Source organism: Chenopodium album, chromosome 21, assembly GCF_948465745.1.
Source record: "Chenopodium album chromosome 21, dcCheAlbu1.1, whole genome shotgun sequence".
Taxonomy (NCBI): Eukaryota; Viridiplantae; Streptophyta; class Magnoliopsida; order Caryophyllales; family Amaranthaceae; genus Chenopodium; species Chenopodium album.
The window spans coordinates 41,199,728-41,254,807 of record NC_137854.1 but is presented as its reverse complement, the minus strand read 5'-3'; the positions used below and the strand labels follow the sequence as shown (position 1 = coordinate 41,254,807).

General features: G+C 34.4%; 8 protein-coding genes and 2 pseudogenes across 11 annotated transcripts; 8 read left to right on the top strand and 2 right to left on the bottom strand.

Annotated features, from left to right (window-relative positions):
- The first annotated feature begins 1,241 nt into the window (after positions 1-1,241).
- LOC145601723 (cell division topological specificity factor homolog, chloroplastic-like) lies at positions 1,242-3,764 on the top strand. Its single transcript, XM_081657786.1, has 2 exons — positions 1,242-1,469; positions 2,951-3,764. The coding sequence occupies exons 1-2, from the start codon at positions 1,374-1,376 to the stop codon at positions 3,557-3,559; spliced, it is 705 nt and encodes a 234-aa protein (XP_081513912.1). The 5' UTR covers positions 1,242-1,373; the 3' UTR covers positions 3,560-3,764.
- Positions 3,765-4,568: 804 nt separating this feature from the next.
- On the top strand, positions 4,569-7,418 carry LOC145600165 (eukaryotic translation initiation factor 5A-4-like). The gene is made up of 5 exons (XM_081656065.1): positions 4,569-4,794; positions 6,098-6,220; positions 6,315-6,371; positions 6,466-6,540; positions 7,059-7,418. Exons 1-5 carry the CDS (start codon positions 4,672-4,674, stop codon positions 7,158-7,160), a joined length of 480 nt encoding a protein of 159 aa, XP_081512191.1. The 5' UTR covers positions 4,569-4,671; the 3' UTR covers positions 7,161-7,418.
- Positions 7,419-8,126: 708 nt separating this feature from the next.
- LOC145602044 (mitotic checkpoint protein BUB3.3-like) lies at positions 8,127-15,642 on the top strand. The gene is made up of 9 exons (XM_081658155.1): positions 8,127-8,645; positions 8,745-8,875; positions 9,859-9,941; positions 12,368-12,619; positions 12,838-12,898; positions 14,117-14,197; positions 14,271-14,352; positions 14,487-14,587; positions 15,373-15,642. The coding sequence occupies exons 1-9, from the start codon at positions 8,541-8,543 to the stop codon at positions 15,455-15,457; spliced, it is 981 nt and encodes a 326-aa protein (XP_081514281.1). The 5' UTR covers positions 8,127-8,540; the 3' UTR covers positions 15,458-15,642.
- A 1,190-nt stretch (positions 15,643-16,832) lies between these two features.
- On the top strand, positions 16,833-19,270 carry LOC145600950 (eukaryotic translation initiation factor 5A). The gene is made up of 5 exons (XM_081656831.1): positions 16,833-17,029; positions 17,766-17,888; positions 17,971-18,027; positions 18,115-18,189; positions 18,906-19,270. The coding sequence occupies exons 1-5, from the start codon at positions 16,907-16,909 to the stop codon at positions 19,005-19,007; spliced, it is 480 nt and encodes a 159-aa protein (XP_081512957.1). The 5' UTR covers positions 16,833-16,906; the 3' UTR covers positions 19,008-19,270.
- A 2,588-nt stretch (positions 19,271-21,858) lies between these two features.
- LOC145602328 (eukaryotic translation initiation factor 5A) lies at positions 21,859-24,978 on the top strand. Its single transcript, XM_081658516.1, has 5 exons — positions 21,859-22,084; positions 23,068-23,190; positions 23,271-23,327; positions 23,410-23,484; positions 24,612-24,978. The coding sequence occupies exons 1-5, from the start codon at positions 21,962-21,964 to the stop codon at positions 24,711-24,713; spliced, it is 480 nt and encodes a 159-aa protein (XP_081514642.1). The 5' UTR covers positions 21,859-21,961; the 3' UTR covers positions 24,714-24,978.
- Positions 24,979-25,126: 148 nt separating this feature from the next.
- LOC145602327 (AAA-ATPase At3g50940 pseudogene) lies at positions 25,127-27,602 on the top strand (annotated as a pseudogene).
- Positions 27,603-28,409: 807 nt separating this feature from the next.
- Positions 28,410-30,048, top strand: LOC145600857 (AAA-ATPase At3g50940 pseudogene; annotated as a pseudogene).
- LOC145601125 (isopentenyl phosphate kinase-like) lies at positions 29,562-35,818 on the bottom strand. 3 transcript variants are annotated; one of them, XR_014104348.1, is made up of 12 exons: positions 35,663-35,818; positions 34,817-35,035; positions 33,967-34,064; positions 33,711-33,753; positions 33,112-33,173; positions 32,937-32,993; positions 32,591-32,785; positions 32,011-32,077; positions 31,831-31,893; positions 30,998-31,101; positions 30,541-30,700; positions 29,562-29,762 (listed from the first exon to the last, which is right to left on the bottom strand). XR_014104348.1 is itself a non-coding variant. In XM_081657069.1 (12 exons), exons 1-12 carry the CDS (start codon positions 35,718-35,720, stop codon positions 30,602-30,604), a joined length of 984 nt encoding a protein of 327 aa, XP_081513195.1. In that variant the 5' UTR covers positions 35,721-35,818; the 3' UTR covers positions 30,201-30,601. The 3 variants fall into 3 exon arrangements, 2 of the variants coding, with proteins under 2 accessions (XP_081513195.1, XP_081513194.1); XM_081657069.1 differs by lacking the exon at positions 29,562-29,762 and having other exon boundaries at positions 30,201-30,700; positions 32,591-32,668; positions 32,750-32,785; XM_081657068.1 differs by lacking the exon at positions 29,562-29,762 and having other exon boundaries at positions 30,201-30,700.
- Positions 35,819-39,689: 3,871 nt separating this feature from the next.
- Positions 39,690-45,806, top strand: LOC145600945 (putative WRKY transcription factor 3). Its single transcript, XM_081656827.1, has 4 exons — positions 39,690-40,245; positions 40,933-41,636; positions 41,730-41,888; positions 45,125-45,806. The coding sequence occupies exons 1-4, from the start codon at positions 39,811-39,813 to the stop codon at positions 45,405-45,407; spliced, it is 1,581 nt and encodes a 526-aa protein (XP_081512953.1). The 5' UTR covers positions 39,690-39,810; the 3' UTR covers positions 45,408-45,806.
- Positions 45,807-47,105: 1,299 nt separating this feature from the next.
- On the bottom strand, positions 47,106-50,517 carry LOC145601948 (protein ENHANCED DISEASE RESISTANCE 2-like). Of its 2 annotated transcripts, XM_081658039.1 has the most exons (9): positions 50,359-50,517; positions 49,344-49,739; positions 49,062-49,145; positions 48,784-48,952; positions 48,348-48,510; positions 48,140-48,268; positions 47,844-48,023; positions 47,605-47,727; positions 47,106-47,397 (listed from the first exon to the last, which is right to left on the bottom strand). In XM_081658039.1, exons 2-9 carry the CDS (start codon positions 49,618-49,620, stop codon positions 47,284-47,286), a joined length of 1,239 nt encoding a protein of 412 aa, XP_081514165.1. In that variant the 5' UTR covers positions 49,621-49,739; positions 50,359-50,517; the 3' UTR covers positions 47,106-47,283. The 2 variants fall into 2 exon arrangements, with proteins under 2 accessions (XP_081514165.1, XP_081514166.1); XM_081658040.1 differs by lacking the exon at positions 50,359-50,517 and having other exon boundaries at positions 48,784-48,916; positions 49,344-50,005.
- Between the last annotated feature and the right edge of the window lie 4,563 nt (positions 50,518-55,080).

The window sequence follows — 55,080 nt, the reverse complement described above, 5'->3', positions numbered from 1 at the left end:
TATCAAGTGGGGTCTTGTTAGATTCGTAATAATGTGTATTTTATTAATATGTAATTTGAATTATTTTTTTTAATTACATAAGTAAAAATATATAGCGATAAAAAACTGCAAATAAAACGATGATCTGATCTGAACTTAATTTTTCTGAAATAAGTAAAAATAAGGTGAACTAAACAAGGCTTAACTCTCAACATAGTATTTTAAGTAACTTATTTTTTTAAAAAAAAAATTATCATGAAATTTGTTGTTAAATAGATATTAATACAAAGGTTTAAAATATCAATTTGCTAATATTTATAATTATATATAAGGTCTAACTATTGTATTGATATTTGTGCCAAATTTAAATGTCTTAATTATTTCAAGACAAAGCGAGTATTATGTTTATTGGTTCTGGACCTTGTCGTCTTATAATGATTTGTTTTCTCTCATCATGTGAATAATGAGTAGGTTATCTTCGAACTTCAATATATGATGAGTTGATGACCTATTTAATTTGGTCTTTTGGGTAATGCATTACCTTAGCTCGCCTTTATTAATTAAACAATAATTTTCTACTTACCTTTTCTCTTTTCAGTTTGTCAATAGTAAATGTATGCGAGGCGTCTCTATTTATTTATCTTCATGGGGACAGTATGGGATGTATGTTTTTTGTATGTTGATGACATTGTGCTGGTTGCCTCCTCTATATCTCTTTGGATCGTGTGATTTCTCTTCTTCAACTTGAGTTCGCAATTATAATCCTCGACAACTTTCTTATTTCCTTGATATCCTTATCACAAGTGTCAAGTACCCATGACACTATGTTTTTCTCTTAATATATATTTGCCAAAAAAAAAAAGAAAAAAAAAACTTTAATAACACCAACTTTGATCGATTTATTTAGAGTATTCTCAATTTTTGAATTATTTTCTAATAACCCCACCTTTCATATTAGTCTGTTATCTTCCGATTAATTTCAGTTTAGTCCAGCTCTTAATTTCCTTATCTCATAAAATATTCAGTTCAGTTTAGTTCAGTCAATCAGAACAGACCCTAAATCACCAATGGTGAGGATTCAACCCTATAGCCTATTAGCCTCAAGTTTACTAGCTAAATCACCAATTAAGTGCACTAAACCTTAATCAGTGTCGGGAAGGACGACAACTAATTGTTGTTGTTAGGAATGGAACATTGATCATATTGTTTTGTAGACCATACAATAAAATTTCTCCTAATGGTAGGTCTTGTGTTTGTCTACAACTTCAAAACGCTGCCGTAATAAGCGAAGAAGCCAAAAACCTCTCTTTCTGCAAAGTCTCAGCTTTAACGTTCAACAAGCAAGCTACAAGAGTTAATGCGCCGGTGAATTTCTGAAAGAGAAAGAAAATTAGATGGCGATTTCAGGGGATCTCAGAGTTTTCGCAACACTCGCACCTCATCGAACTCATCATCTTCCTTTTCGTTCCTCCTCGCATTCGTCTTCTAAGGTCTTTTCCCCCCTTTCCCTCCAATTTTACGCACTTTTTGTTATATTTGCTGTCAATTTCTTTGTCTTTGATCGTTTTTTGTATGGAATTCAGATGGGTATGTTTTCATTTGTTATTGTATTATGTAAATTTTGATGGGTTTTTGGAATTTTCATGGTTTATTGATCTTATGTTTTGCTTGTTATTTGGAAATTGATTAGGGTTTGTATTAGCTTTAGATTTGCATTCTGTATTGTGGTTGTGTTTGTGATTTAGGTATAATTTTGGGTTTTTGAGGATGTTTTGGAAGAAGATTGGGATTTTGGTGTGAAGTAGAGAGAGTTTGAATTGAGGGTTTTGTGGAAAGGGAGGATGAAGAGAGGGAATTATACTGATTTATCGAACATCTTTACGACGTTCCTTATGCCATATTTTGGGTTTAGTTAGGTTTCAGTTCATTTGATTGCCTTTGTAGAAGGTGGTGCTGGGGGATGAAGCTTCTAATTCTTGGATTAGTAGTTATTGGTGGGGTGATAAGCTTCCTAATATGAATATTTCGATTGCGGTGGTGGATAATTATGGGAAGAATGAACAAGAACGAAAGTTATCATGAAAGTAGAGTAAATTTATATTAAGTTTCTTTTCAGATAGGGTTTATTAGTGAAGGTAAAGAGTAAAATGTCGGGAAATATTCAAGCAAGTGTTGGTAAGTTCAATCTGGAATGGACTGTAATGTAGAGGTTAGTGGACTTGGACAATTATTCTGGGAGATCTTGATTCCAGGGCAAGTAAACTCAATAAATGGGTGTTAATTTTTATTTATTTTTCTAGCTGGGCAATGTGGTAAGCAGTTTGTTGATGAATTTGAGACTATGTAACATTAATCTTAGAATGCACTCAGACTAATGTATATGACTTAAAGCTTCTATTTGTTGTGTGCCAAATATCTGCCATTCTGCCTTGATTTTTCTAAGCGTTCTGCTGACTGGTGCTTCGAGTTAGCTGATCTATCTTAATCTTGGCCACTTTTATAGAAAAGCGGGTGTGTGAATGAGTGACTAGTCCTCTCTTTCTTACCTTTTCTTTTTCTTTCTTTTTATGCCTAAATTTAGCTTCTTCCAAATTGAATCTGCCAATTAAGAAGTAGCTAACCTTTGTTTCTGATAAATCTGTTACTTCTCAATGTAAGTGTTGATGATATGTGTTTACTAGGAGAACATTCAGTAAGTATTAGTTTCATTACATGTTGCTTTAGGTACTGACTGCAGTGTGAGCTGGATTGTAGTGATGTTACTGGTGTATGGCTTATCAACTTATCAAGTAATGCTAAAATGCTTCTATAAAATAAAATCTGTGTTGTTTCTCAGGACTGATAGTGAATGATGATACTGTCTAATAAATTGTAAAAATTGGCTTTTGTAGGAGTACTTCCAATTTTAAAAAGAACAACCCAACTACCAGTCACAGCAGCTTAACTTAGAATTTTCTTCTCTTTAATGCAGGTAGACATTTCTAGCTTCCCAAGTGGTGGGCTTAGTATTTTTGACTATGCACCGAAAAAGTTGAGCACTGTGTCTAATGGCTTCAATTTTCGTTGCCAGTCCAATCTGACTTTTGGGGTCACTGGAGATGATAAGTCATCTGTAAATTCCTTCAGCGAAGATGCTGAGACTTTTTTACTTAATGCTATTAATATGAGCTTCTTTGATCGTTTAAACTTAGCTTGGAAGATTATTTTCCCTCCGCCAAAAACAAAGAGAAACTCCAATGCAATGATTGCTAAGCAGCGTTTAAAGATGATCTTGTTTGCTGATCGATGTGCTGTTAGTGATGAGGCTAAACGGAAGATAGTGAAGAGCATTGTCAGTGCATTGTCAGATTATGTGGAGATTGATTCTCAAGAGAAAGTGCAACTTGATGTTTCAACTGATACTGATCTTGGAACTGTGTGTTCTGTGACTGTGCCTGTAAGGCGAGTGAAGCCTGAGTATCAGGAGGACGATGAGTCTGGATCAGTAATGAATATTGAATACAAAGACAACGGAGAAACGTCAGGTTCTGTTGATGTCAGATTTGATTTCTACCTTCCAAATGAAAACCCAATGACATGAGCAAACATAAGTTAGCTCTGTAACTAGTTGCCTCATGTATCAGGGATGACAACTTTTGACCCCAATTTAGATCTCGAGAATTTGTGGCTTCTGCATTAGGGGTCATTACAGATGGTTTTGTCATTTTGATAATGTGTTTTTCTGTATATATAAGATGTATTCTCCGAATTGGTTGAAAGATTTATTCTCTTTTTTTCTCTTAACCTTCTTGGGCTATCATTTTGGAATGACTGTTTCTAATAGATATTGGGTTTTGTATTGTTTCTTGATAAGCTGGCAATTGCCTACTTGCTTTAGCAATGTTGTTGATAGATGTTGCGCATAAATGATTTCGCACACTGAACTTAATTGAGAGCAGGTCACAGGCTTGCTGTTGGTTGATGTCATTCCTCAATCGATATATAACAACACCTTCTACAAGGCAGAAGGTATCCTTTGATTCCTTTCCTTTGTAAATTGGTTGTCTAGAAAGTTTTGTTAGAATTGAGTGAATTTGTAATACTATTACGAAGGATAAGTCTCAAAATGATTTGGGGTCGGGTAACATGATTTGTCAAATTGTCATAATGAGTGGCTAATATGAATTGTCATAACGAGTTGTTCATATCACATTCACTGACAATAACTTTGTCTTTCAATACATAAGTTTACTTCAAATCCTATTTATTTTAAGTTTTAATTCATATGAAAATGATCAATCAAGCGCACACATACCATACCCAAAAAAATTGTGATTGTCCACCATCAAAATAAACATTTCCCATTCACATGAAATAGTGGGAATATCAACTTGTAGTAATCAAATTCTTTTTTCATCTTAGACCTACTTTGGTATAATTTTCAACTGAAAAAACAAAAAAAGAATAATCAAATTCCAAATTTTCCTTAAGAGGAAAAAGGGTGGGTTTACAAAAGTTACTATGCCAAAAATTTAAAATTCGTTGTTATCGAATAAATCAGCGTTGTACATTGCCAGAATCACCGCACACTGACGCGAATCCCTATATAAACACTATCTCTCTCTCAGCTTACATTTCACGCACCTCTTTCTTCCTTTGCTAGGTTTTCTCCGTTTTCTCTCTCCTCCATTTTTGTATCTCGAAGAACCAGCTATGTCTGACGAAGAACACCAGTTCGAATCCAAGGCTGATTCCGGTGCCTCCAAAACCTTCCCTCAGCAAGCTGGTACTATTCGCAAGGGTGGCTACATCAACATCAAAAATCGCCCTTGCAAGGTAAACCCTAAACCCCCCTTTTTGTTTTTTTTGAATCGGATTTTTTAGGGGTTTCGATTGATTCAACTGTAGCTTACCATGAACGATTGAATGATTTGGGTGCTTTTTTTTTTTTAGGGTTTTAGTGAAAATGTTTTGCATTAATGACAATGACGATTGTTTTCAATACCTTGTTGTTATTGATGTTGTTTGGTTGACTTTTGGGTTCTATATTTGTTTTCGTTTCTTTTAATGGATTATGGTATTAACATGAAATTGAATCATTTGACGGCGTTTTCAGCTTACATTCTAGGGTTTTTTAGTAAGATAACTTTGCATTGATTTTTTATTTTATTTTTTTTATTTTTCATCATTGATTAATTTTGATATTATATGAGTTAGTAATGTTGCCGTATACATGAAGTTGCTTAAATTAATGGCTAGCAATATATCTTATGAATGTGATGTATAGCAGACTAGCAGTATAGTTATCTGAAAGATTACGTTAGGACATGTTTCATGAGTAACTTGTGAAGGTTGAATTGTTGCACATGTAAAAGTACTAAAGTGTGCTATATTAGTTGCTTATATAGCGCCTCGTGGTAGTATATTACACTAGTGAGGTGAAATGAAGAGTCGGAGTAACATATTCATTGCTAATGAAGTGCCTGTAATCTGTCTTAGCTATCAAGAGTTTCAGCTGTAACATCATCTGACTCTGTTCATTACTGAAATTTACTTGGCCTATTTTATGCAGATCTGAATTGGGTATTTTTGATGTTCCTGAACCCGAACTACTTTGTTTGTGTATTGAAAGCTAATAGCTAGAAAGTGGTTTTTTTTTTTTTTTTTTTTTTTTTTTGAAAAAAGCTAGAAAGTGGATTTTGTTTCTATGCAATCTATTATATTGATACTTAAGTTTTTGATCGAAAAGATTACTATGCACTGTTGATTGTGTACGTAAGTTTGCTGTCTTGAGATGGTTCAATTATGCTTTTATCAATTTGTCTTACTTTTTCTGTGTATGTATATAGAAAATAGGCTTTGTCACGCTGTAGTAAATTTTCGTAAATTGTTAGGAAAAGTTGTTATCAGACTGTTTAATGGGCCTTGTCATGCTGTAGTAAATTTGTTGATGGTTGCTAGCAAAAATCTTCAGTTCTTGTGTTTGAGTGTGTGTTTAGCTGTCTTGTTGGCAAGTGCAGTTTTTGAATTATTGATAGTGACTTCAATGTAAAAGTTTTTTCTGTAAATAGCACTTGAAGAAGTTGCGATGCTCACGGACATCAATTTTCTCACCACAATTGTTGTTTGGATATGGCAGGTTGTTGAAGTTTCCACTTCCAAGACTGGCAAGCACGGGCATGCTAAATGTAACTTTGTTGGTATCGACATCTTCACTGGGAAGAAGCTTGAGGATATTGTTCCTTCCTCCCACAATTGTGATGTATAGTTCTATTTTACTTTCTTCTTTTTATCCCCTGTATCTCATTCATTTTGCTCTTTCTTTAAACTTAATGGGTCTTATCATTGGTTTGCAGGTTCCCCATGTCTCTCGTACTGATTACCAGCTCCTTGACATAACTGAGGATGGTTTTGTAAGTATAATAGTTTTTAATGTACTCCATAGTTTTGTTTGGCTTGAGCCTTCATTTTTTTGGTTGTCTATTGTCTGATGCAAAAGCATTTCAGGTTAGCTTGCTGACTGATAATGGAGACACTAAGGATGACCTGAAGCTCCCAACTGATGAGGCTCTGCATAAACAGGTCTGTATAATTACTTTGTATGCTACTGCTTGTTTAAATTCGAGTTGTCCCTGCTTTTTGTTTCTCAAAATAAGCCATTGATTACATTTTTGTTATAAGCTCTAGTCCTTCAGTTTTCAAAAGGTTTGGAGCTTGGCTCTACATTCATGAATGAATGTAGGTAATGATTCCAATCCTTCTCACTAATGTGTGCATTGTTTGCTGAATCGACAACCTCTAGTTGTCACGGAAATTTTTAGTACTCTCATATTGGTTATTGTTTATGCCCATTGGTATCTACCTTCTGCACAGTGAGCTGAAAAGTTATGTTGAAGTGCTGTGTCTTGTGAATTGATTTGTACAATGATTGTTTTTATGTGCATCATATAATGCACAATTATATATTTTCCAACTCCTGTGACAAGTTTTTTGAGGTAGCTGTAACCCTTACGGACTACTTTCATAATTTTTAGCGTATTACACTTTTATCTGAAAGTTCCTTGGAATGGTTAATTATTAATATTGCAATGCTTTTGTAGATCACTGAAGGATTTGCCGAGGGTAAAGATATGATTGTGAGTGTGATGAGTGCCATGGGAGAAGAACAAATTTGTGGCCTCAAGGACATCGGACCCAAGTAACTGACTTCTGATCGATTCAAGTTGCCTGAAGCATTAGAGCATGAAATATGTGTGGTGTTAGCTTTTCTGAGATATCATGTATTTTGAGTTTATGCTGAAAATGATTAGACTATGTCAAGGGGCCTCATATTAGCTCCTCTCTCTTAAGGTTTGACTCTTTATGTTGACCATTGTTATCAAATTAAGCAAGCTGTTTCAATTTTAAAAATGTATTGATATTTTTGATGCCCTGATATGAAATTTGTGCTTTTTAATCAATCAATATTCCTCTGTTGGCTAGATGCCTAGATTTAAGCTCTAGGCCTATAAGGCTTCTACTCTTTGGATGAATCCGTGATTAGAATCCTTGATTACAAACGCATTTACTCTGATCATCATAGATTTAATCTGTGATTACTAACGCATTTACTCTGATGAAATGATTAGAATCCGTGTTAGCCACTAACTCATAACTCTTTGAATGAATCTGTGATTAGAATCAACAGAAATCTAACCCTAAAGTCCTAAACTACACCAAATAAAGCCTGGCTTTTACTGCATATTGTTAGGACTTAGAGAGTAATTACTAACAATTAATGAGAAGTTTAGCAAGTAATTCAAGTATGAAGAAAAGAAAGTCAAACAACAAAATTACCGTGAGAACCCAAGTATTGGGAGAAAACCCACAAAGTTGCTCTAGAGAAATTTATGAAAGGTGAAATGATGTACAATTCAAATGAAAGGAATGCTCCCTTAAACTCTCCACGTTAAAAAATTATATAATCTTTTAATTTATACGAGTAGGTGTGAGAGAAGACTTTTCTAACTTCTGTGTGTCGAAGACACTCGTATCAATGTTCTTTAATTGTACCCCTTTTAACTTATTTTCTAATCTATCGTTTACATCAATAGATTGAATTCAGATTTTTTTTTTTAGTCAATCAGATGCAAATTAGATAAAAGTGTCAAAGCTGATCCGACCGACGAAATTCGTTCTAATCCGATTCACAGTTAGAACTGAATACTAAAAAATTATTTTTCCCCATTTGTCTAGTTTTGCTCAGCTAGTTTCAATTGAGTCGGACCACTCGATAAGTGACCCAAATTGACACCTCTTCTCGTGAAGTACTCCAAGTTGTTACTCGTAGTTTTGGTCGGCTGTATTTGCTATCCTTTTACTCGACTTGGGCACTTCTTACTGATCTTTTGAGCGGGAATTCAAAAAATAGACCAGGAGTTCCGAGTTCGTCTCTTCATACTCAACACTAATACCAAGTATTTTTTTTCTAGGGCAAACAAATCCTTCTATCCTTGATTCAATGATTCTATATTCCCCCTAAGTTTTACTCAAACTTTTAGAAACTAAAAATCCCAATTTTTGGAACTTTTATTTTGGGGGAAATGAGTGGAAATTGTTTAAATTTCGAACAACCCATTAAAGATGCAATTACTCGTGTGCGATTTGCACCAGAATCCAACAATCTACTCATTTCTTCTTGGGATTCTGTAAGTACTAGTATTATTTGCTTCTTCGTAAATTTTTATTCACAATTTTCTTCTAAATTTTAACTCAATTTAATTAATTTTCTCTTCAATTGTTTTTAGAGTATTAGGTTGGTGGATGCGGAAAGCAGTAAGCTTAGATTAGAAGTTCAAACAGAAGCTGCAGTTCTTGATTGCTGTTTTCAGAATGAGTTTGTTGCTTTTTCTGCTGCTTCTGATGGTTCCGTTTTCAGGTAGTTTTATTTTCCCTGAAAATTTGGTTTTTGTTGAAATTTGGGCATAATATTATTCAATAGTTGCATAATGAAATTGTAATTATTATCCAATTTATTACCCACTTCATGGGAGCAGTTGCAATTTTACTCTAAAAGGCAAGAAAGAATGAAAATTGAAGGAAGATATTGAGAATGGGAGAGAATGTAGGAGAGATAAGGAAGAACTTAAGGGTGAAATTGTACTCTTATAATCCCTGCTAGTGATTTTTGGTATGTGAGTTGTGATTTTACACCCTAATAAGCTTAGGCGGTTTGTTTAGGTTGTTTGAATATAATGTTAAAATAAAGTATGGATTTTGATATAGAATAAGGCAAGTCATATTGGCGTACAACATAGGGTCTATTCACATTTACTGAACTGAGCTGAGCTGAACTGAACTGATTGGAGTTGAACTGAACTGAACTGAACTGATTGGAGCTGAACTGAGCTGAGCTTGAGCTGAAATGAATATTTTATGAGAGAGGGAAATTAGGATTTGAACTGAACTAAACTGAAATTAAGTAAATATGAACAACAGTATTAAAGTGAGACAAGGTGCATGAAGCTTTGATTTCTCGTTCATTGATCATCACTCCATAAAGAGCTTTATTTTGATTTCTAGCGAACACAAGCCTAGAAAATGCATGGAAAGGACTTAAAAAAGGGTTGGAATCTAACACTTGAACTGCAAGGAAGACTTTGGGTGTCTCTCGTGTAATGGGGTAGTATTTGTTTTTGTTAAATATGAAGAATAGGAGAACTCTATATATGTTAGGTACTAAAATACCTGAAGTGTTAGATGGGAAGTGTTTACCCTTGTGTCTATTCATTTAATTTCGGTTGGCTACATAATTTTTGCCCTCGTGTGTATTGATTTATTTATGTCAACACCTCTTTACGTGCTATGTTTGAGAATAACATGGTTATTACTTATTACTTTGTTGCGGCTGGATTTTCTTAGGTATGACTTACACTCTGGGGCGTATGACATCATTGGAAAACATGAAGATTCAGCAAATTGCATTGAGTATTCTCCTGAAACAGGTGAGTAGTATTTGGTAGAGCAATTGATGTGATAAAAAGTAATTTAGGAGGCAAATGCTTTGTGGTAAGTAGTGAACTAGTGAGCTTTCAAAAAAAAAAAAGTAGTGAACTAGTGATGGTCACTACATTATAATTTGAGGGCAGATTTAACATTCTTCTATCCTGGAAATGTAGGATAGTCCTTTTTCTTGCATTAATTAGAGGATAAAGTTATCAGATTATGTATAATTTTATAATAACCACATTAAAGAAAGCAGCTAAATAAATAGAAAATTCCCTGTAAATCTATATTCATGCTCTTTACAACATCTCTGCTTCTCTTAAATGGTATGAATATTGGATCACTTAGGTCTGTAATGCCAATTGAATTATGAATGACACCTCATTCTAGCTTATTACAAACTCTTAATCTTATCAAATTATTTCCTATAAGCTCATAAACAACTCTCTTCCCTACCCTAACCCTTTCCTTCTCAAGCTCGACAGTTCTCCCGCTTTCCTTTGCTAAACAGCTTTGTAGAAAAATTCTTCCTTTGCTAGACAGCTTTATAGAAAAACTCTGGTAAGCAGTTTCACTAGAGTCGGTCAAGTTGATGCAATGTTGATATTAAGCAGTAAATTCCAAAGTCAGAAATAAGATTAGAAGGCAATTTCCTCTTATTCTGTGTCAAGCCCACTTGCCGGCTTGCCGCTCATAATGGGATGATGATAGACACCAAACTGTACTACTTAAGGATCAATAATTTTTTTTTATATTTAAAAAAAAATTATATGATCTTGATGCCCTAGACCTCTTAAGAGTTTGTTGCCTTAACTCAACCTCCCCAGTCCCCACAACACACAGTTCTTAAGTCTTATCTAGTATAGCTAGTAGAACACATTAAGTCATTAACGCCTTAGCCCTATTGCGTACAGTTAAAAGTTAAAACTTCTGATATGTGATAGTAAGAAGGGTATTGAGAAGGATTGTAATTTTAAATCAGAAAGCAGCTATTTCAGCTCCAGCTAATAAAGTATGAAATGGGCACCACTGGAGTAACAATTTGCACCAAGTCAACATCTTATCTGATTTATCAATGTCACAAATACTTCAACATAAGTAAGAAAAAAGGAGCCATTAGTTGGACTGTGAATGTACCAGAATCAGATTATGATAGCAACGAAAATGATTCTGCTCCAAATATCCGATATGGATTAGTCTTCCTGCAATTCATTTCAAGGAACCTAGAGAACAGCATAGCCTTAAAATTATGGCATGAGACAAAAAAGAATAGTATGCACCCCTATATACAGGTCTGTCCAGTTATCAAAGCAATGTGATACCAAAAGATCTCATTAACACATATGTTATCTCTCCCCTTTCTTTTACTTTTGTATAAGCAGAAGACCACTCCAGAAAGTGAGGTATTGCGATAAGACTATTAATGGTCAATCGATTTGTAACTTGAATAACAATATTTTACTCATCTAAGAGCTCAGTATGAATATAATTAAGCATAAAGGCCAGATGATTAGGCAATGGTCCCAACAAAGATTTAATTCATCATAACTAATGGGAAACCAAGCATCAAAGGACAATAGTATAATAAATAGATACTCCCACAAAAGAGGCATATAGCTTGGAGTGGAATACTTGCAGGACTTTTAATGTGCTAGATCAGTTAACTCATAACCATAATACATGTTTTCATGAGATTTAAATGAAACAATAAATTATTATGACGTTCTTTGGTAAATGGAGTTGCGTACAACCTATACCAGAATACTTACCCATTAAGCTCACATGAAACCCATGTTATTGACCTTGGCTTGTCCATCTCTCTTTTGCCTTATCACAACTGGGAGGTTCCAAAATATTGTAATCTGATACTCGTCATCAATCATCTCCATGAACTTTATTGCTGCTTCACCCTCAAGTTTTACATGGCAGCTCACCTAACATGTTTGTTGCTCTATGAACTTAAACTTTTATATAGAAATGCCAGACTTGTGATAACACTAATAGAGTTTTAGTATCATAAGAAATCGTAGTGAATTGCGCATGTGTGTAATGCTAGATGATGTAAGAACTTGGTGGCATCTTGTGGTATTTTTATTTTATACTTTAACTGAGAGCTGGCCCATATACAGAGTATGAGCCTGATACAATTTGTGGACCATCTTTAAAGCTATAAGTTCTTGTTGTAGGCAGGCTGTTAAATGTGTTTTGTATTACAAAGTATATAGTTTGTGTTCTTCATTGAAGAATTTTAGAGGAATGAATTTCTTGGACATGATACTAAATCAAACAATCTTATCGTCTATAAGTTTGAACATGCTTGACAATTTTGGCTGCTTTGTGGAAGCAATGAGCACTATCATTACTAAATTAATTCCTTCTTTTAAGTTCTAACGAGCTCTTAAATATTAGTTGCTTATTTCTCTAGGGAAAGTGATAACAGCTGGTTGGGATGGAAATGTAGTATCATGGGACTCACGCTCAGCAAAGGCTTCACATGCTTTGGTTGGCTCCAATTCACATGTGGAGTCTATTTCACTATGCGGAGTTGAGTTGTTAGCAGCCATTGGTTCTTCAGTGCGTAAGTATGACTTGCGGAAACTGAATGAAGCAATCCAAGCAGTGGATTTGTCAATGAATAAAAGGATAAGATGTCTACGCTCCATGGCATTCCAGAAAGGTACCTTTTGATTCCTGTTCTAGAGTCATTTAGTTTTGGCAAAAAAACATTCATGCATCTTTAATATATATATATATATTTTTTCAAATTAATCTTTGGTTTGAATGAAGGATAATAGTTACCTTTTCGGAATACTATCAAATTGCTTTCTGCCATTCTATCTCTATCTTGTGATGAAATCACATTTACTCTAAACTAAACCATTGGTTTGCATTTAGGCTTTGCGGTTGGGTCGCTTGATGGTCACGTGACACTACAATCACATTCAGAAGAGAAGGGGTAATCTACTCGTGTATAAAGCTGGAACTTTTTGCATGAATGTTTGTTACAATATGCAATATAGGGAGCCATTCTCCTTAATTTTCTCTATGATCTCTACTTTGATGATGACTGGCTATTTGAATATTGGTTAGCATCTAGAGCATTTGCAGCTCTGTCTAGATGTTAGAAACAATATGTTAAAAGCTGATGTACCACAAATTGATTTAAGATATGCCCAATCTGTTTTCAAGTCTCCAACCACCTGACTAAACATAGATGTTACAATCAGTAAAGTTTGATATCATTGTTCAGTTCATTGGATTTGATTGGAATACAGTTAAGGGTAGCTATTGGAAACCTGTTTTCAAATAATGCCAGTATATCTATTCTTATACAGTAAATTTCATTGTCAATTTTTCTTTTTAGGAAACATTTTTTAAGAAAATGATATTTCATGGAAAACAATTTTCAATAGAAAACACAATTGTAAAATTAGTTTGCTTACAAAAAAAATTATAAATACAGAAGAATATAGGAATAGAACGGAGAAGATGGATGGGAGGGAAAATACAATTGTAAAATTAGTTTCCTTACAAAAAAATTATAAATACAGAAGAATATAGGAATAGAAGCGAGAAGATGGATGGGAGGGGAGAAAATAGCTATTGGTAGGGAGGAAAAGTTGGCATTACTTCATTTTAAAAGAAAAATGTTTTCCTCTACTAGGAAAACTATTTTCCACATTCGGGAATGTTTTCCTTTCTTTACAAACCAAACTATAGACGACAGGAAATTCCTTTTCCTAAGAAAATTTTCTGTCAAAACAAATGGAGCCTAAATATAGCAGAACCCCAGAAATTTAGCCATTGATGCTTAGGCATTACTAACTGGATGTCATTTGGAAAAATAGAATGTTTTTGTCTTTTTGCTTTTGACCATAAGGCTTATACCATAGGTTATATGTCTGTATTTAATATTTTCCTGTAAAAATTATTTTAAGTGATTTTTTTTTTTGGGTATAATAGACTGCATATATGGAGTATAATAAAACAATTAACAATTGGCAGCTGATGTGGTTCTAGTCTGCTATTATAATTCTTATTTGATCTCTCATTTCATATAGTTGCCGGGCAGTCCAGTCCTTGCTGCCTTTTGCCTGTAGCCTTTTCAAGTTGCTGAATACTTTTGAGTCAGAGGTATTCTCATGATTCTTATTGTACTGTGAAATTTTCACAGGTATACGTTTCGATGTATTCCAAAATCAACAAAAGGAAAGTATCATCTTGTAACTGTGAATGATATTGCCTTCAGTCAATCGTATGTATTCTTCCATTGTTGGTTATGTTTTTTGGTTGTTGAAGCTTTTATAATTAATTAGGTGATTTAACAGTCTTCCAGGTGTTTTTGTCACTGGTGATAATGAGGGTCATGTCATTGCATGGGATGGTTCAAACAGAAAGAGATTGTTAGAGGTATATTCCTCTGCTCTTGAAGCATATAAGTTGACTCCCTCTCTTTCTCACCACCCTTTGAGACATATGGCTTATGTGCTTTTTTTCCAGATTAAACAGTCAATCTAAGCAACTTATATGAATTGTTTTTGCAGCTTGCAAGATATCCAAATAGTGTGGCTTCGTTATCATATAACCATACAGGGGAGCTTTTGGCAGTTGCTTCAAGTTATACATACCAAGAAGCTAATGAAATGTAAGATCTCTGCCCTCCTTCCTTAAATGTCTTTCCTTGAGTGTGTTGTCAACTTATCATCTCTTTAAGATTCCAATAACAGTTGCAATGTCGTAAGGAATAGTATAAATGAAATGATGGTAAAATTTTCAAAGGTGCTAGCGGCTGATATATGTGTGGGCTGCTGTAAATATTGGTTATGTATGATATGTATATTGCTTAAAAATTATTCCCACTGTCCTTAATTTATCTTCACTCGAAATTGGCTCGGAGGTTAAGAATACTAGTTATATATAGAATTAATAATTGAAAGTGGTTAGAGTGAGAAAAAGTAACAGAAAGTGTTGGGAAATTTGAAAAAGATTGATGTGCTGGAGAAATAAACGGGGAAAAAGAGTGGTGAAGTTTTTTAGGACACTCCAAAATGAAAAGCCTGAAGATGAATTTGGGACGAAGGGACTGAGGGAGTAGTGCCAATGATATTTTTAAGAAAGTTAGAAGTGCTAATATTACAGGCCCTTTGCTAATAATCAGATGTTGGGAAGGTTTTTATTTGGCAAGTTGAGCTTAAGCTTAAGCTCTTAAATAAACAGGTTCTTTTTTGTGGGGTTTTACTTGCATTCTCGGCCATAAACAATGCTAACGAATGCCGGATTCTGCATTTGTTCTGCATCTGAACTCCAACTTTTGAATTCTAAGAAAATATAAATCTTGTTCTTACATTTTGTTTGCTTGTATTTTCCACTGATATAATTCAGCAAGTTCTTTGGCTGTGGAGCCTTACTAAAGTGAATCACTTTTAACAGAGAAAACCATCCTCAAATATTCATTCAAGAATTGGGTGAAAGTAATCTGAAATCTGCAGCAGTTGGGAGCTCTGCTCGGAGATAGTGGTGGATTCCAACTGACAATGTAGATTCTTTCTCAATATAATTAGGCATTGTAATTTCTCATTTAGGATGCAACTCACTCTCTGTTATGTACTACAATGTACTCAAAGTTGCTTATTACCTAGCTAATTATAAGTTGTATGTTTTTCAATTAGATTGAAGAATAACAGCTCTCTGTTAAAGACACAGCTTTGTTCGTTGCTGGCTTTTTTCCATCTTATTCATTTTCTGCATTTACTAAGGTCTGAGCTTTTCCAACTAGGAGATGAGGCACACCTAAACAACTATAATCTGTCTGATATCATATGCTGCAAACATAACTTTCATGCGCTACTCGTTGACTGTGAACCTACACATCTTGCTGAATTTACAACACAATCTTGCAAGCGGGCAGCTAAGATTGAGTCTTCTTGATTGCCACCCTTTTGTCTTAAAAGTGCTCAGTGCATCTTTTATCTGATGTTAATGGTTAAAGATTTTCATCTTTTGAAGGGGTTTTGCTGTTAGGTTGTGCCAGGTTTCATTTTCCATTGAATATCAGCCAATTCTTGCAGTCTTGTTACTTATGTGAATTGTCATCTAAGCTACAATGATGATGAGATGAAGAATTGAAGATGCATCGGAGTTAATTGGCCTTGTTTAAGCTTTTATTGTTTCCACAAGCTGTAATTGAAAGAAATTCCCTATAGACAAAAGCAGATTTAAACTAAGCCTTTGACAAGAATGTGTTAACTGTTAAGAAGTCAAATTCTTTTATTTTATGACAATACCCTTGAATTTTTTAGCTTTTGAAATACAGTATTGATAAGGGTAAAGATGGAGTTGATGCTGCTATTCATTTTCGATAATCTTGGTTTTACAAAGATCATATTTTAAATACTAAAAAAACATTTTTAATCTACAGACAAACGAAAATACTACGTAGATGAAAAAAGATCTAACTAAGCGAGAGTGAGGGATAGCTCAAGTGGTTAGAGCTTTCCTCCCGCTTTAAAGAGATCCTGTGATCAATTCTCACCCTCGCCCTTCTGCTTTCGTAGATGAAATTCAAAAAACGTGTTTAATTCTAAATAAAAAAAAAATATATGGATGAAAAAATCCTAAGAACTAGCAATTCTCATAGATCAACTAATCTTGTTATACTGGTCGAACGCTTGTAAGTAGAGAGATGAGAAAATTTTCTTACTACTCCATGGTTAAGGTTTACAAAAGTTATCAATGAGAGATTGAATTTTCTAATTTTTTTTTTTTTTTGACAAAAACTTCGAAAGGATAAAAAAGTCAATAAAAATATAATAATTAAATAAAAAAAATCTCCTGAATAAAATTGCTCTATACCAAATATAAGAGCCACACTCCTGCTTAGGAAAAACGCCGACGGCTTTTTATTTATTTAAAATAAAATTAGGTTTTCTGAAACTTTCTCTCTCCAAAAAAAGACGCCATAACCATGTCTGACGAAGAACACCAGTTCGAGTCCAAGGCTGATGCCGGAGCCTCCAAGACTTTCCCTCAGCAAGCTGGTACCATCCGTAAGAATGGTTACATCGTCATCAAGAATCGCCCTTGCAAGGTTTTTTCTCTATTTTCATTTTCATTTTTTTTTTTTTGCTTCAAATTACTCTTTGATTTGATTTTTGTTTTGAAAGAGTGAAATTTTGTCATTTGACTTTGCTTTTAGCTCGGATTTTAGGTTTTTTGTGAGATTATTTAGAAATGATAACGATTGCTTTCAATTTCTGTTGCGATTCGCCTTTTTTTAGCGTTTTTGGTCAGTTTTATGTTTCATATTCCTGATTTTTTTGGTTGCAATTTGATTTGTTTGGAAAATACGAGTAAGATAGCTACAAATTTATCATCCTGTTTTGGGAGATACAAATATGATTTGAAAAATGTTTGTTATTGTCTGAATTATCTGTTACTTGTATATGATGCTGATTGAAGATAAATTAAACCTTCGTTTTCCTTGCAATGTTTTCAATTAAACCGTCAATTGTGTGTACAGATTTGTGATGCCGGGTTAGATTTTGGCAATTCGTTCAAACTGTTTTTTGATGAGTTATGTTTTATTTTTATTTCCGTAATCCTATTGAATAGGCATTGTTAGATTGTAGTTCATTATAATTTTTGTTTGGGAAGAGAAGGGATTGTCATGATTTTGGTTGTTTCTGAGTCAGTTGAAAGTGTCTTTTATGGGTTTTTCGTAAAGTGTCTGTTTTTGTTATCAAGATTAATACTTTTGCAATGAAAAAGTCAGAATGCTTACAAAAATCAAATTACTTACTGCAAATCTTGTTTTGATATTGCAGGTAGTTGAAGTATCCACCTCCAAGACCGGCAAGCATGGCCATGCCAAATGTAACTTTGTTGGTATTGATATTTTCAATGGGAAGAAGCTTGAGGATATTGTTCCATCTTCTCATAATTGTGATGTATGGCCCTATCCATGACTTCTTTCTTTTTCATACTGTTTTTTTTCTGGAACTAAATTGGAATTCGTCAATGATTTTGCAGGTTCCCCATGTCACTCGTACTGATTACCAGCTCCTTGACATAACCGAGGATGGTTTTGTGAGTATACTAGTATCTAATGTGATTTTGTTTGGCTTGATCCTTTAACATTTGGGTGCCTGTTGTCTAATACAAATACTATTTCAGGTGAGCCTGCTGACTGATAGTGGAGACACTAAGGATGACTTGAAGCTGCCAACCGATGAAGCTCTGCTGAAGCAGGTCTGTGTATACTGTATACTGCTATTTGCCTTAGTCTGCATTGTCCTTGTTATATGTTTTTAAGTGATGCTGTGATTGTTTACTTTATCCAGCTTTTATCCTTTAATCTTTAAAATTTTCACAGTTTTGGGAGCCCATAATGTACTTTCATGAATGGCTATATTGATTCTGATTACAATCAAGCTTCTTTCAACATGTTTAATGCGTTGGTAGGCTTGATAGGTTTATTTCTGTAGAAGAGCTGTCATGACAAAGGTTATCATTACAATTGTTCTTCTCGCAAATTGCCTAGTGGGTGTCAACGTTTTTTTGAATGACTCAAACTGCCTCTTAGCTGCCATTGCAACTTAAGTAACAGGACTCTTTTCTTTGCTTTTATTCTGAAGTCTTTGTAATTTACCTTTTCCCTTTGGGACAAGGCTGCAAGAGGGGTTCAGTGTTTTGGGGTGTGAGCCAGTGAACGGTTTGTTGTGGAAATAAATGGATTGTTTTCATGTGAATTGAGATGTATAGTCTTCGTGGCAATGTGCATCACATTACAATGTTGCATGCTTTTAAGTCTATGGTAAGCTCATCATCAGCATTTGCAGCATTGGTTGTTAAATTTATGAGCAATTTTGCCTGTATATATGATCTGATCCATGTTATTCCTTTTCATCTAAAACTTTCATGGAATAGTCAGTTGCTAATAACATGCATTGCTCTATGTTTTACAGATCAAGGATGGATTTGCCGAGGGAAAAGACCTGATTGTGAGTGTGCAGTGTGCCATGGGAGAAGAACAGATCTGTGGTCTCAAGGATATTGGACCCAAGTAAATTGACTCCTGATCGGTTCAAGTTACCTAAGGCATAGCGTGGAGTGAAATATATTAATATTGATATTGTTAGCTTTACTCAGGTTTCATGTGTTTTGAGAATATGCTGGTGAAGACTTCTGTAATGGAGCCTCATATTAGCTCTTCTTTTAACACTCTATATGTCGACTTCTTATCATCTTTATCATCTTCAAACTGCTTCCTATTAGATGTATTGGTACTGTGGTCTTGGGTTAATCTATATGAAATCTTTGAATTTGTGAATCGAGTTTCCTCTGATGAACAGGATCGTTCTTGTTGGATTGAAGTGAAATGAAGTTGGAACGCCCCTAATCCCAATAATAAACAAATAAATAAAGAATGTCCCTTATTGTAACTGTTCAGTGATGGAGTCTAGTTGATTGGCATAGTTTGATATAAATCTGTAATCAGAATCATAGGATGACCTTCAGTCTGATGATTTTTGAAATATTGCAAAGACTGTTGGGAAAGAATTCTCAGACATGCTATGTTTACTTTTGATAGTATAGGAAGATTTGATTTCTGTTAAAATGGTATATTTGTTATCACTTGTCATTTGCAATTTGGGGAGGAATGCATACTTCAGTTCTTTTATTATACCCTAATTTAAGTAGGGTATAAAGTATAATACGGAGTACAAATATTGCAGATGTTAACATTGGTAAAATCTTATATGGATGTTAGTAAACTTGGTATATTCTTGTGTTGTCTGTCAAATTGTGGATAGATTGAAGTGCTTGTTGGAGTGCAAATGCAGCTATAGTAGTTCATCAGTTGTAAAATAGGAACAAAATGATGCAAATTGGTTCTTGGGGAAACAAAGGGAATTTGTGGATTGTAAAGTCCCAAATTGTGATGTTTGGGGCCATGCTATGTGATGGAGGGTCAATATGTCATATACGAAGTATGTCATAATTATACATGTACATTAATTTTTTTGGAGGGAGTTATATATGGACATTAAATCATTCCATTTCTCCATTCTCTTTTATGGAATAATTGCAAGTTTGTAACATTTGAAAATTAATACCCCTATTCACAATTTTTTTTAAAAGTGTTGTTGATTACTTCCTCCGTTCTTTTTTACTTGACCTGTTTCTTTTATCATGCTTGTCAATGCAAAACTTTCACGATCAATAACTTTAATTCTCCATTAATAAAAATTACAAAAGTTATATATTATGATAGTACTTTTTGAGACAAATTCAATAAAATCTCACATGAATATGTTTTTCCTTATATACTATTCATAAAAGACGGTCAAAGGAGAGGTGGTGAATAGTGTAAAAGTCAAAGCGGGTCAAGTAAAAAAGAACGGAGGAAGTATCTGTTTAGCAAAATACACTTTAATGAGATTTTGTTAAATTCGTTTTAATTTATATTTTTGCAATATATAATCTACGGAGTAATATTATTCCCTCAAAAAAAAAAAAGAGTAATATTATTTGTTTTTTTACTACTTATATAATTATAGAAAAGGGTTAAAACTATGCATTGCAAGCATGAAAGTCAGAACCTTTCAATAGAGGAAATATATGTGTTTCGGTGAAAATAATTTAGGCAAATAGGGTTAGTGGAACTCCCTTTGGATCTTTTACCATTGTTAAATTATATTTGGAATTTTTTTTATTTATAAGAAAAAAATGACTTATAGGGAGGTGGGTTTCTCTCCTATTTTTTTGCTTTATGATGATATATTTCTAGTTTGGCATTGTATTTTAATTATTTTTTTTTCCTCTCATTTTAAGCATGTGGGTAATACTCTAGCCCATCATGTTGTTAGGTGGGATACTCGATGAGGTAATAATTTTGTTTCTCTTGGTCCTTTTCCGCAAAGCTTGATTGTTGTGGCGGAAATTGATCTCCTTTAATGATATTCGCAGCTTGGTTTAAAAAAAAGGTGGATCAAACGTATCTTGGAATTTAATTTCATCTCCGATAGGAATCACTTTATTTCACTGTGATTTACATATAAGACACTTAGGGCCTATTCTGATTGATTGAACTGAGGTGAACTGAACTGAACTAAACTTATTGGAGCTGAACTGAAATGAATTGAACTAAATATTTTATGAGAGAAGGAAGTTAAGAACTGAACTGAACTGAAAATAATCTGAATAGAATAGGCCCTTAGTATTGTTGTTTGAAGTTAAGTACAATTCTTTTCTAATTTTAAAAAATAACACGAACATTTTAAATTTTTTTCCACCTTGTTTATATGTTTCTAGTTCTAACAATCAACGACAATCTCAAAACATAATGTTCATGATTATTTTTCTGCTACACCACGTCACAAAATAAGATATCCATTCAAATAGTCATTTGTTTCAAGGTTTCTCTCGCATCTATCAATTAGTGCCATGCTTCGATTGTTTTGACACTGGATCATAGAACGCGGCCGCTCATCCTATCTATCGACAATGTCATACACAAGCCTTTTGAGGAAATGAGACAGATGTAAATGAAGCAATACAAGCTCGCTTAGCAATTATATGTCAACGACTCGATGGGCACTCCACATACCTATTTATTGCCTATTTGTTATCTAGGGGAGAAATGAATGTCTATATCTCAAGGAACATTGATTTGTTGGTGATCGAGGCTTATGATGGTCAAGTTAGCCGAGGACATTCAAGTGAAGGCATCAATCAAAAAAACTTAACGTCTAATGGTCAAATTATATATCGACAAGTGTGTCTAGTCAAACAGTTGCAATCTTATTTAAAAAAAATGAGTGTACAAAAAAAAAAAAAAACGCAATCAATGAGAAATGCGTCTATCCACATCCCGCAGAGTGAGTATCCCACATATAAAGGCAGTGAGTCGCTTACATTAAACGCAGACGGCTCTCTTCCTCTCCTTGTTGGGTGAAATCTAGGTTTTCTCATTTTCTCTCTCCTCCTTCTCCTTGATTCGTAACTGGTAACCATAACCATGTCTGACGAAGAACACCAGTTCGAGTCCAAGGCTGATGCCGGAGCCTCCAAGACTTTCCCTCAACAAGCTGGTACCATCCGTAAGAATGGTTACATCGTCATCAAGAATCGCCCTTGCAAGGTTTATTTTTTCTCGATTTTCATGCTGTTTTTTGGTTCAGATTACTCTTTCATTTCTCTGATTTTGTGGGTTTGTTGTGTTTTTCCTTAAATTTCATATAAAAGAGTGAAATTTTATTATTTGACTTTGTTTTTAGCTCGGATTCTAGGGTTTTTGTGAGATTTTTTGTATTGATAATGATTGCTTTCGATTTCTGCTGGGATTTCCCCCCTTTTATTTTCTTTTTAGTCTGATTTCTATTTTATATTCCTGGTAATATGGTTATGGGTTTTCAGTTGAATATGAATATAACTAGGTTTTTTTTTTTTTTTTAAAGTTGTCGTTTTTGGGTTTTTCTTCAATGAGATTTTAAGGCGATTGTCTTGATAATTTTATGAGGTATTTCAGCTGCGTTGGAAATCATTCAGCTAGATTTTTTGGAACGCATTTCGATCTGTTGAAGGGTTGAAAAATGAAAAATATACATTTTTTTCTCCTGTTTTGAGAGAAAAAAAAATGACATGAGACATGTTTTTTATTGTGTTAATTAACATGTTTTTGGAATATGTTGTTAATGGGAAACAATGTATACAAGTACATTAATTTGGTTATGCTGTATGTTATTGATGTTCGATGAAATCGTCTACTGTGGGCACAGGTTTTTCACGCCGAAGATGGCTGTTGATAAAGTTTTTGAGCTGTTGATGTGCAGACGTGAATGAATTTTTTGACTTTACTGTGTGTTATCTTTCTGTGATTCTATCAAATGAGCAATGGATGTTCTTGATTTTGGTTATTTCTTAGTCATTTGAAGATGAAGGGAAGAGAATCAAAAGGGTTGTCAATGGTTTATAATAAAGGTTCTTGTGTTCCTGTGTCTCTTTTTGTTGGCAAGAGCAATTTTTTGATGACATCAAAGTTTAGAACTGCTGTTAGCATTGCAAGAAGTCAGAATGCTAACTGAAATCAAATTACTCACCACAAATCTTGTTTTGATATTGTAGGTCGTTGAAGTATCCACTTCTAAGACCGGCAAGCACGGACATGCCAAATGTAACTTTGTTGGTATTGATATTTTTAATGGGAAGAAGCTTGAAGATATTGTTCCATCTTCTCACAATTGTGATGTATGGCCCTATCCATGTCTTCTTTCTTCTTCATACTGTCCATTCCTTGAACTAAATGGAATTCATCAATGATTTTGCAGGTTCCCCATGTCACTCGTACTGATTACCAGCTCCTTGACATAACTGAGGATGGTTTTGTAAGCATACTAGTCTCTAATGTGATTTTGTTTGGCTTTGTTCTTTAATATTTAGGTGCGTCTAACCAAATTAATATATCAGGTGAGCCTGCTGACTGATAGTGGTGACACTAAGGATGACTTGAAGCTGCCAACCGATGAAGCTCTGCTGAAGCAGGTCTGTGTATACCAACACTGCTTATGACCTTAGTATTCATTGTACCTGTTAATACTCCTTACGTCATTGTCTCATCTTATGTCATTTAATAGCATAAAAATCTGGTGGGTTGTCTCATGTGCACTGATGGTAAACCAAACATGCATTTAATGAAGTTTTGCATCTAGGGGAATTTTATCAGGAAGTCCACCCCAATAATTACTCTCGTCATCAATTTTAATTATAAGTGTCCGTTTGGTACTTGTAGATCTCATGTAGGTATAATCTAAAATTACCAATAGTCTTATTGATATTTTTTTATCTTATATATTGGTACAATTTTTGTACCAACATGAGGTCTAAAAACACCAACGGATACTTATTATTGTCATTAATGATGAGTTATTATTGATTTAGACAACCTCGGTATTTTATGTGGGAAAGAAAACAAGGTAAATAATGGCATGAAAGTTGGAGAAATGTTAGGGTGTTTTATATGTGAAAGATGTAAACCCGTTGTAACTTGTAAGCTAAGTATAGAAAGATCATAAAGAGGCACAACCTTTTGAGACACCCAAAATGAAGTATAGACAACTAAATTTTGGGAGGAAGTATTTTTTAATGGTCTGATAATTGTTTATGTTTTCAAGCTTTTTATACTTCGGTCTTCAAAATTTTCACAACTATGTGTTTAAAAGCCTTTATTTACTTCACGTATATCCAATCAATCAATCAATCCCTTAATCCCATAGAATTTACTTCACGTATATTGATTACAACTATTCTTCTTGCAACATAGGTGTCATTGTTTTTTATAATGTCCCAAACAGCTTCTAGCTGCCATAGCATTAAAAGGAACATCCTTGCCTTTTTATATAAAAACAAATCTTGTGGTTTATTTTCTCCTTTTATGGCAATATGTGCTTCATAAAATTCTTACATGCCTCACGTTCCATGATGACCTCATCATCGCCTTTGCTGCATTGATTTTTACATTTATGAACAAATTTGAATGCCACACACTACTCTTTAAATTGAAATGAACTACTACTCTTTATATATGATCTGGTCAATGTATCAAACCTTTTTGTCTTAACTGTCATATAATAGTCAGTTGCTAATAATCTGTATTGCTCTGTACTTCACAGATCAAGGATGGATTTGCCGAGGGGAAAGACCTGATTGTGAGTGTGCAGTGTGCCATGGGAGAAGAACAGATCTGTGGTCTTAAGGATATTGGACCCAAGTAAATTGACTTCTGATCGGTTCAAGTTGTCCGACGCATTAGAGCGTTGAATGAAATATATTAATATTGATATTGTTAGCTTTACTCAGATTCCATGTGTTTGAGAATATGCTGGGAAAGACTTGTCATGGGGCCTCATGTTAGCTCCTCATCATAACTCTTTATGTTTGACTTATTATCATCAAATTTTTACATTATGTTTCCTGTCAATGATGTACTGGTATGATATTGGGTTAATCTATATGAAATCTGTTGCATTTTGTGAATCAGTTTCTGCTGTCAGACAAGTTATACCACTATCACAAAAGGCGTTGTCCTTGTTGAAGTGACTGTAAGTAGAAAAAACTCTGATTCTCAATTTTCAGTATAGTTGGTACTTGGTAGGTGTGGCTCTCGTACAAATGTGTAATCAGAACCATCAAACGGCCTTCAGGCGGATGATGGATTTTGAGGTAATTTCAATACTAAGAGCTTTCCCTATGTTGATTTTTTTGATAGTAGGATTGTAGGAAGATTTAGTTTTAGTGAAAAAGGAATGTTTTGATCACTTTCACTAGACGGTATTGTCATGCAGATTGATTTGGTTAACTTTAGGAGGGCTGCTTGAGATCTCGGCTCTTGTATGTGAGTATGTCAAATTGTCTATTAATTGTAGATCCAGTGGGAGTGATATTACAGTGCTAGTTGGAGTGCAACTTCTTTAAGCCATCACTTGAAGCAAAGTTGAAGTGAACATAAAGATACATGGTTCTTAAATAGGTAAAGTGGTGATTGAAGAACCTAATTGTCTATTAAGGATTTGGATGGGAACGGGAAAGTAGGGAATGCAGAGAAAAATAATAAAGGGACGGAGTGAGTAGAATATAGTAAACCACTTGGACCATTTAACCCGTAAATATAATATTTTTTACTTATAAAATATATAGAGAATCTTCATTGAAGTGATGTTAGCTGGGGCCTTTCCTCAAGCCAGTCTTGAAGCAGGAAGTATGTAAATCAATATGGTAAAAAATCAATGCAATGTATGCAACTTCTGCAAAAGAAGACAGATAAAACAAAGCTAATACGGAGTAACACCTTTCCAACTTAGAAAGAACACTTTACAACTCAGTCAAATGTGCAGTGTACCTACAATAACATTAAAAACGTTGTACTAGTTTTTGAAGCCTTATGCATTAAGAGAAATGCCTTGTTAAAGTTGTATAAAAGTGACGAGTCAGTTTTACCTTACATTTCTTGGCCTAAAAACAAAACCACAATAAGATTTAGACTTTAGAGTATAGCTCTTCTCCATCATCAATTGATTCCATGGCTCCAAATATGCCTTCAGCCACCTCAGTATTATCAGCCTACACCGCTTTTGCAGCATCGATAATGGTGGTCAAAACAATGCTCAATGAAGTTCGAAACCTCGCAAACCAAGTCATCCCTCAAACCCTTCAAGAAAAGATGATTGTGAAATTCAGTCAACTATTCAAAATTCGTTTTACAGGGGAAGAAATCTTGACCATTAACATCAGCAAGCAATGTGACACTCTCACCAAGAACGAAGTCTATGAAGCTGCCCATACCTACTTGAGCACCAAAATCAACCACTCGAACAAGCGCCTTAAATTGAGCAAAGCACCGAGAGATAAAGACCTCTCAGTCAGCATTGACAAAGGGGAAGTGATCCTTGATTCCTTTGAAGGGATCACGTTGAGGTGGGTTAAGCTCGTTAGCGACGAGGTATCTGAAAGTCATATGGGTCATAAAGTGAACATGCTGTCCATGGAATTGAATTTCAACAAGCAACACAAGGAGAAGGTTTTAGGGAGATACATTCCTTTTGTCTTGGAAACTGCTAAAAAAATTCAGGATGAAACCAGAGTTATAAAGCTCTACAAAATGGGAGATCCCTTTAATGATCCGTCCTCAACCAACCTCCATCATCCATCAACATTCGACACATTGGCCATGGAGCCCGAGGTTAAAAGGGCACTCATTGATGATCTTGATAAGTTTGTGAGGAGACGGGAGTTTTATCACCGTGTAGGAAAGGTATGGAAGAGGGGTTATTTGCTGCATGGACCTCCAGGGACCGGGAAGTCTAGCTTGGTTGCTGCCATGGCAAACTACCTAAAGTTCCACATTTACGACTTTGACCTCTCCAGGATGAAGCAGGACATGGATTTTAGACGCTTGTTGGTTTCCACAACCAATCGGTCCATAATAGTGATCGAGGACATAGATTGTGGCTATACCAAGTTCCATAACAGGCAAACTAATGAAGGTTCAGGAGATGACCATACAGTACCACTAGCGGGGCTGTTGAACTTCATTGATGGGCTGTGGTCAAGCTGTGGGGATGAGAGGATCATCGTGTTTACAACCAATTACAAGGAGAGGCTCGATCCAGCTTTGATAAGGCCAGGCCGAATGGATGTGCACATTCACATGTCTTATTTGACTTTCGGTGGATTTAAGATCTTATCATCCAACTACCTCAACATCAGTAGCCATGCTTTGTTCGAGCAAATTGAAGAGCTGTTAAAAGAGGTACAAGTTACCCCTGCAGAAGCTGCACAGGAGCTGATGAAAAGCGATGATATTGATGAAGTGCTTCAAGGGTTTATGCAGCTGCTCCTTAAGAAGGAAAAAGGCAAACAGGTTCAGGAAAATCTATAAATGCAAATTGGTACAGAAGTTATCAATTTGCACAGTTAAGATTCACTGTATCTTTAGAGCATTGTATCTCTCTTTCAGATGAGAAGTTTAGAGTATTTATTCTTTAAATATGTACTGCTACTTCAAATCTTAATTGTTCACAACAACAAGATTATGTTCAACATGATTTGTTGAATGTATACGACATATTACAGGTTCATGTTTAAATCCATCATTCCTAAGATGATTATGTCAGGTTATGTAACTGTAACTCACGCATCTGAAGCGTTTCAAACAGCCACAACCTTTTCAATTTAGAGTATGCAAGTAATGCAACCATGAACCATCAAATACCCTTAAATCTTTTTGCTTCCTTTCAGCCATATGAACATGGGTTACATGGCTTGAACCTAAGAGATTCAAAGAACTGTTATACACACACAATGGATGCATGCAACGAATTCAGTATAAACCCTGACAATAGCTTCACGGTGGCTCTCAGGTACTTGCAGTTGCAGTATCATGAGATCAAGTGTTTTTGTTCTCGACAACCAAGCTGCAATAGAATTCGCAGTCAATCCGGTTCTTCATGAAAGAACAAGCAGCAGGGAGGTAACCTATCATTTATCAAAGGTGATACCAAAACACAGCATGATAATTAAAAAATAATAATAAGATACTTGCAAACATAGTTGACTTTGTTCATAGTGTCAGCACATAAATCATTGGTGATAGAAATTAAATCTTGTTAGAGAAGCTTTGAAACCTCTCTTCTACATTATTAATTTCTTAAAACGAGTAATATTTTATGCAATCTTGTTACAGAAGCTTTTCTTGTCTATAATTTCGTAGTGTATATATTGTCTAGCTACTGGACTCTGATTTCACAAAACCAATTCAAAAATCCAAAAAGCTGAAGGCAACTGTGAGTGTAAAGCAGATTAAGAATTCTCTAATTCACATTTTCTTCTCTGTTTGTAGTGGAGCCTATATATCTTAGCCTTAAAATTGCCTTCAGCAACATCAGTAGTTTCATACCTAAGCATTAAAACCCATGGCTACAAATCTGCCTTCGGCCACATCCGTAGTATCAGCCTACACAGCTTTTGCAGCATCTGTGATAGTGGTGAAAACCGTGTTAAACGAAGTCCAAAGCATCACATACCAAATAATCCCTCAAAACCTCCAAGAAAAGTTTGTTATGAAACTCGGGAAACTGTTCCAAGTTCTTTCAACAGAAAAAGAAATCCTGACACTCAGCATTGATGAGCAATGCAATGGGCTCACCCAGAATCAAATCTATGAAGCAGCCCAGACCTACTTGAGCACCAAAATCAACCACTCGAACAAGCGGCTCAAGTTGAGCAAAGCAATGAGAGATAAAGACTTCTCGGTCAGCATTGACAAAGGGGAGGAAATCCTCGATTCCTTTGAGGGGATCACATTGAGATGGGTGATGCTGATCAGAAGCGAGGAGTCACAAAGGAAAGAGCATAAATCCATGGAGTTGAATTTTCACAAGCAACACAAGGAGAAGGTTTTAGGGAGATACATTCCTTTTGTATTAAAAACTGCAAAAAGAATTCATGAAGAAAACAGAGTAGTTAAACTCTACCAGCTCGGGGAATTCCATGACAATGAGTCATCAATCAACCTTCAACATCCATCAACATTCGACACACTGGCCATGGAGCCCGAGGTTAAAAGGGCACTCATTGCTGATTTGGATAGGTTTGTGAGGAGGAGGGAGTTTTATCGCCGTGTGGGTAAAGTCTGGAAGAGGGGTTACTTGCTGCATGGACCTCCAGGGACAGGGAAATCTAGCTTGGTTGCTGCCATGGCAAACTATCTTAAGTTCCACATATATGACTTTGACCTCTCCAAGATGAGGTACAACTTGGATTTTAGACAATTGTTGGTCTCCACTTCCAATCGGTCCATAATAGTGATAGAGGACATAGATTGCAGCAGCAATAAGTTGCAGAACAGGCAACATCAGGTCTCTAGTGGTATTGGTGAAGACTGCACTGCAGATATAAACTACAATAATGAAGGCTCAGGAGATGACCATTCATTACCTCTGGCAGGGCTGTTGAACTTCATCGATGGGCTGTGGTCAAGTTGTGGGGATGAGAGGATCATTGTATTCACAACAAACTACAAGGAGAGGCTTGATCCAGCTTTGATAAGACCAGGCCGAATGGACATGCACATTCATTTGTCTTATCTAACTTTTGGTGGGTTTTCAGTTTTAGCCTCTAACTATCTCAACATCAGTAGCCACCCTTTGTTCACTCAAATTGAAGAACTGATCAAAGAGGTAGAAGTTACCCCTGCAGCAGCAGCAGAGGAACTGATGAAAAGCGATGATGTTGATGAAGCGCTTGAAGGGTTTGTGCAGCTCCTCCTTATGAAGAAAGAAGATGACCAGGCTCAAGAAAATCTATAAATTTATAGTGGTCCAGATATAATCAAGCACATCAAAGATTATTGCTGTATCTACTGAATTCTGTAGCTTCCTCCCAAAATGACAACTATCATGTGATTCCTACCAAGATATTTTCTCATGAACTCAAAATTACATTTTTTTTAGCACCTGATACCTATATTACTTACAATTGGATCTTTCAAACATTAACTAGATTAGGCTGTATGATTCTTTTGAAACAGTGAGAAGTCAGGTTCTACTTTTTGAACCAAAACTTTTGTCCTCCTACCTCGTTATGTCACATATCAATATTGATGTTCCACTTTGCTATAGCAATTTGGTTTGTGTCCATTATGCTCGAATGCTCTATCAAAACTTAACTATATACAAAAACTACAAAACTTCAAAATGTCTACACATTGTAATGAACAGTAATTATCACTCAAGTGTAGCTATAGTTTGATACAGGAGAGACACAAACTGCATTTTGAGATGAGATCAAAAATATTGTCATGTCTAAATTTAATATAAAGAATTAAAGAGTAAGCTGATGACCCTAATAAAAACAATCTACTCTGTATGCTTATTGATTCATGCTATGGTTCCTCCAGTAAAGCAAACGGTTTATGCGGGTTACATAGGGGAAATACCAAAAAGGGTTACTGTCCAAAATGCTGAGTTCCACTGATTTATGAGTTATGAAATTGCAAACAGAGTCAAGGATGATATGTTTAGGTAAATGGTAGTCAGTGATTACCGGAGGTAACGGATTATATATGTTTATGCTGCCCCAGATGCACATGAAAAGCTGTTGATGACTATTTTCTCATAAAACGGATGGCTGTACCCATCCAATCATCAGGAATTTTCCCTTTTACTTCCCCTGTTAAGGCCTTCAAGGAATGATCTGTGGCTGCCTGCAGCAGACAAAGATATTTCAGACAACACTTGCGATATTGAGTAAAAGGCAAAGAAGTTACAGCCAATATTGATTTTCAAACCCCAGGGAACCTATATTTGGAAAGAGGGGAGGGGGGGGGGGGGGGGGGGGTGGAGGCCCTTTTAGGTAGTTTATAACAAAGAGCAAGATAGTTGGATTTAAAATTAGATTTCACAAGCCCCTCCAGAGACTTTTGCAGCAAGCTTTACTCATAATCACTGGAAAATGTTCAATTGGCTTAGATACAATCTCACAAAAGGGAAGAAGTGTTTACCTTTACGATATATACATCAATACCAAGTTTTGCAATAGCTGCTGCTTCGGAAATTTTGGTCACCATGCCCCCGGTTGTATCATGAGCAGCAACAGTTATCTCAACTGTATAACACAATAACTGGATGAGAATCATATCACTTTATTCTTCATAGGGGCTATATGTGAAATTTCCCCCGACTCACTTATTAGTGCAGAAGAAATTTATCAATAGGTTTACTATAAAGAGATCTAAGTAAGAAGCCACCATGTTCCCCAAAACCACTGTCTCTCCTCCCAGACATCTTATCAATTATCATCTGCAACTACTATGTTTCAGTGAAAACAGGAAAGCAACTGAAACCAGGCACTATGGAAAGTTGATTAAAACCAAGGCGAGACAAGCACAAATTGATATCAACTGTTACAGATTTCAAGATAAGACAAGATGAAGTCATTAAATACAGTAGCTGCCTGTATGCACTACATATTGAGTAGTAACTGTCTTCGTATTTTTCAATTAGTTGAAAATTTGAAATAATATAAGATTGAACTGTAGACAAAAAAATTAAAATAAACAGAAATCAGCTTTCAATTATTCAGTCCACTGATGTCTTCTCAAATTCCTTCATGCATTAAAGCACTCTACAGATTCTCAGTGTAGTTTCTTAGGCTTCAACTATTCCCAGAAAGAGAGGAAAGGATCCTAACAGAATTATCATAAACTTCAATGGTTGTATAGCATTCTATATAAATATGATCCATGATAAGTCAATACTCAGAAACATTCCAAAGCACTGAGAATTCATCTTTCCAGCATTGTTCAGAAATTAAATTATCCTGCTAATCATATACCTTGTTCATTTATAGATTTCGGGACCGGATTCACAACACGCCAGCTTCCTTCTTCATCGACAGCTGTCAGAAGCTAAAATAGATCATGCAATTGTGTAGAAACATCATAATGATTACTCACATCTAAACTTTCAACTGAGTAAAGTCACAGAACACTGCAATCCCCCAGAGACTGCTTACCTATCTCTTTTAACAACATTGCATCAGGTTCTGACGGTGGACGGTCATATACACCAAAAACATCTGTCTTGATAAATGATTGTATAGGAAAACTTTTATGAACTGCTTGCTGAAACAACGCTGATCCACAGTAAATCGAGTAATGGAGACTGCCGATAATTTCCTTTTTATTTTTTTTTTATTTTTTTTTTATTTTTTGTTATTATTTTTTTTGCTATTTCAATCAGTGTTACCTAAATCAATAATTTTCTCGTGAACCACAAACTGAGAAAATGAATTTTAACAAGTGGTATATTCTTGGCTTAATTTAACATATTAGGTAGTGAACTGTATAATCATACCCAATCTCATACTAGAGCATTTGGTAACTATGTTTTCAGCTAATTAATCATTTACTGTTTAACAATCACATGTTAAAAATGTCACAGTGAAGGGAGATGTCATTCAAGATCTGGTGGAAACAAAGCTAATAAACAGAAAATTTTTGGCAAACAAATGCCTATTTCATACTAAAACCTTTTATGCAAGAGTATTAGTAGACCATCTCCACAAAAGATATACACACTAACAAAAGGGATACAAGGAAAACAACATATTCAGGCTTCAAAATTTCTGCAATATGCCGTATAATTACATCCCCACTCAAAATCGTGCAACCCTGTAGGTATAATAATGTAAGCAAGCACAGGAACATTATTTTGAACAGGTAAAGTAAAGAGCTAGACATATGATGGCAAACCTGTGAATGATCAAGCACTGCATCCCCGTGCAGGACCTAGTAATCAAGACTATTAATGCTCATGCATGTATCAAACAAGATTTTTTAATGACAGCTTGAATACACCAACTACATGTCAAAGAAGAAAAATGCTATTTGTTGGTGTTATCTTACAGGCACAGTAACAGCAAACGAACATTGGACTTACAGGGATGAAACCAGAGTCAATAGTTTTAGCCACCGTTGTGACATCAGCGGAAGCAACCTGTATATACAATGCTGCATTGATTAAATTAGGTTTATGGAGTAATCATGTCTAAAGGTATGTTTGCAGGAGAAAAGCATATGAGTTACAAAAATTGACATTATCAATAGTCACTAACATTTCTCTGAAACGTTGTCCATCCACCCGAAAATGGAGATATTCCAACTGAAGGGATACCCTCTGTAACAGAGCAGCAAGTTAGTTAATCACCGTATCTTTTACTCAAGCACAAAGTGATATTCCTTCAAGTACTTATATGAAGCACTTAGTTAAATACATATAAAAAATTGAGGCTTAAGTGTTTTGGAACAAACTTAAGAGCAGCAAATAATAGTTTAATTTGCAAAACGAGCATCCCTTTTCACCATCCGACAATTTTTCCCTCCCAAACAAATAGGTAACACAGATCAAGAAGCAGTATTCTTCTTGGTATCGATATTTATTTACAATTTCAAACTTTTTGAAAACAGAGTGTTTTAAACCACAAGAAATAAAGTGTGGATTTCTATTGTAAGGTTTTAAAACTAACAAGTCTGGTACTGAATGATTAAACTTCATTATCCAAGCTTTTCATAGAATTGCCAGTGGTTCCAACCATTCCTTCGATTTTTTTTTTTTTTTTTTTTTTGATAGATTAATTTATACACCTCCACTTAACCAGGAATAAAAAATAATAGGCAATCAAGATATACAGAAATTACTGCAACATAAGTTTACCTCGAGCTAGTGCCCTCACAATTTCAAGATTGAGTGATGTGACCTGTAAAAAAGAAACTAATGATACTCTTCATAAACACCGTATGAAAAAGCTTTATCATGTGCTAGTCAAGGCAGCTTAGAAAGATAGCCACATCAGGCACAAGTTTTTATACTTTGACTGAGCTTTTTCAAGAATTTTGCAACTACAAACTATTGGACAAACTTATACGAAGTATCTTGCTGCAAAAATTAGGGGGAATTCAACAAAACTTACTGAAATTCTGGTTGCAACAAAGCCGGCTTTGACAAGAGACTGATCCAATCCTCCCTTGTGTGCCCCTGATTTGCTGGCTTGAAAATGACCGAATGAGCCTATATAAGCAGTAAGGTTCATATGCTTAGGATCACCAAAGAGGCAAGATTGCAAGAAAATAAAGTAACAACCACAAATCCAAAAATTAATTTGACATGCACATAGAATATATGAAAGCTCACTACGTCAAGCATTAGAATTACAATTCTTGATTAACTTTATAACTAATAGAGTTCACCACAGTCCACCCAACCAATGTCGAAATAAAACAGAACAAATGCATAGCTACTAAAACCTGAGTTAATCTTTTTGAAATATAGAAGAAATGTCTCTTGTTATGACCAGTTTTGCACTATAGCACAGAGCCATATGACTTCTGGTCCACTAGCTTGTTACAAACCACAATCTACCAAGACTATACAGGCTTCCCAATGATAAATGACACTGATTTCAGATGACTTTTCGGATATTAAAAATGCACAGTGACTCATCTACTTTCCTTAGTTCACTTTCTATGGTATCTCAGATCTCATACCTTTTCTCCCCTCATGGCATTGTTCAATAAACAGGTGAAAACTTAATCGAGTTCAACCACATATATGATCAAAGCAAAGCTATAACGCACACAGAAACAAGTAATCAAGATTCAAATATACTGGTCAAGGCTCGAGAATAATCTATGTTTGATTTAACCTGCTTAAGATGCAACACTTCTAATCAAATATTAAATATAAATAGAATGACAAGAATCAAGTCTTCCAGTTGAATAATGCATCCAAAACAAAAGGATCCTCCAAACGAGTCAACGAACCAGCTCCATGAACAACAACAAAGTTGCTGGACTCCAACGTTATTTCATCTGAAATGCCATCTACATCTACAGAAACATCTGATTTCCCAGGCCTTTTACTCCAATCCATATCCACAACTTCACCAGACATCATTGCTTCTCTCAAGTGTATCGAAACCGCTCTCAGGTTTTCTTCATTTATCTTCTCCAATTCATTCTTGCAGGTAATTGCTGCACCCCCTAAACTTGACAACAAACAAAATCTAAATCAGCAACCAACACAGAACATCATATCTCATTTCCAGCATTTAAACTGACCATACATGCCAACTTCAAAAACCCACATACTATTCTAGTTTTTAACCGGATAAATTTATTTAATTAATGCATACGGAGGCAACGGAGCCAATAGTTAAATGATGTAGGCGGGATTCAATCTTAAGTCTCGAGTACCACTGAAATTTGACAAGAACAAAAATTTAAATCAATTTCTTAGAAATCAAAGCAACCAACACAATATACCATATCTCATTTCCAGCATATAAACTGATCAAATAAGATCAAACATGCCAACTTCAAAAACCCACATCCTATTCTTGTTCTAAACCCAAATTCATTTGGTTAATTAATGCAAACACCGCCATAAAGGTCAATGATGTAGACGAGATTCAACCCAAAGTTGTGGGTACCCCCCATATTACCACCCCGAGATTTTAACGAACTAAACTAATTGGGGCATTCACAAATTTCAATCAGATTAAAACACAACCAACCCACTTCCCATCTTAGTTCATTGTCAATATTTAACATGAATAAAGCCAATTAAATTGAGTAAAGTATGAAATAAAAGAAGGAGAGAGAATAGACCGAGCTTGACGATGCATCGAAGTGGTTTAGTGAGTGGCGTAGCAGTGCCTATCTCCATGAAAATCGTGGTTGATTTTGTGTAAAATCAGTGAAATTGTGCTTTCAGTTGAAATGCTGGAATTTAAGCAGTAAATCACTCAGATTTGCTCCGTAGGAAAAGAACATGCTTTTCCTTGCTTTCTTTGCTGACTCTTGAGCTAAATGACAACAATGCCCTTAATAGGTTTTTATGAGTACGACAAGTGCCTTGATTATTACGAGTAATCTTTTTAATAAAGTTGTTTATCAAATGACAAGCTTGTAAATAAATGGTACTATATAAAAAAAACGTGCACAGTTCTTGGTAGAACCACAAACCCTAATACCATTAGCAATTTATCAAAAATGTGCATTTTTCTATATTAGCTTGTATTTTCTCATTCTTGCTCTTGTTCAGTTCAATTCAGCTCAGTAAATGTGAACAGACTCTTAATGCATGCTTCCTTATAAAATACGAGTATGTCCTTAATGATTTTTATTAATTTTTCCCTAGAAAGGATCTTTACTTCTTTAGTGAGTAGTAATTTTTCCTTTTTGTCATGAAGTACCTGCATGCATAAGGTGATCAATCACCGAGATTTCATCTGATCTACTAGTATTTAAGGAGAGGGTGAATTGTCAAAAAAAAAAAACAAAGAGGGTAAACATTTTTTTTTATTTTTTTTTTATTTTTTTTATTTTTATTTTTTTGCCTAGTAATAATGAACAAAAGCTTTACATTGAACATGGTTGATTTGAGGGGGTTCGGAGACAAAAGGAAGAATAGGAACTAGGAAGGAAAAAAAAATAAAAGTGCTTAAAATAAAAAATAAATAGGTAAATAGAAAACATGAAATTGATGGCAAAAATAAATACTAAATTTCAGGTTAACAATAGACTTAAGCAAGAAAACTCAACTTATATTGTCGTATCACAGAATTAATCAATCTCTTTCTTTTTTTTTTTTTTTTTTGGAAAAAAATTGATCAATCTCTACCGAGCCATATAGGGTTAAATTATTCAACCAATCTAAAAATAATAATACTCTAAAATTTTTAAAGCTATACTAATTCCAAAAATTTTAAACTAACCGCGCAACATATTCCTATCTCAAAGGGTGCAACTTAAATGCAACATACAATCATTTTATTTGTTTATAATTAGTTTCAAGATTACACATTAATGGAGCCCTAATCATAGATCCCTTTTTCAAATTACACCATTGTGCAAATCTAACCTTAATGCCCAAGCAATTATTAATCATAGTCTCCTTATGATCACTCATTGAATCAAGATCCCATCTTTCACCTTGAACAATAATAGTGAACACCAAATCATGATATTTTTTCAAATCCCTAGCAATCAAATCAGCAGTCAACTTTTTTATTGGTACCCTTAATACTTGAGTCCTTTCTAAATCCTTCGTCTACATCTTCCGATTCTCCACATAGAATGACTCTAGCTCGATTGTCGACAAGATTTCTTGTCCATACTTGACCAAAACTACAACTGACTCGAATGCTTTGGCTCCTTTCAAGGCCTTTACGGAGAGGGTTAGCTTGAAATCCATGTCCATTGATGTATCCCAAAAATTGTGGTTAATTTTTATTGAATCGATGTCAAACGAATCAACTTGGAATTTAAAAGGAGGGGTTGTAATAATGTAGATTATCCAGCTAGTAAATAATAAGATATACAAAAGAAAACATAAAACTGATAAAAGTAAAGATAGCGCTAATGATGAGCTCAATAGAGAGAGATGAAAAATTACAACTATTCTATATGCCGGTTAGGTTTAGGGTTTGGTGCTCACCGATTATTTTTAAAATCATGAATAAGCCTATTTATTATCTCTATTATATAGGTGAAGGGGAATGAGACGGAGACGTAACCGTGTAAAGATAAATTTAGGAGATATTTTTTATATACTTCGTGTATGATATCAATCTTTTCAAATTATACGAAGTATAGAGTTGAAGGGAAATAGATATGAAAAGATAGTTGTGTAGGGACCACGTGGGAATTGAGGCAAAACAATGGGGTTGCCACGTTGCATTTTATAGTTGTGCACGATAACTAGTGGCTACTTCCGATCTCCCCACTGTTTAATTATGATAAAATAAAATATAATATTATTGGACCAAGGTTGCCCACTTGCCAATACCAATTTTCAATCATAGGCTCTCGTAGTCTCGTCTTAAGCCGCCTCCTTTAAAAATACTAAAATATTCAAGTTGCCAAACAAAAAACCCATAAATTTAAAAACCACATACACATGAAAACCACAGCCTTTTTTTGTATCAACATTTCTGTTTTCTCACTTATCATCCATAAATCTAATCCTATGCTTGGTGTAATGAGAAAGATTACTTAGGGATTCAATTCTCATTAGAGGCACTTTGAGGGTGGAATCCCTTACCCTTCCCCTCTTACTTTTCTGATTTGCATATACCGGACCAAAAAACCGTGAGAGTTGAGGTTCAGTCAAGGTCCTTCTCCATACCCTTAAAAAAAAAAAAGTATACCATACATTATTCCATTCGTTTTTTAATTTTTATTATTTTTTTAAAATTTTTATTTTTAATTTAAACATTTCTAAGGCACATATATCAATATAAAATTTTGACTAATAATATCTTAAACCGTGAGAGTAATGCTTGGAGTTTAAAATTAATACAGAAAACGCAACACATTATATTGATGGACAAGCTTGCTTTGAATTAATGTAAATTGTTAGAAAAAAATATATGTAAAACTAATTATTTTAAGTTAATGGTGTAATTTATAATGTTAACATAAGTGTTTTTTTGGAAATAAAATAGATTTATTATTTTCATTATAAATAAGACAAAAAAAAAAAAAAAAAAAAGGTGGGTTCAAGAGAGAAAAATTCCCTTCTTAAAACTCTACTTTGACGTAGGAAGGAGTAGTAATTTATACACTTTTTATGTTGAGCTCATAATGTGGTCTAACTCCACTTTAGTATAGGTATAGATAGATGAATCAAGAGTTTAGTAACACTTTGACTTTGACATATATGACTTTCCAATTGTCAAATAGTTATATAAAGAACAATATAAGTGTAGAATATTCTTAAGAATTAGTTAATGATAAGAATGAATAAAAGCTTTATATTTAGATTTATTAAATTAGAAAAAAAAAACATAGAGATCAAGAAATAAAAAACTAAAAAAATTGTCAAACCAAATGCATTTCTAACTCCCTTTAAATAAAATCAATCTACCATAAGAACAAGAACTCATACAAAGTGGAATTAGTTATATTCACCTGAGTATACCGTATACCATAAGTACTTTGTTTTCAATTTGATAAATATTCTTCATTTAATCATCAAATTAAAAACAAAATTAATCTTGGATTAGTTGAGTCTATGGTACACCCGGAAGTATATAACGATCTCTCCAAAGTGGATAAGAAGAGGGGAGAGGAAAAATAATTTCGCTATTAAGAGTAATCCAACATGATAGTAAACTCAATAAAATAAAACTAACATACTAGTAATATATTTAGGAACAGAACATTATAACCAATTGCAAAAGTCAGCATAATAGTGAGAAAGGGAAACAAAACAAAAAAGTGAAAAGCCATACTTCATATACTTTTTTTTTTTTTTGGTGTTTAGAGGGTCACAAGGGCGGGGCTGAGAATCAATCCCAAGATTTCTTAGAATCGAGAGGGAAACCCTAACCACTTGAGCTATTCTTCACTCTCAATCATACTTCATGTACTAAGAGAAATCAAAGAAATAAAATACTACAAACCCAATTCACTCTTTAAGCTAATTCAAAATGCGACTCAGCCATGAACGACTAAAAGAACTCGACTCCGAATGGTTAAAAGGACATAGTTGTATCTTCTATTGAATGTTTTGCAATCTTCTCATTGATCCAAATTTTGTTTTATCTTAAAGCATTCCATGATCATTTTATGTTCCATTAGTTTGGAATGGTAAATAAACAAACAAAAAACCGAAATCCGAAAGACCGAAACTCATAAAAAGGCACTTCAACTTTTCTCCCTTTTTTTTTTCCTTTTCTTGCAGCACCTGCTCAGAAAAACAACCGCGCAACTAGAACAGCAAGAGGAGAGAGAAAATCGAGCTAACAAAAATGGCGGATAACAAAGACGCAACATCCTCAGCTAAACCACCGCCGGCGCCATCTTCTACCTCGTCGTCGTCGCAACGTCCGACGATAACCCTACCTTCTAGAGCTGGGATCGAGTCCTTGTTCACCGGGTCAGGATTCGGGCTCAGCCCAGGCCCTATGACACTGGTCTCCAATTTCTTCTCCGAGAACGATCCTGATTCCGACTGCCGCTCTTTCTCTCAGCTTCTAGCTGGTGCTATTGCTTCCCCTCGACCGCCCTCCTCTGAACCGGACCAGGTCCGGTTCAAGGAGAATCGGCCTTCCGGTTTAGTCATTTCTCCGCCGCCACAACAAGGCGGCGCCGGAGGTGGTGGTGGAGGAGTTGGGTTTTTTATGCTTTCTCCGGGGATTAGTCCGGCTACTTTGCTCGATTCGCCGGGTTTATTTCCAGGACAGGTTGGTTTTTATCATTTTTTGTTATGTGAGTTTTGGATTTAATTGTAATAATTTGTTGATTTTGTAATTTTGGAAAAAAAAAAAAAAAAATTAAGATTTTTGTTAGCAAAATGTGTAGAGTTGACTTAGTGAGGACTTGGGATTTAAGCTGATGATAGACAGATGTAATCATGAAATTTGTTTTTGTTGGGATTGGAGGGAATGATTATGATTATGATTATGATCATGATAATAATAATGATGATGAATTTTGTTTGTGAAGGTTGTTTAATTTCGGGAATGGTGAATGGGGCGAAAGTAAGTGATTTAATCTTAAATTTTTTTTTTTGATATTTAGGAATTTTTTGATGGATTACTACCTCCGTTGAAAGAAATTATGGTGAAATGCGAAGGAATTATACTGAAAATTATAGGAATTTGAGCAAGAAATGAGGTAGAAATCGCGGTAGTAGATTATTGAAGGTTGCTTGCTGAGATATGTATATGTGGTCACTAAAAAATACTGTAATGTCTTTGTATTTGTATAAGAGGCATTGTGCATTAGTGATGCAACTTATAAGTTTTGTAGATGATTGTTGAAATTATATGAGTAGGTGATTATGAATCTGTTTCAGAAAATGGTTCATGCTGAATTTATAAGGTTGAAACTTGAAGCCACACCTCTAATTATAGAATGTTTGCCTGTAGGGCCCATTCGGAATGTCTCACCAGCAGGCATTAGCTCAGGTTACTGCACAAGCTGTGCAGGCCCAAGCTAATTTACATATGCAAGGTGGCTTTCAATCTTCATTAGCATTAGGTCCTTCGGCATCAGAGCCATTTCCAGGTTTTGCCCCCAATACATCAATGCAACAGAATATAACATCTTCTGCACAAGATTCCAAAGATATTAAGGAGTCAGCACAAATTTCTGGTTCTGATCAAAGATCGCAATATTCATCAATCATTGTTGATAAACCTGCTGATGATGGCTACAACTGGAGGAAATATGGACAGAAACAAGTCAAAGGAAGTGAGTATCCACGAAGTTATTACAAATGCACACACGCTGGTTGTCCTGTCAAGAAAAAAGTGGAGCGTTCGCTTGATGGCCAAGTGACTGAGATTATCTACAAGGGTCAGCACAATCATCAGCCACCACAAAAACGGTCGAAGGACAGTGGAAATAATAATGAAAATGTGGGAACTCAAGGAAACCCAGAATCTGTTTCGCAGGCACAGGCTAGTAACTTGAATAGCATTAGTGACAGTATGGCTTACTCGTTGCCTAAAAGAGATCAAGAATCTAGCCAAGCTACAACAGAGCAATTATCTAGTGATGAGGAGGAAGTGGGCACTGGTGGAACTGGAGAAGCCGAAGGGGATGAAGATGAACCTAATGCCAAGAGAAGGTATTTATTGTTTCTGCATTGAACTTATATACTGTTGATGCCTTGGATTCTTCTGATTTTGTGTTGATGGGACTTTTCATCTTGCTTGTGAAGGATTACTGAAGTCCGGGTTACAGAACAAGCGGCTTCGCGTAGGACAGTTACAGAACCCAGAATTATTGTTCAAACAACTAGTGAAGTTGATCTTCTGGATGATGGTTATAGGTGGCGCAAGTATGGACAGAAAGTTGTCAAAGGCAATCCATATCCAAGGCAAGTGATTTTTCTTTGGTTAATATATGGGTGACTATATACTATATACTTCCTCCATTTCTTTTGATGACTGATAAATCTAGTATACCAATTGGTAGTCCATCTAGATGCACAGTCAACAGATTATCAATTATCTTTTCAAACAACTGTTTATAAATTGGTGCATTGTGGTACAAGTTAATGTCTAAATTACATACTAGTATTTATAATTTGCAATCTTTGCATTAATAATATTCAGCTTCATATGTTATAGTACCTGCTTGCCATCACTTCAAGGAGCATGTATCACTTACAACTCTTTCACTACAATTTATTTGAATATGCTGTCTGATAATGTGTTGGCAAATAACCCTTTTCCCTTTCTTCTGCACTTTTACCCTAGCTGAAGCTTAACTTACATCTTTATAACTGTATTAGAGATAGTAAAGTTTAGTGGAAGCTATAACTAAAGGCACTTTCTAGCTCTCTGGTTGTATACAGCTGTCCTTTAGTCTCAAACATAACTTTTAGCTTTTTAATTATGAATGCTCTGTATTGCTATATTTGCAACTATATGAAAGTTGTTCCCTGACTTGGAATCAGGATGCTGGTTAACTACTCCATGTAATTGCTGCTTATTATGCTCTCAATGTGGCATAGGGGTGAGGGCCGTGAGGCTGTTAAAGTGATAATTTCTATGCTTCTGGTATACTAAAAGATTTCGCCTTCTTGTTGCTGTGTACTAGTTTAGGTATCAAATGATGTGCATAGTTTGAGTTTAGCCTTTGACATGTTCAAGTCAAAAATTTTCACATCTAACCTCTCCACAAAGATTGGTACTATCACTGTCAACCTAATACCTTAAGGTGTTCTTAAGAAAGTTTATGCCATGTGGCACCCTCCTCTTAGGTAGATTAAGATTCAAATGCATGTCAACCCTTCAAATATATATAAAACATTCTTGTTGCAAAGAATTGAACATGTGACCAATCAAATGTGAAGAAAGAATTTAACCACCATTCCAATTTGATACTTCGTATTAAAGTTTGAATGTTTTGAAATGATAGATAATATTCTTAAAAAAAAAAAAGAAAAAGAAATAAAAGATGAAAAAGTCTTACAAACTATACAAAGTATTTCTTGAAAGAGTTAAACAAGGTTTTATCTCCAACACTTTTGTAACAATAACAAGCAAGTAGTATAGACATTCACTTACCTCAATTTAAGGTAGAAATCATATTAATGTAAGCTTTTATTTTTAATTTTTGTTTTTCACAAACTTTTAAGAGTTTTTGCTTCAAACATCAAACAATTACTTATCGCGTCATGATGTCAAATTTTCATCATTAGATTTTTTTTTTTTTTTTTAACAAAATTAAAATCCGGGGCGTCGCCCGGGTTTTACATTAGTTCTACTTATTCAAATGTTATCCCATGATAAAAGAGCCATGAGTAGGGAAGGCATACACAGTTTCTAGTGTTGTTTTCTCAAACTGGCTTGAGTACAGGACAAAAATTGGAAAAGATGGTACTTGATGCTCTAAAGATTTTTGAGGTTATGCTATTGTATTGACCGATATACTGCCTTGTTTCTCTTTGAACTTATATTTTGTGTGTTTAGCTATCATGGAGCCTTTTAGGAAGATAAGATAGAGGTAACTGACCTAATCATGTAAGAAATTATGTATTAGTTTTGAGAATTGATTAATGTTTCAGAAACCGTTAAATGGGTTTCTGATAATGTGTGCTAATCAGTTGCATTAGGATCTTTTGATCTTGCTAGGGGCATGATGCCAAAATGGAATATGTTGGTTGGCTTTAGTAAGGTTACTGTCAAAATCTGAAACCAAAATTCAATTTCAGAGCTTTATATGGAACCATGAGGATGAGTTTCTGTTAACCCTTTTTTTCCCATAAAATTTTTGTTGCTATTGTCCAATAAGTGTTCTTTTCTTTTTTTTTCTCTCTTTCTCTCTCTCTCTCTCTCTCTCTCTCTCCAGAGATTTTTCTTTTATATTTTTTATTGTGTTTGTAAGCTTTGATTTTCCCAAAATTCTCTTCCATTGTGTCATGGTCTTGTGTGATATTAAAATTCAATATAAAATTGAGAGTTATCAATTATTACCTTTCTGAAATTTAATACTATGTAGTTGAGGAAGATTCAATAGTACATGCATTGTGCAATGATGCAATCAAAACCATTCTCCCCCTGTAAATTTCATTTACTCCGTATTGTCTTTAGTAATGTGATTGCATAGAATTGTTAAGTTGTGGTAGGATATCTGTGTGATATAGAAAATGGTGAATCTGCCAAAAGTGTATGCATAGGTGTCCTGAAAGCTTGATCCTGGCGAATAAGTATTGGTGAGCGCCTAGGATGACAAAATGTACCACTACAACATTATAGGTGACAGGTGGTGCATATTTTAGGAAAAAATAGTCAATGACATAGGATGGCAAAAGTACTACTACATGCATAATAGTACACAAAAGTACTGTTAAGACAACTTATGCTTTAATGGTACATTATACATGCATAATAGTACACAAAAATGTACCACTGTAGAAAAAAAAAACAAACTAAAAAAAATTAAAAACCCCATAATGCCCTCCAATTTGCATGCCTAGCAAATAGGTGCTATGTGCCTATATGCACTCGATCCTAGCAACAGGCTATTCAAGAAGGAAATCCGAGTTTTGAATAACAGTAGTTGTGTATTAAGGTGTTCTATCTTTGAATCTATGGGTAGAAATGCCCTTATTGTAAAAGAATTTATAATAACCATTATGTTGCTAGTTACTCTTGTTGTATTATAATCTAATGGCATGCAATTTTATGTACCATTGAAGTGAAGTTGCCAATATTTATGTTCGTTTTACATTCTACATCTATCTGACATATGTGTAATCTATGGGTAGAAATGCCCTTATTGTAACAGAATTTATAATAACCATTATGTTGCTAGTTACTCTTGTTGTATTATAATCTAATGGCATGCAATTTTATGTACCATTGAAGTGAAGTTGCCAATATTTATGTTCGTTTTACATTCTACATCTATCTGACATATGTGTAATCTATGGGTAGAAATGCCCTTATTGTAACATAATTTATAATACCCATTATGTTGCTAGTTACTCTTGTTGTATTATAATCTAATGGCATGCAATTTTATGTACCATTGAAGTGAAGTTGCCAATATTTATGTTCGTTTTACATTCTACATCTATCTGACGCATGTGTAATTTCTCAACAGGAGTTATTATAAATGCACTTATGCAGGATGCAATGTGCGTAAGCATGTAGAGCGAGCAGCCTCAGACCCTAAAGCAGTCATTACAACTTATGAAGGCAAGCATGACCATGATGTACCAGCTGCTAGAATGAGTAGCCATAATACAGCAAACAACAGCTCATCTCAACTGAGACCACACAATTCAGCAGTTAATTCCAATTCTTATGCTGGTAAGACAGAATTTACAAATACTCATCAACAACCTGTAGCACTTCTAAGGTTAAAAGAAGAAAGAATTACATAGACTTGTGTGTCAAATTGTCAAAAGAAATTATTTAAGAGTCAAGATACAGATACAGATGTCCTTCAATATGTTGGATACTCGATTCTTTCTTTGAATCTGCTCGGCCAGAGTTTTTCTTGGCCCAGGGACCTTGCAACTGATACACACAGGAAAGAGCCAAGTATACAAGAGATAGAGAACATTGTTGAAATTTTGAAATCAAGAATCTCATAAATATCTGGGAAGTATTTATGTTTGTATTGTATTTGTTAGTAACTTTGTTGTATGTGTAGATTGTGTACACTAGTATAGTAACTAATTATTTTGAGCTTTTGACATGTATTCTTTTGTACATTGGAAAACAAAAAATTGTACCACATGTTCATTCATGTAGGAAAATTTTAGAAACTGGGTTACTGACTTGCTGGTTCCTCTTCTTCAAATTTCATCCAACTCCCAAATCTTGTGCATTGAATCTTAGAGGTATATGATTGCAATTACACTGGTACAAAATTTTGTCTAGGGTTCATACTGCTTGTTATATGCAAGGCATATGTATTCCCATCTCATAGCAATAGCTTCTTCTTCTTCTTCTTTTTTTTTTTTTTTCTTTTTTTTTTTTAAATAAAAAAAAATGAAAATTGGGGAACTTGGAACCAACTGTTTCTGCTGTTGGGTGTATGTGGTTTTCAGGATTGCAGAATGATAGGTTAATCTCTGAGATTTGTAAGTAGTGGAAACTGCATATCACAGGAGTGTTTAGAAAATTGTAGGGGCATATAGAGAATTGTTCTGGAGATTTATGGGGTTTGTATCTGGGCTTTATAGGGCTTTACGTTTGTATTCTTCTCAGTTGGAAACAAAACTGCAATTTGGTATTCAGATTCATTCTAAAGAGCTAAAGTCTGAGCATGATGTAACTTCTAGTACTTGGGTGTGGTATGATGTCAACTCTTGCAATTTTGACTATTTTATTGCAATATTATGTTATACTGCATAATAATGGGGTAATAGAACTGACAAAACTTGACACAACAAGAAATCTGACTCGAAAGTACTGGGTCTTGAACAATAGTTTTTAGATCCTAAACTGAACCACAGATCTGGTTATAAGAACTATTGTTAGCTTTAACATGGTTTTAGAAGGATCTACACATCATTTTGTGGTCAGTATTGACAGTAAATAAATATGTTTGTAATGATTTGTTACTTTACATATATGATATACTTCGTACTTATTAAATATCAATTACATGAATATGGCTTCCCATAAAATGAATGCACGATCCACCAATATATAGGTAAGGTCTGTTTTAATCGAGTCATTTAATTTCGGGTTAGTCTAGTCTTTCATATGATTTTGACTGCAGCACAGTGTGTTCAGCAGTAACCATATTGTACTTATGAGGCTCAGAGGGTGAGTTTTCGAGCCCATGAACAAAAAGGCAACAGCCGCAACACCAACCATTGTCATTCACTGCCCTGCCAATTGCCTAATAGAAGGCCCTTCCAAAAAAAGGTAGGCAAAAGGTTTTCTTTTGTGAATGATCAGTATGCAATGATACTAAAATTATGCCTGCGATTACAGTGTGCTTCTGCTGTACAAGATAGCAACAACTCTCAGAAGAATGATGGTGTGCCTAGACTTCAAGAGAAGTTATATAAAGATTAAATGACAGGGAGTGAGGAGAGATATAACTTCATATAGGAAGGGTTGCTAGAAAAGAATTAGACTCCTACCATTTTATTATATTTTACCCTTCTCTTTAACTCACTAAAAATTTACTGTGAACTGTGAAGTATACAGATACAAACTATACAAAGAATGTGTCAACTGTCTTCATATTGTGATTTCTGAAAGGCTTCCCAGCAAACTAAACTTGTTTTCAATTTTAATTTAATCATCATTGAGGGTCATAAGTGTGGATATTTGGCCGCTATTTACAAAATCGAGTTTATTCAGTCTCATGCAGCACAGCACCTTTTCTGGTAATTCCTCTGGTTTTTGAGCCTGAAAATCAATCGATTGATCGAAGAATGCTGTCAGTTGCTATTGGTACATCATATAAGATATTTGCGTTAAAGAATACAGCATAAGAAAGCAAATGGAGAATAAGGTCATGTCTTTAGGAACAGAAAGACTAAGAAGATTCTGACAAGACTAATCAAAGACATCAGCAGTGTTTTTTTCTTTATAAAAAACATAGCATCTTTGTACCTGAATAGTCAAACCAAGATCAAGAATTCCTTCTTTCAATCGTTCTCGTAATGATTCTAATGCTTTCCTGGACACATAGCTGAATCGGTGCACATCTATGTCGATTTCAAAATAGTCAGGTCCCTATATGAAAAAAGCAGAAGAGCATTATTAGATGCAGATTGCAGAATAATCACAAGCATTAAAAAACTGAAAAATAACACATTTGCCAAAATTATCAAAAAGTGTGCTTCCTCAACCTTGAAAAATTCATGCTGAGGGCGTGACAATACTGGTTTGTCCTTATAAGCATTCAGAAGTCTCTTTTCAGTAGAACTCAACTGAAGATCCTCCGGATTTACTACCCCCGACAAGATTTTAAGTCTTTCTCGGTAAGGAACCACTGATTTAAGCTTCTCAGTATCATTATCCACCAATCTCTGCATTGTAAGAAAATGTCTTCACGTTAGAACTAATCGTATATGTAATTATAGTAAATGCCACATGAGTTTTCCTGTTAGTTCTAAGAAGTACTTCAGAGGCGCCAAACAAGTACCTTGATGCTGTCTAAGAAATCTGATGGAACGACTTGGTCAAAATTGTCAGATAGTCTGAAATACAGCACAAGGCTTATACCTTCACCATCGATGTCACCTAGGAACATTGAAGGAGCATAAGTAGGCATCTGTGAAGAAAAACAGAAACATTAATATTAGAAAGTGACCATTCCCTACAAAATATGCACAAAGAGGTAACTGCCAAACCTGTATATTAACAATCAATAGTGGCGGCAATTTGCTGTTCCCTTGTACAGAGGGAAGCTCAAGGTGCTGAGCAATGTGGCTTATCTTCTCTGAGCAAGCGAACAAATCTACACCAATGGGAGTATAAGGACAGTAACCTGGTGCTACATTTTTCATTTTGTCTCTGCATGTCAAAGATGTCATTTTGTGTAATTAGATCTTCACATCAACTTATAAGGTGCATTAAAACTTCTTATGTAATCTGTACGCAACAGACTTAAGTCACCCCTTATTTCATATACATGTCACAACTGGTCAGATCAATTAAATATATATCAACTTCACACGAAGCATCTTAAGGTGACATTATGAAATTCGTGGTGACTGTGCTTGTTTACAAGACCTGCTGCAGAAGGGTAAATAAAAATGAAGGTGCATACAAAAAAGATCAACTCACTTAAAGTAATTTTCGCCTCTAACCCTGAAAACTGAGGGTGAAATCGCAGACCAAGAGCCTCCTGATAATGCCTTTTGATCATCATTTGCACATGGAATCGAAAGTCCTGCTTGGGGACGCAACATGTGTGCACCTGACCACAGGTTTGACATGTTGAGAATTTTTCCATCTACCACCCCCCATAAACAATAATAATGCACTAATCAGTTAAATAGATGACATGCTAAATATGATTTCGCTGTTCAAACTAGTACATTGACATGAATGGTCCTGCTAACCTCCGAAAACACTGATAAAATCATCGTCAGATTCAGAATCAAGTATGCTCACTGAGTCATACCATGCTTCCTCTTGACAGATTCCTACATAAACACAGAATACCATCATAAGATTATAAACAATGCTTGATCTAGAATAGGCTTCGTTCTTTTCACCTTACAAAAATCTTTTCAAAATTTCTCTGAACTTACATAAAAAATCTTGCTGAACTTTAGATTTTTTTAAGGTGAAAATACAGAAGCCTTGATTTTAACCTCAGATGAGAGGGAAGTGAAAAATACCATTTTCATCGACGTGGTTCCAATGCACTTGGGTTAGATGGAATGATTTATTAGAGACCTCAGACCTCCTGCAAGTAGTGGTGCCTCCCTTATCAATATCAATTTGTACAAACTCGCTCACAGAGATGCGGCTTCCTGTATCACTAAATGATTTCCTTTTGATAGGAGTCTCCCCCATGTTTGAGCTCAACTTTCCACGACATTTTCTCGATCTTCTAGTATACTTCTTCCTATGAGGAGCAACTTTAGAGTGTGTTGTTGAAACACACCCACCCATCTTTTATGCTAGAAAAACCCAACAACAATGATAGCTTTCCTATTCTGTAACGCCGAAATAAGCTAAGAAAGCTTCTACCAAACACGATGACACGTCCTAATTTTGAGAGAATTGAGTACCTATGATCACACACACAGACACAGAGATAAAATCCCAGTTAGAAAAACATTCATACACAAGAATTCGAAAAACAGTCATAATTTAATTTCTGATGCAGATGTTTTTTGACAGAACATATAACAGCAAAAGGGGTATCAAATCTAGCCTAGCACAAAACATTGAGATAAATATTTCTCAAATTTGTTACTAAAAAAGTTCACACACCCATACCAAATATAAATTTTTACCAAATTTCGAAAAACTAAAAAAAAAAAATCTAAGCACAACACATTAATGTCATGATCATCTCACTTTCAGCTAATGAAACATCATATTAATATATAAACCATAGTTTGTCTGCCTTTATGATCTCTAATAAACATTGCCAGCAAAATAATTCTATTTTTTTAAAAAAAATGATAATCCTCCAAAAAATTCTTTTATTTTTGGTGGTCCTTTCATTTTCATTCCAAACATCATCATCATCAACACAACTACAAAGTAACTTTGTACATACATCAAAATTTACCAACATTCTAATCAATAAAACTACAATAAGTGGCCGTATGACTAATTATTAATGATAATCTTTCGTTTCGTTTATGAATCAATAAAACTGCCAAAAAAATAATAAATTACCTTAAGAAAAATCAAGGGGACTTAATAATCAAAGAAAACTCTGGCTTTTGAAGATTGCCTTGTAATCTTACTTCAAATAACTAGTACCCGCTTTTCGTCAATCCCTATTAAAATAAAAATTAGAAAAATAAATAATCTGAATTTTTTTTGGGTCCTAAAATTATAGGATCATCCTTATATTTAGAGTTTTTTTTTTTGGTCTATATATAAGGAGAAAGAAATCTGGGGATTTAAGGGTGCTAATGATTAATGCATAACAACAAATATATTCCACTAAAAAGAAAGGTAACAGAAAAATAAGCTTAAGTTTTCAAATGTCCACATCAAAATAAGTTAAGAAAAAGACAAGAAAATGTGAAAAATATTGAGAAAATTAAAGAAGCCATTTTTACTCCCCTATAAAGTTTCTTCTTTTGGATGACCAACCAATAAATATTGAAATAATCTTATAAAGTGGGTACAAGTTAATTAAAATTATTATTTAAAAATAAAGGTTAGGGGATGTGTCATAAATTGCGCATAAATTAATTTTGAAAAGTCCTTTACTCTTTTTTATTCGGTACCAATTTGACGAATGTATACTTTATAATATAAGATCCAAATAATTCTGTTGAAATTCAATAAGCCAACCTATGGAATCCTTTACTGGTCATTTTGATTTAGCGAATTAATTTGGCATGCAACCTCGTCGATTCTTTATTAAATTAACAAAATTTTGTGACATGCAAAACCATGAAGTGAAATTATGCAAAATTGTAACCCATCTAAACCACAATGTATGTTATGAAACATACATCTCTAAATTACGCCAATGTAAAATTACTATAACCATTCCTACATAAGATTTTATATGTACAACTTTTCCGTCTCACGTTGATTAGATTGATTTTAAGGATACGTTAAGGAGAAAAAAAACACGAATGTAAAAGTAAAGTAAGAGAGAATACAAACCTGAGGAGAGAAAGAAGCGATGAATTCCGGTGACTCGACCGCACCGTTGGAATTCAACACCTCCAACTCTTCCCTAATTTAGTTGATTATTTTGAGTATCACCCCAAATCCCTCCTCCTATCTCACCAGTCAAAACAGATGAGAAAAAAGAAATAAAAAGATAATTTAGAGAGAAAGAGAAGAAAAAAGATAAAAAAGGTTAAATTACAGAGAAATAAAAAAGAAAGGAAAATTAATCAAACTGTCAAAACTTCCTATCCATTATCTTCGGATCCCCTCATTTCTTGCCCGCCCCCATTTTTTTAAATCTTCCCCCCTATTTTCTCTCTTCCTAATTATTATTACGTAGTATTTTTTTTTAACTTATTATATTTAGTTACCCATTTTTCATATATTATACTAGAGTAGTACTTTGATCAAATTATTCAATGCATTGTCTCCCGGAAATACTTTTGTAATCAAAATATTTATATACGTATATAATATATAAATAGTGCATTACATCATTAGGGTGTGTTCTATTCACCTAATTTATACTAATCTTATTTGAACTAATTTAATCTGAACTTATTAGACTTTAATTAAATATACGTAGTATTTAAGTTGTAATTTGAACTTAGTAACCCTGATCGCAACTTATTTTCCCTAAACTGATCCTATATGAACTTAATAGACTTGAAATATATGAAGATAAGGTGAATAAAACAAGCCCTTGGTCAATACTTTTGCCATTATATTGTTAATACAGGATTATACATTGATATTGTTTTGTGGTTATATGAAAGATATATCATATTCAACTTATCTGGATGATAGAGACTACATTGTACATACCCAACAATTAAAATGGTTTAATATGATATGCACTTCTTTAATCCACTGATAAAATTCAGCCTGAAATCCTATAAGGAATCGTTTTCCTTGTTTATTTACTGTTTTACTAGACATGGGATTATTTGTGACTATTGCAATATAGATTAAATCCCCTTTGATCCGACCAGAATATATAATACCTAAGATTCTAATTAATTAAGACCTAGGAAACTTATATTAGCTTAGGTTGAGAACAGCTACGCATGGGTTAGAATAGCACGAGAACCAGACAAGCATGGCATGAATTGTACACGGTCCAACTCAATCCAAACAAGTCACAAATCTGACATGACACGAGAGGCACACCAGGCCAGTGGATCATTAAATCCAGTTACTCATTCTAATATGTTACTCATTCTAATACCATACCCAGTGATTCATTGATTTGTAAGTTTGTAACACGTACTATAAGCTATCATACATTGACAACATCGTGTAATACTAGGACGTGATTAAAACTTAGTCAAACTAATTTAACAACTGTTTTGGCTTAAGCAAGAGCTATTCACATTTACTTAACTGAGTTGAACTCAACTGAACTGAAGTGATTGGAGCTGAACTGAACTGGACTGATCTGATCTGATTGGAGCTAAACTGAACTGAATAGAGTTGAAATGAATATTTTTATGATCTGAGAGAAGGAAATTAGGAGCTGAACTAAAGTGAACTGATTGGAGCTGAACTGAACTGAAATTAAGCTGAAGTGAACAGACCCTAAGAACTATAAGGAATTTCAATTGCTATTATATTGGACATTAGTAAAGAAAAAAATTAATGTTTTGAATTTGTATAAAGGAGGAGGAAATATATAGAAAAAACTACTTCATATTAATTTATTTATCGTTGTATTTAAATAGTGTAAATTGTATACTGATGAATATATTGGGAGAAAAATATTCAATTGAAAGGTAAGTAGATAAAGAAAATTGGTTTATACTTCGTATTAAGTATCTCCCTCGTGATGTCACTGATGATGAAGGTGTTGTAACGATTTTTTTCTTATCTATTAAAAAAGGATATTACTATGGTATGTAGCTTGCTTGTTAGAGGGGGCTTTCTCTTCCTCTAGTGTGAGATAGGTTTTCCCTAATGGCCTAAACTGTAACTATATATTTAAAATCATTAATAATATCGATTAACAGGTGATTTTAACTGTCGTTATTTGATCTCTTAGACTTGTAAGAAAGAAAATTAAAGAAGATAAGGGAAATAATGGACAAATGGTTATATGCAAGATTTGGGCTTAGTTTCAGAAATTGATGAGATTTGGTCATAAAAGATCTTGGGAATGCATAGACAATAAAGTCATCCCATGTTAAACAATTGATGTTTCCGACTATAGTTAATTAGGTCCTTAATTAGTCCCCATTCTTCTAGGTCTTGAGGTGTGGAAGTAACCCAGGATTGCCATAAATACTCATTAACACTTATTAATTTGACCCATTTCAAGCAATAAAAATCCACTCCAATTAATTCAAAGATCTAGCCTCGTTTTAATTCCATGATTTCAGAGTGGACCAATTAATTATACTCCATTTAATTAATTAGTGATACGTTTTGAACGTTGAGATATTTTTTAATTTTATCCAACAAATTAAACTCGGGGGTGCTAACATTGCTGTGTTACAGCATAGTACAGTATTAAATTTTACCAATGTACAATTATACAAACTGTGCATTTGGAATTGGTGATGTGTTGGTGTATGTTGTGCTACTAGCTAGGAAAGGAAAAAGTTAAAGGTTTGTGGTAAAGAAAAACACTTTTTTTTTTTTTTAATATATACTCCGTAATTTCAACATTCTTACCATTTTACTCCGTAGAATAATTGACACAGTTTATTCTGACACATTTATAATATGTTGATTTATTATGATGCACATACAATTTTCAGTTTCTAAGATGAGTTAGGAGTTTGAACTACTTTACAGTTGAAGAAATGAAAGAAAGTCTTCCTCTTAAGTGGTGTGGTAGGATTAGTAATTCAAAACGAACCTACAATCAGAGGTTGATATAACTCCAAATTAATACAAAGTACTTTGTAATACACTACTCAACCTTCATACGGTTATACCTTTTCATACTAAAGTATCCTCATACTCTATATTATACTATACTCCGTACTAGATCAGATAGTTTTAAGTAGGGTTAAAATGTACTTCAAGCCAAGTTTGTGTCAAGAGCTCAAGACTCAAGACATGTTTGATTACTCCTCCCTCTCAATATATTCAATCCTTCATGTGGGGTTCATTATGCATGTTAAATTATTGGCTCATTAAATAAATAATTGGCCTGGCTCATTAACAATTACTAGTATTAGGCTGATCGAGTTGAAGATATTCCAATGTTAGTAGATGGATATATAGTACAATGAAAATAAATGCGGCTATACAAATTAAATAATAATTGTATACTTGCTTGTAGCATTATATTAATCTTACTAATTATAGAATTGAATATTATCAACCTATGTTATTCTACAGCTGCCAAATTTGAGTGAATCAAGTATTTCAGCGCCTCAATGAAACAAAGGCTCTTTGAGTATAGCACTTTGTTGTGTAGTTGAATGTGGACAAATTTTCAAAATTCAAGAAGTAAGGTGCATGCACGGTTCTTAATACGTATACCAACGGACCAACCTGAGGACCTAATTAAGCATGAATAATCCCCCCACCCTCTTTTTTTCTTTTTTCCGCTGATAAGGAGATCGAGTACTGGTAAAAAGGTAATTTAAGGATATTCTCATCCTGTGCTGTTAGGGCTATTCACATTTGCAGAACTGAGCTGAATTGAACTGAGCTGATTGGAGCTGAACTAAACTGAATTTTTTATGAGAGAAAGAAATCAGGTACTGAATTGAACTAAACTGAAATGAACTAAACTAAACTGATATGAGCTAA

Excerpts from the sequence above, each read along its gene's own strand:
- LOC145601723 (XM_081657786.1), top strand. The coding sequence starts at position 1,374 with ATGGCGATTTCAGGGGATCTCAGAGTTTTCGCAACACTCGCACCTCAT. Across the intron at positions 1,470-2,950 it reads CCTCGCATTCGTCTTCTAAG|GTAGACATTTCTAGCTTCCC; the intron begins GTCTTTTCCCCC and ends TCTTTAATGCAG.
- LOC145600950 (XM_081656831.1), top strand. The coding sequence starts at position 16,907 with ATGTCTGACGAAGAACACCAGTTCGAGTCCAAGGCTGATGCCGGAGCC. Across the intron at positions 17,030-17,765 it reads TCAAGAATCGCCCTTGCAAG|GTAGTTGAAGTATCCACCTC; the intron begins GTTTTTTCTCTA and ends TTGATATTGCAG. Across the intron at positions 18,190-18,905 it reads ATGAAGCTCTGCTGAAGCAG|ATCAAGGATGGATTTGCCGA; the intron begins GTCTGTGTATAC and ends TATGTTTTACAG.
- LOC145602044 (XM_081658155.1), top strand. The coding sequence starts at position 8,541 with ATGAGTGGAAATTGTTTAAATTTCGAACAACCCATTAAAGATGCAATT. Across the intron at positions 8,646-8,744 it reads TCATTTCTTCTTGGGATTCT|AGTATTAGGTTGGTGGATGC; the intron begins GTAAGTACTAGT and ends AATTGTTTTTAG. Across the intron at positions 14,353-14,486 it reads ACAGAAAGAGATTGTTAGAG|CTTGCAAGATATCCAAATAG; the intron begins GTATATTCCTCT and ends TTGTTTTTGCAG.
- LOC145601125 (XM_081657068.1), bottom strand. The coding sequence starts at position 35,720 with ATGGAGATAGGCACTGCTACGCCACTCACTAAACCACTTCGATGCATC. Across the intron at positions 35,036-35,662 it reads TCGATGCATCGTCAAGCTCG|GGGGTGCAGCAATTACCTGC; the intron begins GTCTATTCTCTC and ends TGTCAAGTTTAG. Across the intron at positions 34,065-34,816 it reads TGTTGTTGTTCATGGAGCTG|GCTCATTCGGTCATTTTCAA; the intron begins GTTCGTTGACTC and ends CTGCTTATATAG.
- LOC145600165 (XM_081656065.1), top strand. The coding sequence starts at position 4,672 with ATGTCTGACGAAGAACACCAGTTCGAATCCAAGGCTGATTCCGGTGCC. Across the intron at positions 4,795-6,097 it reads TCAAAAATCGCCCTTGCAAG|GTTGTTGAAGTTTCCACTTC; the intron begins GTAAACCCTAAA and ends TGGATATGGCAG. Across the intron at positions 6,372-6,465 it reads ACATAACTGAGGATGGTTTT|GTTAGCTTGCTGACTGATAA; the intron begins GTAAGTATAATA and ends AAAGCATTTCAG.
- LOC145602328 (XM_081658516.1), top strand. The coding sequence starts at position 21,962 with ATGTCTGACGAAGAACACCAGTTCGAGTCCAAGGCTGATGCCGGAGCC. Across the intron at positions 22,085-23,067 it reads TCAAGAATCGCCCTTGCAAG|GTCGTTGAAGTATCCACTTC; the intron begins GTTTATTTTTTC and ends TTGATATTGTAG. Across the intron at positions 23,191-23,270 it reads CATCTTCTCACAATTGTGAT|GTTCCCCATGTCACTCGTAC; the intron begins GTATGGCCCTAT and ends ATGATTTTGCAG.
- LOC145601948 (XM_081658039.1), bottom strand. The coding sequence starts at position 49,620 with ATGGGTGGGTGTGTTTCAACAACACACTCTAAAGTTGCTCCTCATAGG. Across the intron at positions 49,146-49,343 it reads GAACCACGTCGATGAAAATG|GAATCTGTCAAGAGGAAGCA; the intron begins GTATTTTTCACT and ends GTGTTTATGTAG. Across the intron at positions 48,953-49,061 it reads TTTTATCAGTGTTTTCGGAG|ATGGAAAAATTCTCAACATG; the intron begins GTTAGCAGGACC and ends GGGGGGTGGTAG.
- LOC145600945 (XM_081656827.1), top strand. The coding sequence starts at position 39,811 with ATGGCGGATAACAAAGACGCAACATCCTCAGCTAAACCACCGCCGGCG. Across the intron at positions 41,637-41,729 it reads GAACCTAATGCCAAGAGAAG|GATTACTGAAGTCCGGGTTA; the intron begins GTATTTATTGTT and ends TTGCTTGTGAAG. Across the intron at positions 41,889-45,124 it reads AAAGGCAATCCATATCCAAG|GAGTTATTATAAATGCACTT; the intron begins GCAAGTGATTTT and ends ATTTCTCAACAG.